We start from the raw sequence: 70,603 nt of genomic DNA, 5'->3' as shown, positions 1-70,603 counted from the left end.
GTTACACCACAGGCCAGCTTCCAGATTTTAGAAAATTGTGGGCTTCCTGGAGAGGAGGCATTGAGTCTGGGTTGGAAAGCTGGCATTTGACTTGGGTCTGCAAAGGCCCTAAGAGAGCATTCCAGGTGGAAGGAAGAGCAATGAGCAAAGGTGTGGAGGCAGGGAGATCCAGCTCTGGGAACTACCCAACGGGAGGCTGGGTCAGCCAGGACACAAGGCCAGCTGTGCCCTGGGTTGCAGTCTCAGGGTCTCTAGAGACAGGACTCTCGTGGGCGGGAGACACTGTGCAGTCCCTCTCCCCAGGCTGTGGCTCGGAGCCCTCAGGGAGGTGAGCTGGGCGCTCCCACGCCCCTCTGGGGCAGGACGTTCTCACGTTCCCCTGCCCCCACTTCCCACGCAGGGGCGGCCTTGGGAAAGGCTTGGGGCGGGCCCAGGGGAGGGCGTCTGAGCGCGGGTCCCTCTGCAGCTCATTCTCCATTACTCGCTCAGCAGACCTGGGTCTCTCCTACAGCAGAGCTGGGAGGTAAGTGGTGGGGAGATCCCCGGCTTCAGGAGTGGGGAATGCGACTTGGACTCCCCCATGTGGTCCCTGCCCTGGAAGAGGGGGAGGGGGTTCCTGGGGAATTATCCTTTGTTCGCATATGGGGTGCCATTTCTTTCCCCAAAAACAGATTACTCCTTCCCTTTCCCCATCCGTGGGGCTCTCCCACCCACTTAACACTGATGGGGAGCCCTTCCTTCCCAAAGGGGGGACCCTCTCCCACTTACCACACATGGTATACTCCTTCATAATTAGTGGGTGCCCCCTCCCCAGGTGTGGTGGGCTCTTTCTCTTTTCAGAAATGGATGCCCCTTTACCCTCTCCAGATGTGTGCTCCTTTTCCTCTCTCTGACCCATTTTGGTCCTTGTCCTCCTCTAAAGTCCCTCCCCACCCCCATGGAATGTCAGTCCCTGAGACTCCCCCCCCCCCATGGGGGGTTGGGCTCATCCTGTCCCCCTCCTCCACTGGATCCAGCAGAGCAGGCTCTCCTGCACGTAGGCAGCCAATTAGGGAGGGAAAGGGGGGGGCGGGCAGACTGTCTGGCAGAGATGGCAGATGGCCTGCGGGAAGAGAGGCAGCCCCACGACCTGCTTCCTCCTACCTGGACTCCCACCCTGTCTCTTGGGGGGCAAACAACCCAGGCTGAGCTGGGGCAGGAAGTAGGACCCAGGCCCCCAGCCCCAAACTATTCAGACCCTGCCTTAAGAATTAGGCCTCCTCCCACTTCTCAGATGGGGAACTGAGGTCCCAGGAGGGAGCTCCAAATGTCTTGGACCCCTATTTACCCCCATGGGGATACAAGACAAAACTAGAAGGGCCGGGGCCTGAGGGAGACGTTGAAATACTAGAACCCCCCGCCTCCCCCCCCCCCCCCCCACACCTGTGAAAATGGTTTCTCTGCCTAGGCCCTAAGGGTAGGGTCAGAGGGCAGTGTGTGGGCTCATTCACATACACCCCCCAGATGTTCCTCAGAGCTGCCCGGAGGTTGGTGCTGAGGAAGCCAGGACTTAGAACTCGAGGGATACACAACCCAGGAGACACTGGTAAGACTCGGGCACCCCCTCCCTTGCCTGACCCCAAGGCAGGGGCAGGAGTGCTGTCTGCAGGCTGCCCTGTCCCTTCCAGGTGGGTCTACCCAAAGCCACTTCCCACAGTCCCACTCCTGGGTCCAGGAAATGGAGCTCCTGCACCCCAAGCTTCCTCAGGGCCTGACCCCTAAACCTGAGGCCCCTGCAGCCTTTGTGTCCTGAGGTGGAGGTGCTGACAGAACCTGGGACCTCCTTGGCAGACCCGGTGTCAGTGCCAGTCAGAAGATGCCGAAAGCAGGAGAGGCTGCAGCCAGCTAGCAGAGGGCCTTTCTGATTGATTGATTTACTTATTTACAAACAAATAACATTTATCGAGCCCTTACTATGTACCCCTAGCTGTGATAAACATTTTATACAGATTAACACATCTAGACTTCACAACAGCCACGTGAGGTGGAGGCTGTGCTGTCATCTCCATTTCTCAGATGAACAAACTGGCCCAGGGGCCTAGATATTCAAAGAGCCAGGACTCCTGCTCAAAGCAGTTCCAATGCCGTCCTTGTGGGCCTCTCTGGTGACGGTAAGTAGAAGCTTTGTTGAGACTCTCCGAGTGCCCGGCCTTTTTTCTGGACACTGGAGTGGAGCCCTCGAGGGCTTAGCCATGAGGGAGAGCACCCAGGAATGGAGGCCAGCAGTAAACCAGCCTCTCTGTTGATCAGTGTTGTTTACGGCGCATCTACTGTGTGCCAGGGCAGTGAAGCGCAGTGAGGCGAAGGGGCTGGCTGGGGCTGGGCTGGGGAGAAACTGAGTTTCAAACCAAACTGACTCCAGAGCCATGCCCCTGATCCCTATTAAAGGTATACAGAGCGTCGGTCTGAGGCCTGAAGGGTCCCGGGTTCGATTCCAGTCAGGGGCACATGCCCGGGTTGCAGGCTCGATCCCCAGGAGGGCTCCTGCAGGAGGCAGCTGATCAATGACTCCCTCTCATCATTGATGTTTCCATCTCTCTCTCCCTTCCTTCCTCTCTGAAATCAATAAAAATTGATTATTAAATAAAGAAAGAAAGAGAGGCATGTGGCTATTGTTTTGCAGTTTGCAGAGCACTTTCACACCTGTCAGCTCTGGTTTCTCTCATGAGCCTTTGCTCACCATTGCCTCTGCCCGACTTGCCCTCTTTACCGCGGATCCTCCCAGAGAACACAGGATTGGAAGCCAGGGGGGCTGAATTGCAGCCCTGGCCCTGGTCCTTCTGGCTCTGTGAATTTTAGCAAGTCACTTGCTGCTCTGTTGCTTCATCTGTAAAATGGAGGTAACAGCATCACCTGGCTCAGAGTGATGTGGAGTAAATGAGTCAACTTACCTGAAGGCCTTAGAATGGCTCCTGGCACAGTCCGTGCTCAGTAAATGCAACCCTCTCTCTTAATATTATGGTTCGTGCTGGAATGTCCCAGGGGCAGCCTGCACTCAGCTCCTTCCTTGTACCCACAGCCCACAGCAAGGGGAAGACGGCCCCCTACACCAATTACCATGCCCAGCGCTCCTACCCCATGCCAGACGACCCCTTCTGCACAGAGCTCAACGCCGAGCAGCGGGCCCTGAAGGAGAAGGAGAAGGGCAGCTGGACCCAGCTGAGCCATGCCGAGAAGGTGGCCTGTAGGTCTCAGGGTGGGACTGGTTGGGGAGAATGGGCTGGCGGTGGCTTTGCAAAGAAGGGCCCATCAGGGAGCAGTAGGACAGACGAGCCCCCACCTACAACAGCCAAAAAACCCCAAACACCTGAATGCATACCCAAGGGGAGAATTTCATTTTTGTTCATTTTTTTTTAATATATTTTATTGATTTTTTACAGAGAGGAAGGGAGAGGGATAGAGTCAGAAACATCGATAAAAGAGGAACATCGATCAGCTACCTCCCGCACATCTCCCACTGGGGATGTGCCTGCAACCCAGGTACATGCCCTTGACCGGAATCGAACCCGGGACCCTTGAGTCCGCAGGCCGACGCTCTATCCACTGAGCCAAACCGGTCTCGGCTGTTCATTCTTTTTATTCACTCAACTATTGTGCATAGCCTGATGCTAGAGGATGCTGGGGACACGGGAGTGAATCCCCCAGATGGTTCCGGCCATCAGGGTGCTCCCCATCCTGTGGGGGAACGGACACCAACCCAGATAGCTGTAATGCAGGATAGTGGCGGGGGGGGGGGGGGGGGGCGGGGTTCAAGTGTTTGTGAGGACCTAAGAGAGAGAGAGAGAGAGATGGTGTCCTGGAGGGCCATCTAGAGGAAGGCCCGTTCCAGCTGGCCCTGAATGGTGAGGAGGAGGGTGCTGCTAGATAGGGGAACAGCATGGGGAAAGATAGGGGGGCAGGAGAGCATGGAGGGTTCTGGCAGCACTGAGTGAGTGGTGTGAGGGGACAGAGCAGAGAGAGGCAGGTGAGGTGGATGGGGGAGCAGGGGCCTGACCTTGAGGGGCAGGGGGGATGTGTGACTCCAAGTTATGGCCACCAGAAGTGCCCTGGGCTACCAGTTCCAGACCCTGCTTTGCATACAATAGATGCTTGATAAGAATTTGCTGGATGGACAGCATCTGCTGCAGGGAGGGGAGGCTTGGGGCCCTTGGGATGGCTGCACCTGAGCCCCCCCCCCCCCCTTACCTGCTTCCCCAGTGTACCGGCTCCAGTTCCATGAGACCTTCGCGGAGATGAATCATCGCTCCAATGAGTGGAAGACAGTGATGGGCTGTGTCTTCTTCTTCTGTGGATTCACCGCTCTGCTTATTTGGTGGCAGCGGGTCTATGGTGAGTTGCAGCATCTCACCTGACTGCTGCCCTGGGCCATGCCCTGCGGCCACAGCCAGCAGCCAAGCTCTTATAAGGGAACTATGCTGGCACTCATCTAAAGATTCTGAAAAGTCCCCCAAAGAGGCGGAGGGTGAAGGGCAGAGCACAGCTGTCTGAGTGGGAATGTAGGGACTCTACCTCTCTGGGCCTCAATTGCCCCATCTGTAAAATGGGAATAACAGTGCCCACATCTCAGGACTCTTGTGAGGTTTGAATGAGAAAGAGCTGTAGGTCAGCTGTAGTTACGAGTGATATTGTTACTGCAATGCTGGATACGCGGCTAGAGTGAGGTGTGTTCAAGCATCTGTGAGAACCCAAAGGGGAGAGAGAAGGAATCCTGGAGGGCCATCCCCCCCACCTCCCCCCGGGGATAGAGCCCGCAACAGGGGCATGTGCCCTGACCGGGAATTGAACCGTGACCTCCTGGTCCATAGGTTGATGCTCAACCACTGAGCCATGCTGGCTGGGCAAACATGAATTTTTCAGTACATTGTTTCAGCTGCTGTGACAGAGCCCCCAACATACTCGAGCTTAAACAAAATAAAGGTTTTGCTCTTGTCTCACAAAAAGGCCATAGGAAGTATGGGGACTCCACAATGTCAGGCTTCTTGCGCCTTGTTGCTCTGCCATCCTTAACATGTAGCTGTCTTCCTGACATACAAGATGGCTACTTTTAGCCCCAGCTGGTTTGGCTCAGTGGATAGAGCGTCAGTCTGTGGACTCAAGGGTCCCAGGTTCGATTCCAGCAAAGGGCACATGCCTGGGTTGTGGGCTCGATCCCCAGTGGGGTGTGTGCAGGAGGCAGCCAGTAAGTGATTCTCTCTCATCATTGATGTTTCTATCTCTTTCTCCCTCTCCCTTCCTCTCTGAAATCAATAAATCAAAAAATAATTTTTATTTTTAAAAAAGATGGCTACTCCTGCTCCAGCCATTAGCCTACATTCCAGTAAAGAAGAGGGGAAGGGAGGAGGCTCTCATTTTTAAGGTCCAGAAGTTGCACACACCACTTCTGCTCACATTCTATTTGCTAGAAATGATCATATGACCATATCTAGCCACAAGGAAAACTGGGAAATTTAGTCTTTAGCAGGGTTGTCCTATACCCAGTTGACCATTTATTACTATAAAAGGGTGATTCTCAAAGTGTGGTTCCTGGACCAATAGCTCCACTTGGGAACTTGTTAGAAATACAAATTCCCAGCCCCACTCTGGATCTCCTGGGTCAGACCCTGAGGGTGGAGCCAGCAGTCGGTGTTTGCACAGCCCTCCAGGTGGCTGATGCTCACGGCGGGTTGAGAAGCACGGCTCTGGCGGACCGGAGAGGATATTGAAGAAGAGCTGCAGTCCGTTGACCTCTAGTGGCCTCACTTGTTTCTACTGTAAAAGTGTGATGGGCACTCCTGCCTTGCATAAGGAGGAAATGAGAGAGCCTTTGGAAAAATTCTAATCTAGCTCAATGTTTGGTACTTAAAGGTGCCCATAAAGATTTTTCCTTTCTTGCCCACCCACTGGGATATAAAGGACCAGGGGTGGACGGCAGGCAGGCTGAGTCAGCCTCGGGGGCAGATGGATCAGGAAGTGCAGTAAGACTTGAGTGGTGATGGACGCTGTGGTCCCAGCCCTTCCCTGCTCCACACGTGAAGGCACCTAAAATGCCCCATGGGTGCTTCAGCCTTTGGGTTAAGTATTGTCCTCACCAGATTTTTTTTTAAACCCTCAACTGAGGATATGATTTTATTGATTTGAGAGAGAGAGGGAGAGAGAGAGACCTCGATCGGCTGCCTCCCATAGGCGCCCCACAGGGATCAAACCCACAACCTTTTTGTTTTCACCAGATTGATGTCCAGCCAACCAAGCTACTCGGCTGGGCCTCCCCTGGTTTTTAAAGTGAACGCCTCTATCCTACCTCCTACTCCCAACCCCCTTCAGGAAGGAAAAGAAACCATCTCCTGGATTCCTCCTAAATAGTGGAGCAAACTGAGTAGGTTAGAGTAGCTACCACGTTATGCAAATCGTTTTATAAATAGTAACTCGTTTAATCCCCACATCCCTAGTGGCTAGGACCTGGTTTGGACAGGTAAGGAAACTGAGGCTCAGAGAGATGAAGTGACTTGTTCAAAGTCACACAGCAAGAGAGAGGTAGATCTAGGACTTGAATCCAGACAGGCTTCAGCCCAGTGCTCCCGTTCCATTGGGCCACACCGCAGGCGAAGAAACGGAGGCTCAGAGGGGAGGGCCTTGACCCAGTTCCCACAGCGAATCAAATCGAAGGCAGAGTTGGGGTCAGAACACGGAAGTCTGTGGAGTGCAGCTTAGGAAGTCTGACGGGGAGACGGACAGGGTGGAGGGAGCGCCTCCATGCAGGGCACCCTACCCCTGTCACTGGGACCCTGGCTCAGAGGGAGAGGGCGGCCCTGTCCCTACCCCGTGCCTTCCTGCAGTGTTCCCTGAGAAGCCCATCACCTTGACGGATGAGTGGAAGGCCAAGCAGCTCCAGCGCATCCTGGACATGAAGGGCAACCCTGTGCAAGGCCTGGCCTCCCGGTGGGACTATGAGAAGAAGGAGTGGAAGAAGTGACCCTGCATCCCAGTCCCAGGCTACTCCCCCGGCAGCTCTCCCCTGGCCCGGAGCCTATGGAGCACTCCCTCCCCTCTCTTTCACCCCAATAAAGCTGGCCTGTTCTCTTCTGCCTGTCATCGCCACCTCAGTCTTTATCTGCCACAAAGCCTACTTATACCTAACATCAGGCAGTACAGTAGCCGAGGGGCAAGAACAAGCACTCTCCCGGGGCTCAGAGCCCAGCTCGCCAGGGAGGGCTTCCTGGAGGAGTAGAGGGGAGGGCTGAGTCTTGCAGGGGTTAGGAAAGCAGGCAGGAGAGGGAAAGCATTCCAGGGGGAGGGAATGGCTTGAGCAAAGGCAAGGACACTCCTTTATTCAGTTAAGTAACACATACTTATTGAGGACCTACTGTGTGCCAGGTGCTTCCTAATCCAGGCCTTGGGGATGCGGCAGTGGACAGTCTCTGGCCTCAATGGAGGAGACGTTTCTTTACAGGGGGAGACAGAAGAGTAAGTAAGTAAATATATAGCAGGTGACCTGGTTTTAAGTGCTATAAATAAACCAAACAAAGTAGGATAGAAGGGGAGTTAAAGGGCGATTGGGGATTGTGGGTGAAGGTCTGAATGAAATGAGGAAACAAGTCTTGTATCAAAGACAGAGCAGCAACAGCAAAGACTGAGGTGGGATTCTGGTTTGTGTGTTTGTGGAACTGTAAGGAGGCCACCCACGGCGACTGGAGTAGAATGACTTGGAGAGCAGCAGGAAGGTGTGTGTTGGGGGGTGGGGCGGGCGGGAGGGGGCTGGCCTTGGGTTAGCAAGCAGATGATAAAAGCCTCATGGGAGTTTATTCTAAGTGTGATGGGAAGTTGTATCGGTCTGCATCCTCTGAGAAGCCAATGCCAAGAAAGAATGAAAGATGTCAGAGATTTGTTGAGGGTTCCCCCGTGTGAAGGATAAAGGAGACAGGGAGGAGGAGGGGGTGGTGAGACCTTTTAGACCAGTGGTTCTCTACCTTCCTAATGCCACGACCCTTTAATATAGTTCCTCATGTTGTGGTGACCCCCAACCATAAAATTATTTTCGTTGCTACTTCATAACTGTAATTTTGCTGCTATAAACAATATGTAATTATATATGTGTTTTCCGATGGTCTTAGGCGACCCCTGTGAAAGGGTCGTTCGACCCCCAAAGGGGTTGTGACCCACAGGTTGAGAACCGCTGCTTTAGACTGTGCCGCAGGCCTGACCGCTGTGGAAGGAGGGAGTGGGGGAGGGAGGGTTGGGTAGGAAACGCCTTGGACTTCTGTGCACTGTATCTAAGTCCAACCAGGAGACAGTAATTTAATAGAGGCTGGTTAAAGGCCTATTAAGTTTGCACAAGAGAATAGCTGTAAAGATATAAAGATAACTTTAAAGAGTGTCCTGGGGAGCATGCCCAAGAAGGACCGATTTGGAAGGGGGGTGCCTTCCCAAACTGGGATTCAGACCTCATTGGAGAAGGTGTGGTTGAAGCCTGCCAGTTGGCACAGAACTGAGCTGGGTTGGCGAGGCCCCAGCTGGTCCACGGTCACTGGGCAAGGACAGTTAGAAGTCCTCAGAGGCCCAAGGGCGCTGAGGCTGGGGGGGGGGGGGGCGAATTTGGGCACCTTTGTAGATGTGAGGCCAACAGTGTGTGATGTCTACCTGAGTTAGGAGGGCGGCAAGAAGATGGTCCCCAGGTGTGGGGGCTGCAAGGTGGCTGATAGACTGGGCTCATGGCTGCGGCAGATCACCACCAGATGTCCTCACACACTGCTGACCAACCACACAGCAGGAGCAAGAACACACACACACACACACACACACACACACACACACACACACCCCAGAACCAGAAAGCCAAGCCCAGCCGTTCCTCCAGACATGTCCCCTCCAGCGCCCTCTGCTGGCAGAGTTTAGCATCTCCCCGTAAAGGAGGCAATGCTCAGAGTTCCTTATCCTAAAGGGTGAATTTGGAGTTGAGAGGCAGTAAATTGACAACCGGAACAGCAAATCTGGGAAAGTCGTGGCCACTGGGGAGACCATGAGGGACAAAAGGCCCATTAGAGGAGCCCTCTGTGCTTGGTCCTTGGCTGGGAGCAGCCCAGGGGACCGTGGCCTCCGCGAAACGGCTGCAGCAGAACCTCACAGGATCTCTCGGAGAGAGATCTGAGCAGCACACCTCCATGGACACCCTCGATGCCGATGGAGGGATCTAGCAGAGCAGTTGTGACAACAATACACAGTGGGGCAAAAGTAGGCTTGCAGTTGTTCATATGGAAAATAATACAAGAATAAATAATATACAAGAATAAACTCTGTTTCACCTACTCATGACTGTTAACCTACTTTTGCCCTCCCTGTATTCATTCAGCCAACAAATACTTATGGTGCCTCTACTATGTACCAGGCTCTGGGGACAGAGTGGATCAGACCTTATTCCAGTGCCCATGAATCTGAAGGTCTGCGATGGGGACTCAGCATTGATCAGACAGTCACCCTAATAAAGTATGGCACAAATAAGTGTTACAAAAGGGAGGCACATGGTGCTTGGACTTACCAACAGGGGCTGGGGGAACTTGACTCAATCCGGAGCAGTAAGGGGGGGCTTCCCTGAGGAAGTGTCCTCAGACCTGAGAGATGAAAAATGACTGGGTGTAAGCTAGATGAAATAGGTGGTGGAACAGCATTCGAGTCAGGAAAAAAGCATGTGCAGAAGCCCTGTGGTAGTGAGAACCATGCTTGACGGAGGAAATACAGGGAGCCACAGGGCTGTCAGAGGGGGAGGTAGAGGTGGACAAGGGGCGATAGGAAAGTAGGAGAATCATACAGGGCCTTGGGGTCTCTGCTGCCTCTACTGAAGGGACAAGTCGGGAGAAAGCAGGGAAGCTAGGGGAGTCTGTTGAGGCCAGAATATGGGGAGCCTTGGACACCCATTTAATTTTTATCTGAGAGAGGCAGCTGCCTCGGTCCTAGGCTCTCGCTGGCATGAGGGATTCATTAATTAGTCACTATCTTAGCACAAGAGATGCTGGGGACCCAAATGGGAAGCACACAGGAGCCTTGACCTCCAGGTTTCCTCGCCTGTTGGGTGGGACAGCCAGTCGGAAGCTAATGAGGTACGAACTATGGAAATGCCTGGTAGTATATTTTGACCCAGACCCCGATGCTTTGCTAGCAGCAGGAGCAGTTTTGCCATAACTTAAAATGTTGAAATATGCAGGCAGTAAAATTTGTTTAGATTAATAAATTGCCAAGGAGTCATGTTGTGAGCAACAAAGAAAATTGTCAAAACTGGCCCAGGGTAAAATTAGATGTTGTACTAAGTCAACCCCCCGCCCCCATTCCCGCCTCCCCTCAAACCCCCCACCCCGCCCACCGCCAATAATGTTGTGTAACAAACAACCCAAAGCTTGGTGGTTTACAACTTTGAGCATTTCTGTTTATCTTTCCTGGGCCTGTGGTGTGGGTTGGCTGAGGCTCTGCTGGGATCTGCAGGTTTAGTTCCAGTCTGTGGGTTGGTATTTCTGTGTGCTCCGGCTGCCATAACAAATACCACAGATTCGGTGGCTTAAACAACAGAAATACATTTTCTCACAATTCTGGAGGTTAGAAGTCTAAGATCAAGTGTTGGCAAGGTTGGTTCCTTCTGATACTTCTCTCCCTGGCTCGATCCTCACATGGTTCCTCTGTGTGTGCATATCCCTGGTGTCTGGCTGCATCCAGATTTCCTCTTCCTACAAGGACTCCCGTCAGAGTGGGCTAGGAGCTTCCCTGATGACCTCATTTTAACTTCCTCACCGCTTTAAAGGTCCTCTCTTCAAATAGTGCCCCATTCTGAAGGATGAGGGATTAGGACTTCAGCACATGAATTTGTAGGGGCCACATTTCAGCCCATAACAACTGGGTTGAGGATTATTCCGTTCGTTTCCTTGTTCTGGGACCTGCATCCAGGGCATGTTCTTCTCATGGTAGGAATCAGAGACTCCTGAGGGGGGCAGAGAGACAGTGGGGACACATGATGCTCTTTTTAAAAATATTTTTAATGATTTCAGAAAAGAAGGGAGAGGACGAGAGAGAGAAACATCAATGATGAGAGAGGATCATTGATCGGCTGCCTCCTGCACGCCCCCTACTGGGGATCGACTCCACAGCCCAGGCATGTGCCCATGACCGGAATCGAACCCAGGACCTTTCAGTCCACAGGCCGACGCTCTATCCGCTGAGCCAAACGGGCTAGGGCGACATGATGCTCTTAAAGCCCAGCCTCAGAACTAGCACACAGAACCAGCACCACATTCTACTGGCCAAAAGCAAGTGTCATGGTGTTCCGTGACTGTTGGTAAAAACCACCCCAAAACTACAGGCATACAACAACCATTACATTATGCCTACCACTTCCATAGGTCCGGAATTCAGGCAGAGCATGATGGGAACTGCTTGCTTCTGCTCTAGAATATCTGGAGCTTCAGCTGGAAACGCTCAAAGGCTGTGGCCACAATCTTCTAGTGGTATTTTAATTCACATCTGGTGGTTGATGCTGGCTGTCAGCTGGGCCCTCATTTGGGGCTGCCAACCAGAACACCTCTTTGTAGCATCCTCAGGTGGTCTTTCTGTGCGGGCTATTTGGGCTTCCTCAAAGTGTGGTGGGTTGGTTCCAAGAGAGCAAGAGGGAAGTGTATTGCATTTTTTATGACCTAGCCTTAGAAGACACATAGCGTCACTTCTGCTAAACTCTGTTGTCAACGACACTCACCAAGTTCCACTCAGATGCAAGAGGGAGAGCACAGAGACCGCCCCACTTGGTGGGAAAACATCAAGGCCACAACATAAGATGTGAGATGCTATGACAGGGAAGCGTTGTGGTCATCTTTGGGAAATATAGGCTGCCACCCACAGGCAAGCCCAACATCGATGGGCAAAAAAATGTCCTCCATCCAAGTGCAAATGGAGAGTGTGGGGAGGAAGGCAGCATTATGAGTAAAGAATACACCCTACCACAGAGGTGTAGAAATAACCAACACAAAATCAAGTTGGCAGAAACTAAAACTGACCATGTTAAGTTGGAAATTGACTAAAATTCAAACAGAATGAAAATTTGACCTTTAGATAATCAAATGTGACCTGGAAAAAATTGGACCAATTGAAGATAATGAACAGAGTAGATGACGCACAATGGCAGGAAACTGGTGAAATCAGATGTGAACTAAAAATGACTGAGAAAAGAATAAAATAGTCCTGGAAGCACTTACTCCATGAAACCGTGTGATTGTCATGAAAAAATTACTTTGTAAGATTAAATTTAAAATAGGGAACATTAGAAAGATTTTAACTTTGGCATAAAATAACTGATCAAAGAAATTGTCTGCATGCAGCTTGCTCAAGAAAACTCTGTCCTGATGTATTAGAATAGTGTAATTCTGATCAAAATTACTGGGTTCAAAACCCAGTCAAAATAATCTTTTGGTAAACACATCTATGAGGTCAAAACATTTGGGTCAAAATATCTTGAATAGTAGAATTTTCTGTAAAAACCAGAGGAAGAAATTCCAAAGACAAGTGAGGAACTCAAAGGTATTTTTTTTTTTTTTAAATATATTTTATTGAGTTTTTTACAGAGAGGAAAGGAGAGAGATAGAGAGTTAGAAACATCGATGAGAGAGAAACATCGACCAGCCGCCTCCTGCACACTTCCCACTGGGGATGTGCCCGCAACCAAGGCTCATGCCCTTGACCGGAATCAAACCCGGGACCCTTCAGTCCACAGGCCGACACTCTATCCACTGAGCCAAACCGGTTTTGGCAGAACTCAAAGATATTTATATGTATGAGAGATAAAGGGTTGATTTCTCTAATATGTTTTTAAAAAAACAACAAACCCGATCTGACAAATCAGTAAAAAAAAAACAAAAAAAAACAAAAAAGGAATGCAGCCCGGCAGGCATGGCTCAGTGGTTGAGTGTTGACCTTTGAACCAGGAGGTCATGGTTTGATTCCTGGTCAGGGCTCATGCCCTGGTTGCGGGCTTAATCCCCATTGTGGGGGGTTCAGGAGGCAGCCAATTAATGATTCGCTCTCATCATTGATATTTCCCTCTCTCTCCCCCTCTCCCTTCCTCTCTGAAATAAAAAAATCCTATCTAATAAAAGAGTAATATGCAAATTAACCATCACTTCGAGATAAAGATGGTGGTGCCCACAGCCAATAAGGAGGGAATATGCAAATTGACGTGACAAAGATGGTGGTGCCGGCTGGAGCCACAGAGCCAGCCTGAGAGCGGGCAGGAAGGCTTGGCATCCTGGGTTGCCCCCACAGACCCAGGAATAGGACTAGGGGTGATCAGGCCAAGAGGGGAGGGCAGTTGGGGGCAATCAGGCCAGTAGGGGGCGCATTTGGGGGTGAGCAGGCCAGCAGTGGGGGGCAGTTGGGCATAATCAGGCCAGTGGGAGGGGCAGTTTGGGGCAAGCATTCCGGCAGGGGGGCAGTTGGGGGCGAGCAGGCTGGCAGAGGGGGCAGTTGAGGGCGATCAGGCCAGTAAGGGGGGGGCAGTTAGGGGTGAGAAGGCTGACAGGCAGAGTGGTTAGGGGCAATCAGGCAGGCAGGCAGGTGAGCGGTTAGGAACCAGTGGTCCCGAATTGTGAGAGGATATATTTGTTCTAAACCGGCAGTCGGACATCCCCCAAGGGGTCCCAGATTGGAGAGGGTGCAGGCTGGGCTGAGGAACACCCTCCTCCTAATGCACAAATTTCGTGCACTGAGCCACTAGTCTATAAATATTTCAGTATGTGTCTCTAAACAATAAGGACTATTTAAATACATATAAGCAAAGTATTATGAATATACATAAAAAGTCTTAATCTTTCCTTAATATCAAATATCCAGTCAGTTTACAAATTTCCCTAATTGCCTCATAAGTTTCGTTTATTTGAATTTGCTTGGAATGAGGATCTAAAGATTGAGTTGACTCGTCTGAATCTTTGTCTAGTTTTGATATTAGGGTAATTCCCTTCCTTCCTCTTCTATTTTCTGGAAGAGATTGGGTAGACATAGTGTTATTTCTTCTTTAACTGTTTGGTAGAATTCTCCAGTGAAATAATCTGGGGCTGGAGAGTGTTTTGGGTGAGAGTTTTTAAATTAGTAATTCAATTTCCTTAATTGTTGTAAGGCTATTTAAATGATCTATTTCACATTGGGTGAATATGGTAGCTTGTGTCTTTTAAGTAATTGATCCATCTACGTTGTATTTACTGCTAAAAATTTCCCTCTGAGCACTGCTTTTACTGAATCCTATAAGTTTTGGTATGCTGTGTTTTCATTTGTCTCTAAGAATTTTCTAATTTCTTTGTGATTTCTTCATTGACTAATTGGTTATTTAACAGTGTGTTGTTCGATTTCCACATATTTGTGAATTTCCCAGTTTTCCTTTTGTCATTGATTTCTAGCTTTATTCCATTGTGATAAAGAAGATACATTACATGATTTCAATCTTTTAAATTTATCGAGACTTGTTTTGTAGTCTACCATACAGTCTATGTTGGAGAAAATTTCATATGCACTAAACAATGTGTATTCTGCTGCTGGTGGTGGACAGTCCATATCTGTCTGTCAGGTCTAATTGGTTTATAGTATTGCTTAAGTCTGCTATTTCTTCTCACTTCTTTTGTGCATACTTTTTAAAATATATATATTTTATTGATTTTTTTTTACAGAGAGGAAGGGAGAGGGATAGAGAGTTAGAAACATCGATGAGAGAGAAACATCGATCAGCTGCCTCCTGCACAGCCCCCACTGGGGATATGCCCGCAACCAAGGTACATGGCCTTGACCAGGATCGAACCTGGGATCCTTCAGTCCACAGGCTGATGCTCTATCCACTGAGCCAAACCGGTTAGGGCCTTTTGTGCATACTTTAAAGGTATTTTCTTAATAGCCATCATAGGGATTACAATTAACACCTGAAATTTATAACAATCTAGTTTGAATCTATGTCAATTTAGCTTTGGTAATATACAAAAACCGCTATATAGCTTCATACCTCCCTCTTTGTATTATCTTTGTCACAAATTATATCTTCATACATTGTGTACCCATTGACATAGATTTAAAATTTTTTAAAAATATCTTTTATTGATTTTAGAGATGAAGGGAGAGGGACAGAGAGATAAGAAACATCAATGATGAGCCAAACCGGTTTGGCTCAGTGGATAGAGCGTTGGCCTGCAGACTGAAGGGTGCTGGGTTCGATTCCAGTCAAGGGCATGTACCTTGGTTGCGGGCACATCCCCAGTGGGAGGTGTGCAGGAGGCGCTGGTCTATGTTTCTCTCTCATTGATGTTTCTGACTCTCTGTCCCTCTCCCTTCCTCTCTGTAAAAAATCAATAAAATATATATATATATAAAAAGAAACATCAATGATGAGAGAGAATCATTGATCGGCTGCCTCCTGCACACCCCACACTGGGGATTGAGCCCACAACCTGGTCATATGCCCTGACCGGGAATTGAACTGTGACCTCCTGGTTCATAGGTCAATGCTCAACCATTGAATCATGCCAGCTGGGCAGATTTGTAACATTTTTTATGCATTTGTATTTTAAATCATGTAGGGAATAAAGAGAGTTACAAACTGAATACAGTAATACAGTAATACTCCTTTTTTAGTTACCTATGCAGTTGCCTTAATCAGAGTTCTTTATTATTTCATGTCTCCAAATTTCACTGATTTCTGTTTTTAATCTTTACAACCTTCTTCCTTCTGCTTGCTTTGAGCTTACTTTGCTTTGCTCCCTCCCCCCCCACCACATAGGTCTTGAGGTGGAAGCTTATGCTATTGTCTTAAGGCTTTTATTCTTTCGTGATGCACACATTTATTGCATAAAGTTCCCTCTCAGCACTGCTTTAACCATGTCCCACAATATTTGATATGTTGTATTTTAATTTTATTCAATTCAATGCATTTTTTAAAATTTCCCTGGGGACTTCCTTTTTGACCCATGAATTATTTATTTATTTATTATTATTTTTTAAAATATATTTTATTGATTTTTTTACAGAGAGGAAGGGAGAGAGATAGAGAGTCAGAAACATCGATGAGAGAGAAACATCGACCAGCCGCCTCCTGCACATCCCCTACCGGGGATGTGCCCGCAACCCAGGTACATGCCCCTGACCGGAATCAAACCCGGAACCCTTCAGTCCGCAGGCCGATGCTCTATCCACTGAGCCAAACTGGTTTCGGCGACCCATGAATTATTTAGAAATGTGTTGTTTAGTTTCCTAGTGTTTGGAGATTTTCCGTTATCTTTCTGTTATTAATTTCTAGTTTGATTCCACTGTGGCCAGAGAACATACCTTTTGTGATTTAAATCCTTTTAAATTTATTGAGTTTTCTTTTACAGCCCAGAATATGATCCATCTTGGTATACACTTAGTGGGCATTTGGAAAGAATGTGTTGAGTGTTTGATAAGTGTTAATTGGATCCTGTTTGTTGATGGTGTCTTGAGTTCTATATTGCTGGTGATTTTTCTGTCTAACTGTCCTATTAAGTGTTGAGAGAGGGGTATTAATTGTAGATTTGCCTGTTTCTCTTTTTAGTTTCATCAGTTTTTGCTGCTTTCCTTTGATTGGTGATTGCATGATATATCTTTTCTTATCCTTTTTCTTTCAATCTGCCTATATATTTAAATTAAGTTTCTTATAGATTTATACTTAATATAATTATTGATAGGTTAAGACATATCTCCCAATTTAAAAAATATTTTCATTGATTTCAGTGTGCATGCCCCACACTGGAGACTGAGCCTGCAACCCAGGCATGTGTCCTGACTGGGAATTGAACCGTGACCTCCTGGTTCAACTACTGAGCCACACTGGCTGGGCTCTCAATTTTTTTGGTTTGTTTTCTGTGTGTTCTCTCTGTTATTCATTTCACTGTCTTTCTTTTTTTCTGCCTTCCTGAGGGTTATTTGATATTTATTTTTTAGAATTCAAATTATCTATACTGTTATATTTTTTAATAAAGATTTTAAAATTGATTTTTAGAGAGAGAAGAAGGGAGAGGGCGAGAGAGAAACATCAATGTGAGAATGAAACATGGATTGGCTGCTTCCTGCACTCACCCCATCAGGGATCGAGCAGGCAACCCAGTCAAATGCCTTGTCTAGGAATGGAACCAACAACCCTTTGGTGCACGGGACTATGCCCAACCAACTGAGCCACACTGACCCAGGCAATAGTGGGTTTTTTTTTTAGTGTCTCTGTATAGCTTTTGTAGTGGTTGCTGTAGCTGTTATAGTACATATATATAACTTCTCTCAGTCTACTGGTGTCATCAGTTTTCTAATTTGAGTGAAACATAGAAACCTTGTCTTCCTTTATGTTTCTTTACCCAATTTTGTATTGTCAGGGAGGGGTGGAATTCCAGGCTCCCGAAGCGTTTTCTACCGACATTGTGGGGAAGGGTGGGGCAGGGTAGGGCTCTTTAATGGCCAGCAGAGATCAAAGCTTTGGCCTTCTCTCACCATACCCTACATTGGTGGGGTAGTTGAATACTTTGACCCATGAAGCTGGAAATCTAGGCTCCCCACTTGGCCTTTGCTGATGTGGATAGGGCCATAGTAGAGCTGCTATTGTCTAAAAAATTTCTGTCTTGCTAGGTTGTTCCTTTCCTAATCCTTTGCCCAGAGAGAATGGGCTGTTTTTTCTTTTCTGTGCCCATTTGCTTTTTGGACAGCCAGCTCCAGCTTCTTCAGCTTCAAGTCTGGGATCTCCGAGGCAGAAAAAACCCACTCGTCCAAGGGCACCCAGCTACCCCCAGGCAGTCTAGTTGCGGAGTCTTGTTCTTAACCACTACACGCACCTGTTGCTCCTCTGTCCCCAGCTGCTCTACCAGGAGGAGCTGAGCACCACCAAGCTTGGGCTCTTCCCTCCTGGACAACTACTGCAGTGGTCGGCCCAGAGCACATGGCCACTGCCCTGGGAAGGCCACGCGCCCTCCACAAAGTCCATGGAGCCACTGGAGTTTGTTTTCCAGGGCCCAGGGGGCTTGGCACAAAGCCTAGGTGAGATTGATGTGCCTAAAAGCGTGGGCCAAGCAGCTGCAGTGGGGTGTTCCACCACATACATGGTTTGCCAATAAGGCCTTGACGTTATTTTTATTTATTGTTATTATTTTTACAATGTAATAGGACGGGGCACAGTTTTTTTTCTAGGCCACTACATTATGTTTATAGTCTTTATTTTCAGATGACTTTTTTCTTACTTTATGTCCATTTTCTCAATACTTTAGTGTTTTGTTTTTTTGTTGTTTTTTAATTAAATATTTATTGTTGAAAGTATTACCTATGTCCCTTTTCCCCCCATTGACCCCTTCCAGCCCGACCCTGTACCCACCCCAGGTCTTCACTACCCTATTGTCTGTGTCCATGGGTTATGCATACATGCATACAAGGTCTTTGGTTGATTTCTTCCCTCCCACCCCTGCCTTCAGTACTTTAGAGTTTTAATAATGGCTTCCCCAAAATTTAAGATTGGCTTTATAGTAAAACCATTTAAATTTCATAAGAATTCATAAGGCTCTTTCTCATGGAATTATTCAAGCTACTTAGTCATGTGTGAACCTACTGAAATGGAATGGTTTAAATAATTGAGGGAATTGATACTCCATATGCCTAAAATTCTAACATTAGTGCATGGATAGTTATTAAAAATCAAAGAAGACAAATTTATAGAGATCATATGAGTTAATTTCTATCTTCTTTGTATTAAGAAAAAGTTCTTGTTATTTTTGCCTCATGACAAAGGCTGTGGTGGTAGAGAGAGAAAAATGCATAGCAGGACATTATGTAATGAATTTGATCATGATATAAGACCTGATTTTTCTGCATGACTTGTTAATTTTTAAAAATTGCACAGAAATGCATACAATCATTATTTTAAACTTTTATAGAATTCAGAAGCATGCAAAGAAGTCAAAGTTAACTTTCAATCCTTGCCTTGCTAAAAGATATATTTAAAAAAACCATTTATAGCCTTAGCTGGTTTAGCTCAGTGGGTAGAGCATTGGCTTGTGGACTGAAGGGTTCGATTCCGGTCAAGGGCATGGTCAGGATTCGCCTAAGAGGCGGCAATTGATTTGTTTCTCTCACATCAATATTTCTCTCTTTCCCCCTCTCTTCCAATCTCTCTAAAAATCAATGGAAAAATATCCTCAGGTGATGATTTTTAAAAAGCAAGGCACAGTCTGTTACCTTTTGTGTTAAAAAAAAATCAAACTGTATTGATAGCTATATATTTGCCTGTGTGTGAAAAGAGTTTCTGGAAGGATATCGAGAATCTGGGGAGGGGACTTGAATGGCTAGGTTAAAGGCCGGGGACACTTCGCAGACGTAGAGGTGGGTGGGAAGCTGGAGGCTTTGGTCTTGAACTAAGAATGGTGATCCTGAGCCCCGGGAGAACCCAAGGGTTGGAAGTGCAGACGTCCTTCAGGTGAGCAGGAAGGACTGACACCAAGAACGCTGGCCAGGCAGGAGACAGGCCTGCAGGGAGGTGTCTTGGGGTGGGAGTGGCTTTCAGGTCGCATTCCCCGGCCACCAGGGGGCAATCAAGCCCGCTCCTGTAAGCGGGTGGGTCGGAGCGCCAGAGGCAGGTCCCGCCTCCAGGCCCGCCCGCTTTCCCAGACCTCTCCCCGACCCATCTCAGGTCTCAGCCACTTGGAACTTCATGAGGTGCACCTCCTCCCTCCTCCTGGGGAGTCCGCCTATTAGCGTTTCTCTCACATCAATTGTGAGAGAAACAAATTGACTGGCCGCCTCCTGTGCGAGTCCTGACCATGCCCTTGACCGGAATCGAACCAGGGACCCTTCAGTCCACATTAGTGATGACCTGCAGCCCCTTCAACATCCAGTCCTCTGTCGGGGTTATCTCATTCAATCTTGACCACCACCACCTAAGAGGAGTGCTGCCATCATACCCATTTCATAGAGGGGAAAGTTGAGGTACAGCGGTTGGTAATTTGCCCAAAGACCAGGAATGGTGACCCAAGATACACACCTGCCTATCCTCGGAACTGGAGCGTTAACCAAACCACGTCTTCTTTTCGACTCAGCTCCTCCTCCGGAACTTTCTTCACACAGCAGCCAGGGCGCTTTGGGGGCCCTAAGGGGCATGTCATTCCCTAGCAGCCTCTCTGGCTGCACTCAGGATCAAGTTCAGTCCGCTCTCCCCGTTTCTCAACTCGACACCCCAACTTTCCTTCAGCTCGAAGAAAACTGTTCAATCTGGACCTGCTGCTCCATCAGGACCCCTTGCCCCTGCTCCCCTCTTAGTTAACCTGTGTAGTCTTCAGGCCCGGGCCTCTGGGTCACCCCGAGGGAGGCCGACTTCCTGACTCCCAGATATGCCCAGGCCCCGAATGAAATGCTGTTTAACCAGACGTGCGCTTCGTTTTTGTAACTGTCATGGCATCATTATTTCAAAAACTCAAATCACCCTTGACTCCTTACGCTCTAGAACTCTCTCTAAAACAGCTGATCTTGTGATATCTACCTTTAATGTTACCTCAAGTCTGACCCCTTATCTCTTTCCCCACTAGGTCCGTCTGGCCGTGCTTCCTCATGGTCGTTTCCACCTCTGCAACAGCTGTCTTTATCTTTGTCTGTCTGTCTGTCTCCCTGACTAGAATGAAAGCTCCGTAAAGGCAAGGACTTTGTTCACTACAGAATCCCGTGTCTAAGGCTGTGCCTATGGCTATCTGACTGTTTCTCCCACCAGAATGTCAGCTCCTGGGGCCAGGAACTGCCTGTCCTGTTCACATACAGCCCCAGTGCCCAGCACACAGCAAGTGCTCAATAAAAAGCCCATCAATATGCAGGTGGAGAAACTCAGGCCCAAGGGAGAAAGCAGCTTGTCCACGGGCCTCCCCGGAGGGCAGCTCAGCCAGCACCAGCACCCAGCTCTCCTCCGGCCTCTGTGTCAGGCAAGCAGTCCCTTCTTTCCCGTCCCAGAACACACAAGAGCGCAGGCCCTTTGCTCAATGATCAACACAGTTTATTACTCCACTTTCACCGTCACACAAACTATTTCAAAGAGCTGGGACAAGTGTGGGGTGGGGGTTGGGGGTGGGATAGGTGCCCCTCAGGAGCCAGGACCCCTGGTTGGCTTCCTCGGACCAGGGCAGGGAGGGAGCGTCAGGCTGTTCAATCTCTGGGCACCAGCTCTCCATGTGCACACGCACAGCAAGCCAGCAGCTCCTCACACATAAATACAGACACGCTTAACAAAAATAGTATATCTTCACAAGGAATAAAAACTAGTTTTGAATATGTACAGCAGAGAGCCCAGAGGGTGTGTGTGTGGGGGGGGGGGGGCAGGGCTGCTAGGCCGGGACCCCCAGGGATGAGACAGGCTATGGGTAGAGCAGAGGAGGGAGGGAGGCCTGAAGGGCTCCTGGCCAGGCCATTCTGACCTGGCAGCCCAGCCTGACCTGGCAGCCCAGCTGCCTAGGCTGAATGGGGGTGGGGCACAAATCTGTTTGGCCAGGCAGGACTGGCCCCTCCAGGCCGCCCTACTTCCACCCTGCACACCAGGCTCTCCTTCCTGCCCTTCCTGCCTGAGGTAGGGAAGACCCTAGGGCTCCCATAGCTACTGCCTGTAGCTCCCCTTCCCCCCTGGGCCGAGGCCTCTGAACCCCATGGGCAGCAATCCAAAGCAAAGATGCCACAAGGCTGATCTCCTTGCAGGAAGTGAGGCAGCTGAGGCCATAAACAGCTCTGGGGCACCTGTCTTGGGCCCAGTTGGTCCCTCAGTCACGGTCATGGGAGCCAGGGGAGGGGAAGGAGAGGGAAGCTGGGGTAGTGCTAAACTGCAAGGGACACCCAAGCTTTGGTATGGGGTGCTTCCTGCAGTACAGCCCCCTCCTCCTGGGTTAGGCTGGCCTCTAGCCAGACACCTCTAGAGGACATTGGGGCTGGGGTTGGAGGGGAGACTTTGGTCAGGCCAGAGTTGGGGAGGGGGTCCTGGTCCTTGTTTCTTTATCCCAAGCAGCCTGAATCCCTAATTAGTCAGAATTGGCCCCTAAGTGGCCACTGGAGGGTGGGAATGAAAGAAAGGGGAACCCAGGTCCTAGAGGGTGGGGTGGGGTGGGGAGGGGATAAGAAATGATCAATTCTGAGGCCACAAACATGAAAACGAAGGCAATCTAGTCTTTCTAGGAAAAGGGGTCAGAAAACTTTCTAGCTCCCTGGCAGGAAAGCATTCTAGGGGAGGCTAAGGGATAAGGAGGTCCCACCAATCAGGTAGGGCCCTTCCAGCCATCAGCCATTAACTCCCACATGCCTGCCAGCTCCATGGGGCAGATTTTGGGGAAACTTTGTGGGTTTTGAGGCCAGGAGAACTGAGGTGTGGGGGAAGGCAGCTCTCACGGAAGCATAGTAAATTCTAGAAAACTAATTGTGGGGGACCAGGTCTAGGCCCAACCCTGTGATGTGTAGGGTGGCCATGGGCTATATGTAGTGGTTCTCCTGGTGGCAATGGTGGCTGAAAGGAGGGATGTGGTGAGGAAAGGACGGGCGTGGGAGGGTGAGTGGATGGTCAGTGTCCGGTCATTTCCGACTGAAGAGTGAGCCCAGCAGAACCACGCCAGCCACAGTCATGCCCGTCAGGAACCAGCGATTGAAGCGTTCCTGGCCCTTCCGGCTCTCGGCTGCTGCGTTGTTCCCATAGAGTTCCACAAAGGTGTCCTGCAGGGAGAGAGAGAAGGAGAGGTGCTATTGGAATCCTCAAACAGTAATGTGGTGCTCGGAGAAGGGGCCATCTTCATGCGATGGCCTTAATGTGAAAAGCTGCTGTCATCCTTGCCCACTCTGGGCCTGATAAAGGGTTAAGAACTGCCCTCCTTCTTGACCTCCAGTTGGAAATGACCAACCCATTTTATTGCTGAGAAAGCGAGTGTGAAGTAGGAAAAGAGCCTTGTTCCAGGTCAGACAGGTAGGAAACAGTACTCTAGAACCTGAGGTGGGAAAGACATGGGCAGGAAATGACTGGAGGCCAATTGCTGGAGCAGAGTGCAGAAGGAAGGATAGGAGAGACGAGGGTGCAGGGATGAGCGAGAGCTGACCACGTGTGATCTAAGCCGCAGAGAAGCCTGGAGTAGAATCTGAGTGAGGGCAGGGTGGAGCCATAAGCTTTCCACTGCTGTGATGGAGAGAGGGAGGGAGAGAAAAGGGAAAGTGAATTCCCAGAATGATTCCTGGCAGAGGATGTCTCCCTCTTCCTCTGCCCAGGGAGGCTGAGCAGGGCAACGCAGAGACCAGAACAAGCACACAGGCCTGGGGTGGGTCTATGAGCTCCAGCCCTGTTCCCCACCCCAGGGGGGACATGACTCTGTGTCCAGGAGGAGGTGAGCAACAGCTCTGGGCCCTGAAGCTAGTCAGGAGGGAAGCACATGATATGGGAGGGAGGGGCTTCGGGTTAAATTACCCAGCCTGGGGTGGAGCTGGCCTGTGGGGCAGGGAAAGGGGAGCTTAGAGTACCCTTTAATGAGAAGCTTCCCACCCCATTTGTCCTTTAATCCTCCCAACAATGCTGCAAGGCAGGCTGTCTCTCCCCATTTACAGACCAGGAAATTGGCCTCTGAGGGCGGAGGGACTTGATCAGGTCACCCAGCTCTGTCAGTGGTGGAACCAAAACCCAAGCCTAGCATGTGACACCTAAAGATCAATGTGCTGTGTGGGTCCAGGGAGGGAATGAGATGAATTCCTGGCTGGTTCCAGAGCCAGTGTTCTTGCCTCCGCCAAGCGCTCACCGCTTGGGCCACAGTTCCACCTGGTCCCAGCTGAGGGTGCCTGCTCCTCAGACAGGGCCTGCCGTCTCCAATTGGCCCCAGGTCGCACCCAGCCAGTTTGCTCTGATGCTGACTGGCCCACCTCTGGTCTTGATAACCCCCCTCAGTCCATGCTCCACACAAAGAAGATTTTTAAAAACAAAGATCATAGTACGCCTGTGCTTAAAGCCCTCTAACAGCTTCTCTCCGCGCTCAAAAAGCCACTGTCATGTCTGTTCATATCCCTGGTATCCTAGCAAGTGCCACGTGCACTGAGCTGCCAACTTGACTCAAAGAATCCTCAACATTTATTCAGCCATTAGGAAGGTAGCAGGGACACATAAGCCACAGCCCTTACCAGAAAGCTTACCCTTCTGCTGGGAAAAGTCCCATTCAGACCACATCACTCCAAGCTCTTAACCTTCCCGAGGTTTCCCAGTCGTACCTGGAATCAAGTCCTTATCACAACCAGCAGGCTTAGCAGGGCCCCTCCCCACTGCACACTCCACACGTAGCACAGCCTCCTCGCTGTTCCGGAGTATCTGCTGAGCTCAGGAGCTTGTTGCTCTTGCTGCCTGGAGCGCTGGACCCGAGATCATCACCTGCCTCCCTCCCTCACTGCGCTCCTGACTCTGCTCAAACGTCACCTCCTCAGAGGCCTTCCCCGGCCCCCGTGTCTAACATGGTATCCACCCCCATCTATCTATCTCCTTACCTTCCTTTATTTTTCTTCTCAGCACTTTTCATAACCAGATTCTACACTTTGTTTTTGTTTGATTTATCTCCTGCACTCGATGTGGCTTGACGAGGCAGAGATTTTGTCTTGTTTCTATACACCCAGAACACTATCTAGCACATAGTTGGTAGTCGATAAATACATGGGTAGAATAAAAGTATTGCATGTCTACTAAGTGCCAGGCACTATTATCTCATTGCACCTTCATCATAATTCCCAGACTAGCGATCTGAAACTTATTTCACAGATGAGACAACTGAGGTTTACAGTAGGAAGGCCTTGCTAAAAGGTGGCAAAGCCAAGATCAGAACTCAGGACTGCCCAGCTCCAAAGGGAGTGCTGCTCCATTCCCTGTGCGGGGCATTGGGGAGGACCTGTCCTGTCACTAGTGCTGAACGGATTCCTGTTTAAAAGGATGTGGAGTGGGGTGGAGGTGAGCCTTGGGCCTGGGGAGAAGGTATAGCAGCGGCAGCAGTCAGCCCCCCTTGAACTCTTGGCCTTGTTGCTGCCAGGCATGGCTGGTGTGGATATGCATCCCTGTCTCTCCATCTTTATCCTGGCTAGCCTCCATTTTTGTTGGCAAAAAAAATTCTTATAGGAGTTTTAATTTTTCTGATCCGAAGCAAAGTAGGCCCAGGTGAATTCACAAAAAAGACAGACCTGTGATGGGGGGAGTCCCTGGCTGTGGGGAGGCATGGCCAGAAGGCCATGGTTATTCCAAGGGGCCAAATGTCCCATAAGAAGCCCGGGACATTGGGGCTGTAGCCAAAGTGGGAGCGGCCTGGCTCCCTCAGTGGGAACTTTCCTGAAGTAGAGGGCTGGCAGCCACAGGACATTTTCGGCTCTGGGGCTGGGCTGGAGTAAACAGGCTCTGTCCCTGCAAAGGCACAAAGCACTCACTGTCCAGGAACAGTCATTCCAGGGTGGAGGGAACATTCTCATTTCGGTGCCATCAAGAACAAGGCTCTGACCTGCCCAGCCCCCACGAGTGCATTCCTGGCCAGAACAACACTTCATCTCCACTTCAAGGAGCGCCTTCTCTTAGGGGGGTGGAGGGGGGCAGGATTCCCAAGGCTGTGGATTCTGCGAATTGCTTTTGTAGACAGAGCACCAGCAGAATGGGGCGTGCTGTTCCAGGGCGGGTGCCGGGAGGCAGCGGTGTGGGTATATTTAGCCCACGGTTCACACGACACACTTGGAAACAAACACAGCCATTTTCTCAGCGGGCGGCTGCTCTGGATAAATAAACAGGATTGAAAGCAGCCCAGTCTGGAAAAGCAGAGATAAGCCCCCAGTGCTCCTCAATGGCTCCCACTGGTTTCAGCCAGAGCTGGCATGGTGGGCAGAGAGATGAGAGGTAAGGGTGAGTTGCAGGGAGGTCTCTGATGTCACAGAGGCTTTAGGAGACCCAGGCCTGGGAGACTGTCTACATCCTCAGCGTGGGTTACAGCAAATGGAGGAAGTTCTCTTTGCAGCTGTGACTGCTACCACAGGAATCCACGTGGGAGTTTTCAGGGCCACTGGCGAGAGGCAGTGGCTAATGACCCCCATGGGAGAATCATGGGCTACTAGCTAGGCAGACCCCACAAGTCAATAAGGCCAGCACACCTGCCCATTCTAGTGTCACACAGCCAGTTTGTGGTAGAACTTGGATAGAAACTGGGGTCTCCTCGCTTGGAATTGGGGCCCTTCAGAATGGTAAGACAAGAACCAGGGTCCACAGAAGTCAAGGCTGGGCCCACTTTCAAGGCCCTGCCTCCCACAGTCCTGGGCCCACCCCACACGCTCCAGAGTGCTTCCTGGCCCTGTGCCTTGCCAACACTGTGTCCCTCTAACTGGTCACCCTTCTTGCATCTCTCTTCCTCAGTTAGCCAACCTCACGTTGGAGTCCTGTCTTCCCAGAATCCTTCCCTACTAGTCCCTTCTCCAACTCTGGGACAAAAGTCGTCTTTGTGCTTCCAGGGTTTATGGACTTTCATTCACACCATAAATATTTACCGAACACCTTCCATGCACCAAGCTCGGCTCTGGAGACACAGCAGTGAGCAATACAAACAAGGTTCCTGCTTTCCTGGAGCTTGTGTTGTAGTCTGTGCATGCTCAGCTGGGGTGATATCAACTCCAATGGAGCCAAGTGAAAAATTCTGGGATATTGCAGTGGTTTGTGGCTTTGCAGCACCACAGCACATATAGACATACAAGTACAGTGGTGGTATTCAAATGTAATGGGAGGGCAATTAGGACAAAAATGTCTAAGAAGACTCCTTGGGGATGGTAATAAGGAAAAAAAGGCTGAGAAACACTGTCATAGTGGGAAGCAGAGAAGATAAGAAACAAGACAATTTCAGAGGTGATTGGGTTTTGAAGACAGTAAGTTATGGGGAGGTGACAATGCCTGGGGGACTGATGTAGGTGGTGGAATGCTCAGAGATCTTTCTGGAGAAGTGAGGTTTGAGCTGAGATCTGAATGAGGAGGTGGAGGTGGCCAAGGATCAATAATCTCAGGTCAGCCCTAACCGGTTTGGCTCCGTGGATAGAGCATCAGCCTGTGGACTGAAGGGTCCCAGGTTCGATTCCGGTCAAGGGCATGTACCTTGGCTGCGGGCATATCCCCAGTGCAGGGTGTGCAGGAGGCAGCTGATCGATGTTTCTCTCTCATCGATGTTTCTAACTTTCTATCCCTCTCCCTTCCTCTCTGTAAAAAAATCAATAAAATATATTTAAAAAAATAATCATCTCAGGTCAAAAGAGCATGTTCCAGCAGAAGCAAGTGCAAAGGCCTGAGGCAGGAAGGGAAGGCAGGGCATCCCTACGCTGAGGCTCTCTATCTGTGTGTCAGTCTCTCCCATCAGTCATGGTGCCTCAGTGCAGCAGGAATCAAGTCTGATCCATGTCTGAAGCCAGGGGCCCATCCAAACCGTGATGACTAACGTCGGATAGATCTCTGCCCAGAAGCAGCCAACTGAATAATGCAATCCACCTGCAACCCTGGAGAAGCCAGGAAAAAGGCTGGCACAAGGATGTACCTACCCTATCAGGGCAACAATACAGTCCCTGCTTGAACCTGATCAGCTCTCCAATTCCCATTCTTCTCCTCTCTCACCTCCCATGTTTCCACGCTTCTTCCTAGGGTTATGACTTTGAGCAGGTTACTTCACCTCTCTGGCTCCTAGTGTCCTCACTTGTCAAATAACAATAAAATAATAACTGCTGGTATGGTGGCTACGCTTTACTGCACATTTAAATGCTTTACCTATGCCAGTCACTGAGCTAAAGCAATTTACCCTGACTGGGCCATATCCCTGATTACATGTCAATCATGGTCACCTGAGTGATGATTTTTTGTCCTTTTTCACACCAGACAGTGTGTGATTTTGTCACTAGTATCTCTAGAACCTGGTACTGTGCCTAGAACACAGCAGGTGCCATTCTAAATGAATCTGGTGACCTGGCTGGGTTGCCTACACCAACAGTCTGGCTCCAGTGTCTTTGCTTCTAACCTTGTACATCTCTCTGTCCACTTTCAAAGGGATAACACTTCTTGAGGCCCCACTGTGGGCCAGGTGCATATACTTCTGTGACTGAAGGAGGTCCTCATTCTAAACCCAGGTAAACTGAGGCTCAGAGACACTGAGACCTGCACAAAGTAAGTGGGGAGCCAGTTTCAAGCCCAGCACGTGCAGCAGCAAACCCCACTTTCTGGGCCAGGGCTATAGTCCTGAGTCCCTCTAGGAAGGTGGCCAGAGGCCACATGCTGAATGAATAAGCCCTGGCCCTGCCAGCTGAGGGGGAGCTGGTACCACAGGAAAAGGACGTGACGAAGACCAGGAGGGAAAGTGAAACCCTTCCGTCCTGGCTTCAGTGGGGAACAAGTGCCTGTGCCAGACGAGCCCTTCCTTCCTCTAGGGTGACCCAGGCCCCCTGCTTCCTTCCTGTGCGGTTATTTCAGGAAAGAAGTAGGTGGAGAAGAGGAAGGGGCTCCTAGCAGCCCAGAGAAAGTGCCAGGGACACCAGGACTGTATCTTGCCCTGGACTCGCAAAGCCCTGCATGGGCAGGCTGTGACTCACAGTCTCCTTCTGCTCCCAGCCTCCGTGTCCCTGGGAGAGAGGTTGATAAATGCCTGCTGAGTAGACCAATGAGGCCTTGTTAGGCGGGCCCTAGGAGATGGCAGGAAGGGGGGGGGGGGCAAATGGAGGGGCTTTATCACTCTCTTGGCAGGGTGTTGCAGGCGGAGAGTGGGAAGAAGTGAGGTTTGTGGTTGAAATCCACTTCCCCTGACTTTCCCAGGGGACTTGGGCCTGGATGTGGGCAACTCAGAAGGGCGGCTTAGTGGGGCAGGGGCAAAGAGATGGTGGCCAAACTCCGCTGGGCCTGACACTTCACTCTAGCCAGCCCAGCTGTGGGTGACATAGCAAGTCTCTCTACTTCTGAGCCTCAGTTTCTCCTGCTCTGACCCCATCCACAGGCAGCAGTGGTAAGACGAGGGGATGAAGGCACGTGGTAAAATAAGGTGACCTTGGTATTACTGGCTGAAGAGGGTGTCATCCGGAGCCCAAGCCATCTGGGCTTTAGGGGATATTTGAAGGCATCCGCACAGCAAACTTTGTTTTAATCTTTCTCCAACTCTGCCCTGTCAGCTGCCAGCCTCTTCTCTCCCTCCTCCTCCTCCTCCCCACCATTAGTTCTAAGAAGTTAAGCCTGACAGATGTGCTCATTTCTCAGAAAAGGAAGTGGTTGTGCCGGGAGGAGATAACACCTCAGCTGGGGAATTGAGAAAGCTATCTGGCCCAGCAGTGCGAGCGTGGGCTCTCCACCTCCTTCCTCAGCTCAGAAACTGGGTGCTTGCCTTGGAGGCAGAGATAATTCAGAAGAGCATTTACTGGGGGCACAGATGCTCCTTTGGGGGCTCACATCCTTTCCTGGGAGTGACGGCTGATATTTACTGGGCACTTACCTACTAAGAGCTTCACTGTGTATACAAATGCACTTAATCCTCACAATAACCCCCTGAAGAAAGTGCTACTAATATGCTCCATGTTGCCCTAGCCGGTTTTGCTCAGTGGATAGAGCGTAAGCCTGCGGACTGAAGGGTCCCAGGTTTGATTCTGGTCAAGGGCACATGCTTGGGTTGTGGGCTTGATCCCCAGTAGGGGCGTGCAGGAGGCAGCTGATTCATGGTTTTCTTTCATCATTGATGTTTCTACCTCCCTCTCCCTTCCTCTCTCTGAAATCAATAAAAATATATTTTTAAAAATTACTCTCCATGTTACAGAGTGGAATCAGGCTCAGAGTTCAAGTGATCCTCCCATGGTCATATAGTTCATAAATGGCAGAGTTGGGATTTGAACCTAGGGAGTCTGGATCCAGAGCCTAAGCACGTAATGGCTCCTGGCTGGCCGCTGCATGCTCATATGCATCAATTCCCTGGAATTCCAAGGCCGGCCTCATCTCAACTCTCTTTCAACCCTGGTGACGCCCTATTCTTTCATGAGTAGATGACCACAGCCTTTCACTCTTCTCCCAGTATCTATAGTAAGAAGGACCAAGGCACACCCTTGACACACAGAAACTCAAAAGTGACCTAACAACAAACCCATCCACCTTCCATGGGATGCGCAAGCTCACCCCTAACATCGTCACTGCCCAGATGGGGTTCAGAAAGGTGGAGCACTCAGGTCACATGGTGGGGGTCTGCTTCACTCCAGATGGCCCATACCTGTGGGCGTTCACAATCCTCTCTAGGGCATTCTCTGCTTACACACTTGTCATAGGGGCTCCTTCTCTCCCTATGGTACATTTACTTTTTGGACAGATCTATTGGAAAACATTTCCCTTTGTCAGCTCTACTGGAAATCCTTGCCTCTTTCCCTCTATTCCTCCCCACCCTCTGCCCCCACTGGCTGGGCCTTAGTTCGGCTCCTCTCTCCTCTGTTGCTCTTGTCCAACTCTGTCTCAGGGGCTGCCCAAGAAGGCAACACAAGCTGACAGAGGAAACTCCGGTGGCCTTGCTCTGGGCCCTAGACCAGGTTCTGCTCCTCTCTGAGTATCAGTTGCCTCATTTGTAAAATGGTGGCACTATTGGGTGAAGCCAAGGCGGGTGACAAATTAAGTTCTATTTCTCTACCAAGCTGGACTGCCAGAGCAAAGAGTGGGCAAGGTACCAAAATAGACGAAGGTGTTTAGTTATGGTTCTCATCTGTAAAGTGGGGATTAAAAATCCCCATTGTACTTATTTCACAAAAACACTGTGAGGATTCAAAACATGTAAAGCCCTTAGAACTGCACAACACATGGTAGATTTTGAGTAAATGGTAGCTATATCACTGAGGCTCAGTTTGAGTCCTAGAGCCTTCTCCGTGGTCTGTAAGACCCTGCCAGGCTTCCTCAGCTTTGTCTAGGCCAGGCTGCTTCATTGCTCACATGCCATGTTCTGTTCAGCCTCAGGACCTTTGTCCATGCTGGTCCCTCTGCCTAGCTCTCTCCTACCTATCTCTTAGGTCTTAACCTACAGGTCACTTCTTCAAAGAGGCCTCCTGCTCTCTGTCTCCCAGTCTTCTTGAGCTCTCTCACCAGTTTGTTGAGCTGTTCATTTTTTACCATGAGCTCTGTTCCCCCAGCCTAGCCCAGTCAGTGCTGGGCCTAGAGAAGGTGCTGATGAGTGCAGCTGATTGGTAGACAGTGAGGAGGGAAGAGAAGGAAGGCCAGTTTTCTCTTTCTCTCCATCCCCATCCTCACTGTCTGGCAAAAGTAGGAGGAGGACCTGAGACACCGGATGATTGACTGGGTAGGGTGCCCAGGATTCCCCAGACACCAAGTTCTCCCAGGCTCAGGAAGAGGGACAGAACGCTATTGGAAGGTTGTGGAAAAGGCATCTTTTGCATTGTGTTGAGGCAAAAGGCAGGAGGGACTGTGGTAGCAACCTACACAGAACAGAGACTTGGTTTCTGGGGCCAACCCCTTCCCTAAAACTGCTTCATTCTGGGATTTATGCTTCCAAGTACTGTATTCCACAGTCTAAAGCAGCCACTCCCTCCTTCCTGCCCAATGTTGCATGCTATAAAGAAAACAGCACTGGGCTGAGAGTCAGCAGATGCAGGGGCCAGGTCCCAGCTCGATCACTGACTTGCTTGGGATGCTTGGAAAGCCCAAGACTTTTGCCATCTGGAAAGTGAAGGGGATCATCCCAAAGGGCTCCTACTAGTGCTCCAGCGTGAGGAGGATGAAAGTAACACACACACAGATGAACGAGTGACACCTGGGTTCTCTCTCAGGGGTATCTAAAAGATGAAGTAATTAGTGTGGAAGCTGACAGGTGACATTTTGGAGTAGAAGGGCTTGTTGCTACAAAAGAGTCCAATCCTCTTCCACCTCTGTTGAGCCAAGCCCTGAAACCTGCAGGATTCCAGGGGGAAAGAGCAAAACTGGGCCCACGTGACCCTGGACAAGCGCCTCATATGGGCCAGACCTTGCAGGTCTCTGTCCCTGTGGCCTCAACCTCCTCACCCCAGCACCGCCTCCAACTAGTCCAGACAAGTCCAGGGTATTTTCAGCCACCTTTATCTGATTGGAAATGTTTGGAATTCCAAGCAGAAGGGGGTGGGAGCAAATCCCTGCACCACCCTTCCCTCCTCCGGAACGTGTGAGTGCTCACACACACCCAGGAAAGCAAAAGCTCAGCTGAAGGCTCCTGTGGGGCTTCATTTCCTACATTTCCATCCCTTCTATCCTTTTCCTCAATTCATCTCCATCCCAGTCCAAACAGCAAGAAGCCTGAGATGGTGCCAGGAGAGCTGAAGTGCTCTTCTGCAGCGGATGATGTTGAGCCAGGGGCCACCTGGAGGTTTGTTATTCACAGTCAACACCCAGAGCACCAAGAAACGTCAGATGACCACCAGGAGACCCAGAAACCATGCGTCATAATCTGTGGTTCACAGAGATGTGAACTGAGATCCAGAAAAGCTGCTGGGACTCCCCCAAAAGGCCTCCTGACCCTTGAAGTCAGACAGTGTTGGTTCTGACCTCAGCACTGTGACTGCCTACTTGTGGGACTTGAGGCAAAACCCTACCTCTTCAAGCCCGGTGTCCTGTCTATAAGCAAGAACACTGCACTCCACAGGCTTGGCAGCAAGAATTAAATGGTTCATGGAAAGTGCTCAATAAATGTTAGCTGGTGGTTTTTTTTAAATAGCTAAAAATGAGTGGCCCCATTGGTGTACCTCATTATTTGTAGTTACAAACAAAAAAGTAACAGCTAATATTTACTAAGCCCCTGCTTGATTCTCAAAATCTCCTAAGAAAAGTTGTCCCCATTTTACCAATGAGAAAGCTAAGATCAGAGAGGTGATGAAACTTTGCCGGAGATCACTGGTTACTGAGTAAGGGTGTTTGACTCCACAGCACATTAAATTTAGCCAGTGCAATAGGACAGACGTAGGAGGATGTTACTAAACTCCTCTTTGGCTTCCCCATTTCACCCCCTACCCGCCCACTAATTACTGAGGTTCTGCTACTCTTGGGCCCGAAAGTCAGAAATTACTTTAAGGACAGGGAAGAGATATGCCCCCTAGTTCCCTCAGGGTTAGGAAAGGGAGAGATGTGCTGATGGCTGCTCTATGCTTCTCCCTACCCCCAACCCAGCCTTGCAAGGCCAGTCCGTGCAGAGAGGGTCCCTCTCACTACCTGGTCATTATCTTGGAAACAAAAGTGATGCCAAGTAGCTTTGGTAGAGCTGTTAGCTGAGTTTTCTAAGGCAGACCATAACCCCTTTGTGGGTGGACTTGTGGGGTTGCAGGAAGGACCACACAAGCTGCCCTGCTTAAGCTCTGAACACTCATTCTTTCCATACATCTTTAGTATTAAGTGCCCACTAAATGCCAGGCACTGTGCTAAGTGCTACGGATAAAGCAGAAACTAAGTCAGATGAAAATTCTTACCTGCATGAGTTTACAATTTAATGGAACAGACAGGCAATATATGTGTCAGATGGCAATAAAGGAAAAATAAGTGAGAAAAGAGGTTAGAGAAAAACATGGAAGAGGGCAGGATTAGAACCCATGGTCAGGGAAAGCTTCTTGAGGAGGTAACATTTAATCAGAGCCCTGAATGAAGTAAGGAAAAAGGCTCTGTAAGGATCTGAGGAAAGGCAGAGGGAATAGCAAGTGCAAAGGTCCTGAGGTAGGTATATACTTGAGATATTCTAGGAACAGAAAAGACACCAGTGTACGGTAGCTGAGGCCGAGTGAATCAGGGGAGAATGGTAGTAATGGGGTCAGGCCCCAGATTGTGCAGGGCCTGAAGTCCATTTAAGGCCTTGGGCTTGTCCTTTGAGTGACACGGGAACACTGCAGGGTTTTGAGCAGTGGAGACCTCCAGGGGCAAGGGTGGAAGTAAGAGGTCTGGCGAAGAGCTGATGCAGTCATTTGGGAGAAATATGATGGTGGCTTAGCCAGGATAGTGACAGGGAAGCTGGTGAGAAGCAGGCAGATTCAGAATTTATTTATTTTTATTTTTATTTTTTAAATATATTTTATTGATTTTTCACAGAGAGGAAGTGAGAGGAATAGAGAGTTAGAAACATCAATGAGTGAGAAACATCAATCAGCTGCCTCCTGCACACCCCCCACCGGGGATGTGCCCGCAACCAAGGTACATGCTCTTGACCGGAATCGAACCTGGGACCCTTCAGTCTGCAGGCCGACGCTCTATCCACTGAGCCAAACTGGTTAGGGCTAGAATTTATTTTTAAAAGTAGAACTGTGCTGATGGGATGTGGACTGTGGGAGCTGCTTGTCTCTCTGGCCTTCTGTTTCTCATTTACAAAAAGCTGAGGAAGAGCCTTTGAGCATTTTCCCCCAGCTTGATAACTATGAGAACCCTATGGGATAAAGTTAAGACAAAACCATTTCTGCTCTCATTGAGGCAAACCCAATTGCTCCCAGGCCCCAAAGGGTAAATGACAATAAGAGAAGGGAAGGCCCTAACAACGGGTTTGGATCAGTGGATAGAGTGTCGGCCTGCGGACTCAAGGGTCCCTCCCAGGTTCGATTCTGGTCAAGGGCATGTACCTTGGTTGTGGGCACATCCCCAGTAGGGAGTGTGCAGGATGCAACTGATCGATGTTTCTCTCTCATCGATGTTTCTAACTCTCTATTCCTCTCCCTTCCTCTCTGAGAAAAATCAATAAAAATACTTTAAGAGAGAAAGAGAGAGAGAGAGAGAGAGAGAGAGAGAGAGAGAGAGAGAGAGAGAAGGGAGGGACTGGATAGAGACAAAGGGAGGGCAGGGTCTGCCTGGGCTAAGACTGCCCACTTTTAGCAAACATCATTGGAGCTCCAGGTATGTGCAGGATCATGGAGAAGCCAGGCCTGGGATGAGGGTAGAGGCAGAGACAGCTCTATAATAGGAATTTGAGGACATCAGACCTGTGTTGTCTCCAGGGCCTACGAGGCAAGGTGAGGTGTAAGGTGCTCAGTGACTCAGTGCGTGAGTGAATGAGGCAATGCCAGGAGGCCAGGATGGGAGCAAGAACTTCCCAAGTCCTTCCAAATTAACAAGAGGTAAGCCTGGAGCAAGGGATCCCTTTCCTGTCATTCCTTTTCCATCGATTACATTCTAGGCTGAGTCTCAAGTTCCCATTCTTCATGAATAGGAGACTACAAGGCCTAATTTTAGAGCTGGAAGGGAGAACAGACACATCTAGTCCATCCTAGCCACAATTTCAGTCATCACTGTGTTGGCCTTATTCATGTATCACTATTATTATTAACATTTTTTCTGCCAATTGACCCACTTTTAAAAAAATGTTCTTTTAAAAATTGACTCTAGAGAGAGAGAAGGGGGGGGGGGAGGGAGAGAAACATTGATGCATTGATGCAAGAGAGAAATATCGATCGGTTCCCTCCTGTACGCACCCTGACTGGGGACGGACTCACAATCCGGGCAGCTATCTTTCGGTGCATGGGACGACGCTCAACCAAATGAGCCACACTGACCAGGGCTCAGTTGACCCACTTGTATTTTATTTATTTATTTATTTATTTATTTATTTATTTATTCTAATTTCTTTATTGATTTAAGAGAGGAAGGGAGAGGGAGGAAGAGACAGAAACACCAATGATGAGAATCATTGATTGGCTGCCTTCTGCACACCCCCCACTGGGAACCAAGCCCGCAGCCCGGGCATGTGCCCTTGGCCGGAACGGAACCCTGGACCCTTTAGTCCGCAGGCCGACGCTCTATCCACTGCGCAAAACTGGCTAGGGCAGTTGACCCACTTTTAAAAAATGTAAATAAATTTACTGAAAATTCTTAACTCCCCTCCCCCTCAAACTTTTCTTTCTGTATCTTTACCCTTTTTAGCAAATGGTAGTAGTTCCATAATTCTAGGTGCTAAAGCCTGGAACACCTTGAAGTCATCTTTAAAACCTCTCTAGCTTTGAAATGGCAGCAAATTCCATTGGATCTCTATTAAAAACTGATCCAGAATCTACCACTTCTCATCATCTTTACCACCATCATTTGGTCCAAGTCAACATCATTTTCTGCCTAAACTGTCATCGCTTCCTTACTGGTCTCCCAGCTTTGTACCTCCTGCTATGGTTCTTCACCAAACAGCAGCCAAAAAGGGTCCTTCTAAAAGCAATCAGATCTGTCTGGTCAAAACACGCCACTGCCCTCCCATCTCACCCAGAGGAAGAGCCCACGTATCTCACCTGGGCTCACACAAATCTTCACCTTCTACCGCCCTCTCCTCTGCTCACTGCTCAGCCACACATCTCCTCTGCTCCTCCTCAAACACGCCAAGCACACCTTTCTCACCTTGGGGGTCTCTGCACCTGTTCTGAAGGGTCTGGAATGTTCTTACCACAGACTGTTACATGGTTTACTCCCTCAGGTTATGCAGATCTGTCCATCCACGACTCCTCCTCAGAGAAGCCTCTCTCTTTCATTCTTTACTAAAAAAACACATACTTGCCCTGGCCCGGTAGCTCAGTTGATTAGGGCATCGTCCCGATACACCAAGGTTTCGGGTTTGATCCCAGGACAGGGCACATATGGGGTCCATTCCCGATCAGGGCACATACTTGGTTATGGGGCATGTACAGGAAGCAACCAATCAATGTTTATCTCTCACATTGATGTTTCTCTTTCTCTCTCCCTTCCTCTCTCTCTCTCTTAAAAAAAAAAATCGCCAAAACCGGTTTGGCTCAGTGGATAGAGCTTCGGCCTGCGGACTGAAGGGTCCCGGGTTCGATTCCGGTCAAGGGCATGTACCTGGGTTGCGGGCACATCCCCAGTGGGGGATGTGCAGGAGGCAGCTGATCGATGTTTCTCTCTCATCGATGTTTCTAACTCTTTCTCTCTCTCCCTTCCTCTCTGTAAAAAAAATCAATAAAATATATTTAAAAAGAATCAATAAAAAACATATCTATTCTCAAGTGAGGATTAAATTTTTTTTTTTTTAAAAAAGAATCAACCAGTGAATGCATAAATAAGTGGAACAATAAATCAATGGTTTCCCCCCGCCCCTTCCTTCCTCCCTTTCTCTAAAATCAATAAGTAACAAAAATTTTTTTTTAAATAAAATAAAAAAGAAAAGAAAAAACAAATACCAAGAGCTGCCTAGTCACCCTCCACCCCCACCATCATTCTCAGTCTTCTTAGAATGTAATCTCCATGAAGACAGATATCCCTAAGTGGCTAGAATAGTGCTTGGCATAGAGTAGACACTGAGTATTTGTTAAATAAATACATAAAATGAAAAGACAACTTACATTACTACCATAAGTAGAAAAGCAGTATCATTTGCCACAGATGAAAATCAACATAAAATAAAAACACTGACTATTAAAATAAAAGTATGTTCATTTGCATATCAACTATATATTATCTTGAAGACCAGTGGGTCATAAACCAATCTTGGTCCCATATCTTTACAAAGGAGATAAGTGAGTCCTGGGGCAGAAGAAAGCTCAGAACAGAATGGCCAGCCAATTGGAGGTCAGTCTAGAGCAGCCACACAGGCGCCCCTTTTGTGCCTTAGAACCATAGCCCTGCCCACTGGGGGGTGCAGACAAAAGGAAGAATGCAGCGAGGTTGACCCAACAGAGCTTGTCTGAAGGTCCAGCCACAGAACTGGCAGCTCAGCTGAAAAGAACAAAGGCCAGAGGAGTATGCTAGGCTGGAAGAGCCTCATGGGGCTGCATCGTAGGGGACAGGCACACAGAAACCTGGAGGTGAGGCCCGTGGAGACCAGACAGCTGAGAACAGAAATGAAAACAGATTAGGTCCCAAAGGGTCCAAAAGGGTGGCAGCGTCAATCCCGTAAACACCAGACAGGCGTTGGGGTTCAGGTGCAGGCCTGGGGGCACAGCTGAGCCAAGGGGGAGGATGGGACCTTTCCAATCAGCTCCATCAGTGATGATGACTCTAAGCTGAGCCACCCTCTTAGTCCCCACATTGTAGATGACCTCTTCTAGCACCTAAGTCCCAGCTAGCTCTGCCTACAGGACTCTTGAAGATTCGATCCGTTTGGAGGGGAACATCCTTTTCCATCCCCATGAGGCTCAGCAAACATGGCAGCAGGTGCAGGAGGTAAAGCTAGAGCTGTTGTAACTGCCAGGCCAATAATGTCTAACCTAAATCGCCATGGTTGGTTGCATGCAAAGAAAAATACCAGGGATTTCCGTTGTTGTTCACCAGAGACAGCTGCCAAGGGAAAGCTGGGCCTTCTGAAGGCCTATTGTGAGTGGGGAGGACAAGTGCTGAGCTAGCTGGAATAGGTGAGGGGCTATAGCCTATACTTTCCTGTCTTTGAGGACCTCCCTAGATTTTAGAGACTATCAAATTTTTATATTTTTTTCTACCAAGACCTTCCACTGAAGCCCCACCCACTTCTAGTATATTATCCTTACTAAGAAATGAGAGAGAGAGAGAGAGAGAGAGAGAGAGAGAGAGAGAGAGAGAGAGAGAGAGAGAGAGAGAAAGAGACAGAGAGGAAATGAGATTGTATTTTGGGGGAAAATTCCCCAAACCAGTTGTTCTGTTACTGGCATTTGGAGTGAGGATTTAGATTTGCATAGAAAAAAGGCAATTTGGAAGTTTTACCTGGTAGTGTAAAAAGACCAGCGGGCTTACTCGTGCTCTGTGGTAGCTCCATCTGGTAATGGACATGTAAATTAAGCAACCTGGGCCTCACTTTTCTCATATGCCAAGTATAGAGACTAGATGATGGATCTCTAAGGCCCTCTCTCTAGCTAGAAAGTGCACTGACGAATCTCTAGGCTTTTACCCCATGCCCTCTCAGGGAGCAATGCTGTGTAAGGAAAAACTAGTAAGCTCTCTTAGGAGACCAGAGACCTGAGTTCTAATCCCAGTACTGCCGGTTATTAACTCACTGTGTGATCTTGGGCAAGTCACTTCATCCCTGGAGGGCACCTCACTTTCTTCATACTTAGAATTTTGACGTTATTATGACTCCCTTATGTTGTCTACTCCTTAGCATATGCTTGCCTCTCAAAAGTCCTGTTCTTTACCTGGAATCACCCAACTTGCACACCTTAAGATCTTAGAGAGATGGGGGAGGTGGGGTTCAAACCCAGGTGTGTCTGATTGCAAAGCCTGTGCTCTCCCACTATAGAAATGTGAAGAGAGCATGGATGAGACTTAAAATCAAAAGGCCTCAGCTCCATCCATGGCAAGGGGATGACCTCCTCTACCTCCTAGCATAGTCGGAGGCTAAATGAAATAATGTATGGACACAAAGAAGCATGGGACAAACCTTATTTAATAATCATGTGCTATGACTTTGTGGCCTACGCCTGTATTTCCCCTCATCTGAAAGGAGAACAGAAGGCACAAGTTGTAATACCTTAGGGATATTATGGCTCCACTTCTTAGACTTTTGTCCTACAACATCTCAGCCTCTCCCTTCTTGACCATATCTGATCTATCCTTCCAGACTCTTCACCTAGAGCTTCCAGGCCACCCAACACAGAGCCCAGAGTGCTCTCCCTTGAGAAGTTGTGGAGGGGGTTCAGAGTCCTAACTCTGACACTTATTTGCTGTGCAACCCTGGGCTGATCATGTAAACTCTGAGTCTCAGGGTCCACATTTATAAAAAGGGCATAAGACTGACTGACCCTATAGTTCTCAAAATATGTTTGCTACTATTGTAACCGTCATGCTTCCTCTCGTCTCTGAACGCTTCTAACCCTTGTAGGCTTTTCATTTACTTTAGTACTTGCAGTCTCATGATCTAAGTTGTTGTGCTAAGCCTGTACTTTATACTCCTCTCCCACTGGAGTGTAAACACATGACAAGTGTTCAAAGAGAACCTGCTATATGATTGGGAGATGGGTCCTTTCTGAGGCAGTATCAGTGAGGGTCGTCACCAAGGACCACCCACCAAGCCTCAGGTGTCATGTAGCAGCCCACTCTGGCTACTCTGTACAAATTACTGGGGTGGAGGATATGGGGCAAATGGAAGCTACAGGTCCTCTCCTTTAAAGCAGTCAATGTGAGGTAGAGAAGCCAGATTCACACTCTGGAGAAGCCAGACTCACAAAAGAAAAAATAGAAGCCTGGCCGGTATGGCTCAGTGGTTGAGCGTTGACCCATGAACCAGCAGGTCATAGTTCGATTCTGAATCAGGGCAATGCCAGGGTTGCAGGCTCGATCCCCAATAGGGGGTGTGCAAGAGGCAGCTGATTCATGATTCTCTCATTACTGATGTTTCTCTCTCTCTCTTTCTCCCTCCCTCCCTCTCTGTGAAATCAATGAAAACATTTTTAAAAAAATAGAAGAGACAGAGAAAGCCCAGGAAAGCCCATGGAACCAGAGTGAGTGAATAAGGGCTTCTGAGTCTAACAGGTTTGGATTCTATCCTTATTAGAATTTGACCTTGGAACTATTATTTAACTTGTTATACTCTCGGTTTTTTAATCAGGACAATAATGTTTCCCAAGCAGGATTATTGTGAGGGTTAAAAAATATAGCACAGTGCACCTTACAGCATCTTCCACATGGTAGGACTCATTCAATGGCAGCAACTATATTGTCATTAGTATATTAATCACAGCGGGGTCATGACTATCGGCCCTCTGATGCCAATAGATGAACACCAAGAACCAGTGACTTATGGCTCTCTACAGCAACTGGAGTTCTGGATGGAGAAAGTTCTCTTGATGGAATCCTAATTAGATTTGGAAACTCCATGGAAGGAAAAAAGTTAACTCTAAAGATCATAGGCCTCAGATCAGACATATGTAGTTCCCCCCCTGGAGACTATACTCCATAGCTTTCTGGATGTGTGTTCTTTTGGCCAGTTACTCTCAGAGAGCCTGATTTCTCATCTGTGTTAGACTCTAAGTCCATATGTTATTTCTCTTGAGAAGCAGTCAAGTGTGCTCTTTAAGAGCATAGGTGTTAGGCAGTGGTTCTCAACCTGTGGGTCGCGACCCCTTTGGCGGTGGAACGACCCTTTCACATGGGTCGTCTAAGACCATCCTGCATATCAGATATTTACATTACGATTCATAACAGTAGCAACATTACAGTTATGAAGTAGCAACGAAAATAATTTTATGGTTGGGTCACAACATGAGGAACTGTATTTAAAGGGCCAGAAGGTTGAGAACCACTGTGTTAGAGGCTTCAAACTGGGTTTAAATTCCATCTATGCCACCTAGCCGATTTGGCTCAGTGGATAGGATGTCAGCCTGCAGATCGAAGGGACCCAGGTTCGATTCCAGTCAAGGGCACATGCCTGGGTTGTGGGCTTGATCCCTAGTGTGGGGCATGCAGGAGGCAGCCAATAAATGTTCTCTCTCATCATTGATGTGTATATCTCTCCCTCTACCTTCCTCTCTGAAATCAATAATATATATATGGAATCTTAAAGAGGAAAAAAATTACACATAACTATTATACCATTATCCTAAATTTGAAAAATCCAACAGAAATCTTGGAAGGGTTTTAAATGTGATAACTTTTTTCCCAAAGAGGGCACCTTTGTTCAATATGAAATATTAATGTGGTATATATAATAAGCTCTAGGTACAACTCAAGTTATAAATAATTCAGATGTGTAGACATTTAAAACCTACTGAAATAAAGTTTATTCCACCAAGAAAAATACTAAGGTAACATGAGAGTCAATTCCAGATCTATTAAAAACTTAAATGTGAAAGACAAAACTCTAAAACTTTTAGAAGAAAATATAAACAAATGTATTTAGGATCACAGGATAAGAAAGGATTTCTTAAACAAAATATAAAAGGTGTGAATCATAGAAGACAAGACTTAACTACATTAAAATTAAGAAATTCTAGTCATCAAAAGACACTACTATATAAAAAGGGAAAAGACAAACTACAAACTGAGAGCCTATATTTGTAACGTGTAGACAAAAGATCAGTATTCAGAATACATAAAGAATTCCGCCGAAACCGGTTTGGCTCAGTGGATAGAGCGTCGGCCTGCGGACTGAAAGGTCCCAGGTTCGATTCCGGTCAAGGGCATGTATCTGGGTTGCGCGCATATCCCCAGTAGGAGATGTGCAGGAGGCAGCTGATCGATGTTTCCCTCTCATCGATGTTTCTAACTCTCTATCTCTCTCCCTTCCTCTCTGTAAAAAATCAATAAAAAAAAAAAAAAATATATATATATATATATAAAAAGAATTCCTACAAATTCATCAGAAAAAAAATCAAAAGAAAACAGAGCAAAGACTTAACAGGTATTTTACAAAAGAGGAAACATGAATGGTCAATAGGTGTAAGAAAAGATTCTCAATCCCATTTGTACTCTTGAGAAATGCAAAACAAACAACAAGATACCATCTCACACCCACCAGCTCTATAAAAAATTTAAAGTCTGACCATACCAAGTATTAAAGATATAAAGCAATGAAAACTCATTTGCTGCTGGTGGCAGCATATATTCTTAAAAACACATAGAAAAACAATCAAGCATTACCTTTCATCAAGCAATGTGTGACTCCTGGGTATATACCTTACGGCAATGACACTCAAAGTGTGGTCACAGGACCTGCAACAGCATCACCTGGGAACTCGCTATAAACACAAACTCTCAGGGCCTCAACCCAGACATACAGAATCTAACACCGTGGGGGTGGAGCCCAGCAAAGCGTGGTTTAACAAGCCCTCTGGGTAATTCTAATGGGTAGCTAAAGTCTTTGAAACCACTGCCCTGGAGAAACCCTTAAACATGTGCATGTGCAGAAGACACCAGCAAAATGTTCAAAACCACACTGTTTGAAGTAGTGAAAACAGGGGAAGGACCCAAATAACCACTGATAGTAGAATGGATACACAACTTGAGACACATCATTCAAAGGGATATGAAAATGAATGAACTACAGGTGTACACAAAACATCAATGGATCTCACAATGTTGAATGAAAAAAGCAAACTGCAATGTATACACAAAGTATAACACTTAACGAAGTTTAAAAGCCTGCATACATATATATATATATATATATCAAAACTATTTTTTAAATTTATTTTTAAAATTTATTTCAGAGAGGAAAGGAGAGGGAGAGAGAGATAGCAACATCAATAATGAGAGAGAATCATTGATTGGCTGCCTCCTGCATGCCCCTACTGGGGATCGAGCCCGCAACCCTCGCTTGTGCCCTTAACTGGAATGAACCGAGGACCCTTCAGTCCGCAGGCCATCGCTCTATCCACTGAGCAAAACCAGCTAGGGTGCAAAATTATTTTTTTGAAAAAGGCAAAGAAATGATAAACACGAATCTCAGGAGAATAGGTAGGGGTGGCTGTGATTGGAGAGGGACACACAGGGGGCTCTAAGGTATTCATAAATGTTTGATTTTTTAAAACTGGGTATTGAATTTACAGGTGATCCTTTTCCTATTTTTGAAACTTTACATATGCATTAGATATTCCCTATTATATATATGATAAATTTATTTTTTTTAAGTGTGCTGGAACAGTGCAATACTCATGCAATACTCAGAGTTAGAAATGCAACCACAAACTCTGGCTACATGTATGGTGTCCAAAGGGTTAAGCTTGTTCCTCTGCCTGTAGGTGGGAGGGCAGGCGGCAGCTGGGGCACAGTGGGAGTCCCTGGCTCCAGCTGGCTTCAGCCAGGATCTGCCAGGATCAAGCACCACGCCCAGGAACTGGCACCTGGGCAGGGAGGGGGGTGTAGGGGAGAAGGCTATAGACAGGTGGCACCTGAAGCCCTTGGTGACCTGATACATGTGAGGGACTGGGCCCAGTCAGATGGATGGTGGCCTCCTCTTGTCGGAGCCCCTCCATCTGGTAAGGAAGTGTCCTGGTGGCAGCTTGGAGCTGGTGAGAAGGGGAAGAGGGTCTGGGACTCAGGGTGGGGGTGGGGAAGGAACTGGGTGGGCTGGGCTCAGATACCAAGGGAGGCTGCTGAGATTAGCACCTGCTGAGAATGAGATTAGGTTTCCTGGGAAGAGCTCATCTATTTAATGTCCCCCAAAAGCTGTCTCCCTGCGGCTTTTCTCTGCTGGACAGATGGTGTCTGAGCTGCATCTTGGAGGGTGGGATCCTTGAGGGAGTGGTTGAGGTGGGGGTGGGACTTGCTGCCTGCTTGGTCATGGGATTCCCTGCTTTCCACAATAATGATCAGAGCTAACTCTCTTTTACTATATGCTTGGCACTACATCCTAAGTCCTTCACACAAATTACCCCCATTTAGTTTTCAGCACCCAAACTGCCTATAGTCTAGAGAATAGGTTTACATTTGAGTAAACTGAGGCTTGATAAAGTTCAAATCTTACCCAAAGTCAAGCAGGCCTGAATGCAGGCAGTCGACTTCACAGCCCTCTCAGGAAACCATGACTGGCCATAACATCTTCCCCTTCTCATTAAATGGCAGCAAGCTCCTTCCAGTTGTTCAAGACAAAAACCTGGACTCCTCTCTTTTTTTCTATCTCACACCCCTTATCCAATCATCAACAAATCCAGTTGGCCTGACCTTCAAATTATATCAAAGTTCTGCTCACTGCTCACTACTTCTACCACACCTCCACCCTCATACAAACCACCATCACCTGCCAGGCTGCTTACTGGTCTCTTGGCTCCGCCCTTGCTTGCACAGTGAAAACAGGGACTTTGGTTTGTTCACACTTTATGCCCAACCTATAGCTCAGTGCCTAACACATGGCAGGCATTCAATATTTGTTAATGAACAAATGAATGAATGACCAACGTCTCTCTCAGGAAATGACTCAGATTCAAAGGGGAAGATCTGCCTTAGCTTTCACAGCACTCATGACCTTCGGTAGCTGCAAGGCAGTGTACTCAATGTCCTTTACTATTATGAACTGTCCTGGGTGTATACATATGCCATCATCACTGAGTCATCCACTTGTTCCTGCATACATGCGCGTGTACACACACACACACACACACACGCACACACAGGGACATGGAGCTGGAGCAGGGCTGCTTCTGAGAAGAAATGAGCCCAGGGCACTAATTTTTAGGAAACTGTCCTCCTCCTGTCCCTGCACTGTATTCACTTTGGTTTTATTCTCATGAGTGAAGAGTCACTGGAGGGTTTTGAACTGAAGAATGACAGGGTCTGACTTCTATTTTAGAAGGATCACTGGTTGCTATGTGAATTTGAGGGTGGCAAGGACTGGGCTAGTTCCCCTGACAAATAAGAAATAGCAATGGTACATACTGAGGACTTTACTCAGCAGTAAATATAGCACAACTGACGATTTCCATTGTCAATATAGCACCTCAATAACTACTCCCTCAATAGTCCTGTGAGGTGGGTTCTAGCAATAGCCACACTTTACAGAGAAGAAAACCGGTGAGGCTCTGAGCTGTAGAGTCATTTATCAAAGATTACATAGCAGAATGTCAGCATCCAAAGTCTGTCCTCTTCACACTTGAATAGGCTGCTTCCAGCCAGCATCCATCCACAGCCTATCCAGGCTCCAAAACCCAGTTCCAAGTTCACCGTTTCCAGGAAGCCTTCCCCAACCTTCCCCAATGGGCTGTTCCCTCTTTTGAGAACCTATCTACAGGGCCACCATTCATTGAGTATTCTCCGGGTGCTGGGTACACTGCTGAATGCTTTATATATTGTGTAATATTCCAATAACCTAAGGAGCCACATGCCCTGATAATATCCATTCTTCACATGAACAGTGGAGCTGAGAGAAGCAAAATCACAGAGCAAATAAGCTGTCTGCTGTCCTACTCACCTGGCACTGAGCCATCTTTTTATTACTTTCTTTTGATTTTCTTTCTTTCTTTTTCTTCTTTAATGTATTTCACTTTTTTTTTCTTTTCAGTCATTGGGTCAACGGGGATATTCACTAGATCATAGTGTGGTGGCTGCTCTGCTCTGAAATCTGTCTTTTTGTACTCTTGACCAGACTTTAAATGCCTTAACACAGTGGTTCTCAACCTTCTGGCCCTTTAAATACAGTTCCTCATGTTGTGACCCAACCATAAAATTATTTTCGTTGCTACTTCATAACTGTAATGTTGCTGTTATGAATTGTAATGTAAATATCTGATATGCAGGATGGTCTTAGGCGATCCCCGTGAAAGGGTCGTTCAACCGCCAAAGGGGTCGCGACCCACAGGTTGAAAACCGCTGCCTTAACATCAAAGTCCGCAAATAACGTTTTGTTTGCCCATTTTACAGTGTTGGGCCTGAGCCTTGAACTTAAGGCAAATGAGATCAGAAGGATGAGGAGTTCTCACTGAGGTGGAGGAGAGGGATGGGGACCCTTCTGTAAACCCACCTATTCCTCAAGGGTACTCTGTCCCCTAAGCTCAAGAAGTCTTGAGGACAGCTTTCTCCAGGAAAATGCACCTTCTAGCTCTTTAAGAGCAAGGCCCTGCGGAGAGGTGAAACACCCACACCCCAGCCTTGTTCCAAAGAGATGTGCAGAGTGGGAAGGAAGGGGCAATGACTTTCAGTTCCCGTTAATGTGTCTAGAAGCAGCAGCTGATTCAGCTAGATGATGTCACCTTCCCAAACCTCCTGACCAGCAGCTGAGATGGGAAAAGCAGGAAACGGGGATACTCAGCTGGCTAAGTCCAAACATGCCTCTGGCAAAGGCCAACAGCAATCCCAGGCTGGAGCACCCTCCTGCAGACCAGCAAAAAGTCCTCAGTTGGGAGGACTGTAGGTGTCCTTTAAGACTCACATTCCAAAATGTGTTCCCAACTCTCCTTTTCCTAAGTAGCTTTCTGCATGTCCTGAGCTAACAATGCTTCATTTATTCCGAGGGTGGAGCTGTGGAAAAAGCCTAGGTTTGGAGCCAGACCAATCTGGGTCTGAATCCAGATTCTACCATGGACCCTGGGCATGGAACTTCATCTCTCTGAACCTATTTCTTCATTGGAAAAGAAACTGGGGCCAACAGACCACATACCATATAGACCGGGTGGGAAAATTAAATGAGAAAATTCATATAGAGTGCCTGACATGGGATATGTGCTCAGAAAATGCTAGTCATCATTATTCCCTTTGGATCTCTGTGAGGGAGGCGTGAAAGGTCATCTTCATCCGTGACACAAAGGCCCAGACTGGGCCCACAGAGCATCAGTTGAGTATCTGTGTGGGTCTAAAGCTCAGATGAGCCAAGTTCAGTCTTGCCTTGCTTTTCTGTTTGTAAAATCTTTGCTTCAAATCTTCCCAGGCTGGCTCTTTCTCCTTAATCTACTCTCAGGTCAAATGTCATCTCCTCAGAGAGGCGTTCCTTGACCTCCCTGTATAAAGTTGCTTCCCTAGACACTCCATCACTGTTTCATTTTCTTTACATCATTTAACCTTCTATCTGAAATCATCTTATTTGTTTGTTTCTCAGGCTAGCTGTCTCCCCCAGTAATATAAGAGTTCTATGAAAGTAGTGTCCTTGATTGTCTTATTCATCACAGCACCCCTGACACTTAGCACAGGACCTGGCATGTAGTGCATTCAATCAGCGGTTGAGAATCCATGTACATGGAGGGCCAACTTAAGTTATACATGGATTTTCTACTGGAAGGGGGTCAGCGCCCCTAATCCCCTGCATTGCTCAAGGATCAACTGTAGCTGGTGCTCAATAAGCATCTGCTAAATCACCAAATGAATGCACATGGGATGGCCAAAGGCTAAACTGACAATGGCCCCCATACTTACTCCTCTGCTCACTGTCAGTTCAAGGTCCTGGCTCCCATTTCAGGTGCTGGCACTGCTATCTGGGAATCAGTGGACCGACAGGTGGCCAGGATGGGCATCCATACCTGGCAATGACTCATCTATTGGGATACCAGGACTCCCAAGGAAGGTCTTGGAATCTTTCCCTGGCATTCGAGGCTCCCACAAATCTGGCTTCAGCTGACTTTTCTGGCTTTATCACCTAATAAGAGAGACCCTTCCACACGTACTTCATACTGACCTGCCACTGCTTATGGGTTTCTTCTTGAGAGTCCATCCCAGACTGCACATCTTAGCTCTTGCAGACCTCCCCTCCCCTAGCTTGCTGGGAGCACCGGCCCCTGTCTCTGTGATGAAGTCCCAGCACAAATCTCACCTCTTCTATTAAATACTTCCCTTATTTGGCATTTAGCATTTATTGTTACCTTTCACAAAATCTCTTTTTTTATATATATTTTATTGATTTTTTTACAGAGAGGAAGGAAGAGGGATAGAGAGTTAGAAACATCAATCAGCTGCCTCCTGCACACCACCTACTGGGGATGTGCCTGCAACCAAGGTACATGCCCTTGACCGGAATTGAACCTGGGACCTTTCAGTCCACAGGCCAACGCTCTATCCACTGAGCCAAACCAGTTACGGCCACAAATTCTCTTTTTATGTGTATTGTCTTTTCTAATTCAATTGGAAGTGCCTTGAGCGCAGAACTGGATCTTCAATGGTGATCTCTCAGTTAATAAATCTTCAGGGAAAAAGGCCCTCCTTGAAAAAAGTTGGCTGGGTTCAGAGAGGGTTGGAGAGAGGGCCAGGCTCCTCCCTGCTGGACTGGCCCCTTTGGTAGACAAGGAGGAAGAGGAGATCATACTGTCTCAGTCCAGGAGCCAGCTGATGAGGCAGTAAGGGAGCCAACAAATCTGACACTATCACATGCAGCCTGGGACAATCCCTAGGTCATGTGTGTGACTGGGGTTTTGAGAAACCATCACTTTCAAGAATCTGGCCATAATTTAGTTATCAATCATAAAGAATAGTAGAAAGACTTTGCTCAGTTCAAAGGGACTTGTGTGGTAATCCATTTCGGTGAACTAATCTTAGTGCTGGTTCCTGTCCTCTTACCATACTCTCCTTTCACTTGACTCCCCCTAGATATTTTATCCTTTCGGTTCTATACTTTGGCTTATTCTATCGTTCTGGAACTTTTCTAAGTTGCCTCCAACTCTGTGTAAAACAGAGTGAGGTTCCAATAAAAAAATAACAGTTGGTCCAGTTTTCTTTAGAATGTAACAATGGTGTACAAAAAATTATTTTCCAAATGACTCTATAACAATTAAAGATAAATGACAAAAAATAATACATGTAAATCGTTCAGTATAGTGCTTGGCACTTAGTGAGCATTCAAAAATAAGGCGAAAAAAACACTGTCAATTCTTATTAGCTTCTCTTCTCTGGGCCTCAGTTTTCTCATGTGTAAATGAAAACAATGTCTTAGATTTGTTCGTTTGTTCATTCATTCATTCCAAAAATCATTCACTGAATGTTTACTATCTGCAAGGAACAGTTCTAGGCATTAAAGATGAAATTCTGAACAAACTAAAGTCCTTAATATCGTGAAGTGTATATTCTAGTAGAAGAGACAAACAAAAAACAATTAAACAAAAAGAAAATTTTAGATAGAGGTAGTGCTATGACAAAAATACAAGAAGGTTAAAGACTAGAGAGTGACTTAGAAGAAGTGCAGCTACTTCAGACCAAAGGCCAAAGAGAACCTCTTAGAGGAAGTGACCTGTGAGCTAAGTCAACTAAAAGAACCAACAAGGCAAACACCAAAGGCAGAGCATTCCTGGCAGAGGAACAGCAACTACAAAGTCCCTCAGGCAAGGACAAGTATGCCAGGAACCAGAAACAGCAGGTCCCTGAGGCTTGAGTGCAGAAACTGAGGGGTAGAGGGATGAAGCATGAAGAGGCTGCCAGTATCAGATCATGCAGGCCTGAGAGGCTTTGGTAAGAACTCTGGGTTTTATTCCAAGTGGGTGGAGGATAGTAAGCAAGTTGTGATAAGCTCTGAACTTGGTTTTTAAAAGATGACTTTGGCTGCAGTATTGGGGTAGAAGTGATTTTTAAAGATTCTTTCCCCGTTCCAAACTTCTTTTTCTCTGTCAATCCACGGTCCCTTGAACTGGGTGCCTGAGCAGAAAGATGATACAGCCTCTTCACGAGGGGGAGCCAAGGAGTAGTTTCTGCTCTGGGCAGGATTAGGGAATGTGAGTCACCTGGCTCTGCAAGTGATGGAGGGAGTGGCCCAATCAGGGAGGGGTGGGAATCCCAGTTTGGAAAACATCCCTAAGCCACCTGTATTGTCTCTGCCTCCCAGTGTGGAAGTTTCTGCCAATGACACAGTGCTCTGGAATGCTTTCCTTCCCTCCCCCCGAAACACACCCAATCTTCCGGTTACAGAGACCTAGCTGTACTTCGCATTCCTCCCAGGATTTAGCTCAAATCTAGCCTATAGGAAATGGTCGATAAAGAGCTACTGATTGATTAATGAAGAGAGGGAATATTCTCAGCCATTAAGCAAATATTAATGAGTACTGTGCGTACTAAGTTCGTCTCTGGGGATGCAAGCTGATTACGATGGGTTTCTTGACTTCACTGAGCTCAGAATTCAGCAGACGGAGATGTGGTTATTATTCCATTGCCCCTGAAGATCTCCCAATAGCAGGTGCTGTGGAGCCCAGAGGAGAGGCCTTTTACCCTGACAGAGTCTGAGAAGAGTTCAAACGTACTAAACATACTGACCTGGGTGCCAACCACAGGCTTTGCTCTGGAGTTCCATGGCTTCCCATCACTGAGATTTGGAGTACTAATTTGGAACCACAACCAAGTAAATCAGACTCAGAAACTGCCCCAGGTGCCCAGACAGCTGCATGGATAGGCAGGTTGTTTCCTCAGGGTTGATTTCTTATCTGGCCCTACCTATCTCTCAGTTTCATTACTTAGCCACCAGCCTCATACCTGCACCTGCTGCTTGACCTAGTCCCAGGAGACCCCAAGTCTTAGGCTTGGGCCCCCTCCCTGGATCCTGCCCCAAGGGGCCATTTCTGAGTGATTCCCTGGGGACTTCCTTGATATAGTAACCCCTAGGGTTCCATATGAATGTGAGTACTTTGAGCAAAGGGAAAATCTTCTCCCCGAGTAGCAAATTGAGAGCAGGTAGGACAAGGGGTGGGTGTTCTTGTTCTGAATCAGAGGTAAGCGCAGGGTGAGGCCTGCTGTGCCTCCATTTTATGTTTAAGCAGCACTGAGCCGGGCCAGGTTAGGTCTCTCACTCAGCAGTATACCCTAGATGGACAAGAACATCCAGGGGTTAGAAGTTAATGCTCATCTCTACTTCCCATTTGAGTCACACTCAGAAGCCTGGCCTTGCCTGGTAATCTGCCCACAGAAGGCAACTGATGGCTGATTCAATGAATGACCAAATTTCATCATGAGAGGAAAAGGAAAGACCCAGCATTTGGTAAGCTTTTACTCTACATCAGGCACTGTGCACACACCATTCATCGTTATGAATGTTAGTTAACTCAGTCACTAAACACTTAGCCCCACCAAATGCTAGGCTTAATAGTAGCTGATAACTGTGAGAGTTTCCATCCTTAATAAGCTCAGAGCACCTTGCTTAGTCTTTCTTCCAACAATCCTGTGAAATTAATATTATTTCCCATTTATAGATGTCCAGGCTTAGAGAAGTTACTTGTCCAAACTCATGAAGCCAGATAAGTGAGAAAGCTAGGGTATTACTTCCACTCAAAAAAATGCTTGTTGGCCCTAGCCAGTTTGGCTCAGTGGATAGGGCATTGGCCTGCAGACCAAAGGGTCCTGGGTTTGATTCTGGTCAAGGGCAGGTACCTCAGTTGCAGGTTCCTCTCCACCCTGGGCCCTGGTCAGGGTGCATACAGGAAGCAACCAATCGATTGCTTCTCTCACATCAATATTTCTCTCTGTCTTTCCCTCTCTCTTCCACTCTCTAAAAAAAAATCAATGGAAAAATATCCTTGGGTGAGGATTAAAAAAAAAAAGAAACTTTTTGGTTGAATGAATGACAGAGCTAAGGCTATGATCTCAGTCAAGGAGCAGCAATAAGACCAAACATTTATAGTTCTCAAAGTGCTTTTTCATCTATCATCTCCTTGGGCTTCACAGCTCGCCCATGAGGGAGGCAAGTTGGGTGTTATCTTTCTTCAACAGATGAGGCAACAGGCAGACTTTGGGCAAGAGTCTTAGGGCTGCACAGTAAACAAGGACTGGGGCCATCCTGGAAAAACTCCAGAGTCCCCAAAACACCTGTTTAATCAAACACATGCCAAACACCTACTGTGTGCTAAGCATGCTCCTACACACTTTAAATACTCAGTCCACTCAATCAACAAATATGACTGAGCACCTTCTATATTCCAGGTTCTGTGGCAGGATCTAGAGATATAGCAGTGGATAAAGCAGAGGAAGAGTTCCCTGTTTATTGAAGGTATTTGGCAAAGATAAAAGGAAATACGCTGCCCCACTGCCAAATGCCTATTCTGCAACACTGGCCAAACCCGACAGTGTACAAAACATGACTTGGGGACCTTGTGGAGGAGGTTGGGGGACAAGGTTGAGTCCGACCTGAGCTTCAGGAATCTTAAGATCTCCAAGCTCTTAGTTCAAAAGATAATCCACATACTTTACCAGCCTAAAAATTTGCTTTTTTAAAAAAAATTTATTTACTTATTTGAAAGAGCAAGAGAGAGAGACAGAGTGAGAGAAATTGGTTTATTGTTCCACATATTTATGCACTCATTGGTTGATTTTTGCATGTGCCCTGACTGGGGATTTAACACACAACCTTATGGCATCTGGTTGATGCTCTAATCAGCGGAGCTACCCAGCCAGTTTGCTCTTAAAGAGTAGCTCTAGCCGAAACCGGTTTGGCTCAGTGGATAGAGCGTCGGCCTTCGGACTGAAGGGTCCCAGGTTTGATTCCGGTCAAGGGCATGTACCTTGGTTGCGGGCACATCCCCAATAGGAGATGTGCAGGAGGCGGCTGATCGATGTTTCTCTCCCATCTATGTTTCTAACTCTCTGTCTCTCTCCCTTCCTCTCTGTAAAAAATCAATAAAATATATTAAAAAAAAAAAAAAAGAGTAGCTCTAATAGCAATGACAGCAACTTGATCACCTGTGAAGGCAATATGATAAAAAACAATAGTAGGACCATACTGAGCAGTAATTATTATATGCCAGCCTACATGTTAAATGCTCCATGTATCTTACAAGTTATTCTCATGCTTATAAAAATCTTTCAAAAAAAGCATTATGCATTATTATCCCCCCCCCTTTTTTTAAATATATTTTATTGAGTTTTTACAGAGAGGAAGGGAGAGGGATAGAGAGTCAGAAACATCTATGAAAGAGAAACATCAATCAGCTGCCTCCTGCACACTCCCCACTGGGTATGTGCCTGCAACCAAGGTACATGCCCTTTACCGGAATCGAACCTGGGATCCTTGAGTCCATAGGCCGACGCTCTATCCACTGAGCCAAACCGGTCAGGGCTATCCCCCTTTTGATAGATGAGGAAACTAAGGCTGGGGGAGATTAAGTAATCTGCCCAAGGATAACCATAGAGAAAGCAGGATTCAGCATTGGTTGTCAAATTTTGTACCTGACTCTTAACAGTGATGGATTTCTCCCAGGGAGACAATGGAGAGGTAGGCATCAGGAATACCAGGAGCAGCTGCTGCTTGGAGGGCTGGTGCCTCCAGAGCCCCCAAAAGATTCTTCCTCACTCCACTGAGATGAAAAGGTTAAGGTGGAAATTGTTAGGTATGCTCAAACTATCCCTAGGGCAATAGGAGTGTCTCCCATTCTGCTGAACCTCCAGGGAAGAAGTTTGTGACCTCTAGTTGCCATCTACCAAGCTCTGAGGGAGAGACAGAAGGGGAGCTGTTGCAGAATAGTCTTTCCTCCCTGGGATGGGGTGGGGGAGCATACTAGGGAAGAAGCCTGATTGGTTCTTTACTCTCTTGGGCAAGAAGCCTATACATGTGATATGGTGCATGTCCTTCACATGGAACTCCTTTGGGGGAATGTCAGGGCACCTTTTGGACCCAAGTAGCCTCAGAAAGGAGAGACTGGCACAACTCTGAACTGCAAGCTAAGCTAACAACTTCTAAGCATTGTAACTAGGTCATCAGGTTCCTGGAGAAGCCAGCTGTGGCTGGGGGTTGGGGAGGGAAATTTTTCAGCCTACCAAGATCCCTACTTCCCTTCAGGCCCCACCCTCCCCGAAATCTGCACCTGCTCCCAAGTGGACCCCTCCCCCCAGCTGGGCCCAGCTGTCAACGGCTCCCAATGCCCCGCCCCAGACTTCCACAGGCCAAAACCCCAGAAGGGGGGAGGTTGCTGTTGGGCAGGAGGCATCTTATTGCCACCTGAACTCTTCAGAAGGGAGCCATGGGGCAGGGAAAGAGTGGCCTCTCTTGGGGGCTATTTCTTGCTCTATTAGGACAACAAGAAAGCTGGCCCCCTTTGGGTCGTCCAGGGTACCTTCCTGGCATTGTTGCCACAGGTGGCAAGAGACAGGTGATGTTTACCCGGCTGAGACCAGAATTGCCAAAAGACTTCAATCAAGCTTTTGAATCTGCACCTGGCCCAGAGCCCCAAAATAACAACCAGGGCAGCCTACCTGATCTGCAGGTCGCAGGTGCCTCTGTCTGCTGAGCCCCGCTGGCAAGGGATTCTCTTTCCCAGGGGTTACTGGAGACCTAGTTGCAACCCTCTGGTGATGGGCCTCTCCCCACTGGATCCCCCTCTACCATCAACCATCCCCATCCCTCTTCCTAGAGGCCTCCATCAGTCATAGCTCCCTTTTTCATGACCAGGTGTGCTGACAATCCACACCCTTTTCAGCCAGTCTGTCTCCTCACTGTCTCCCAAATGCTTCATACACAATCCACCTTCCAGACCTGTCTGGGTGGTTCTTACCTATTGAGCCCACCCTTGCCACATTCTTTTCACCTACTACTGGCAGTCTTCATAGCCCACATCTTCTTAACAGATAATAACGATGCCTTACATTGACTGAGCTTACTATACTACATGGCAGGCACTATGCTGGGTGGGCTACAGAGTCACTCACTCATTCAACAAATATTTGTTGAGTGTCTCCTATGTGTCAAGCACTCTGCTAGATGCTGGGGATAAGGGTAAAAATGAGACAAAGCCCCTACACTCTGGGAGTTTAGGTTTTACTGGAGGAGATAGACAGTAAACATGTAAACATGGGCAGCCTCTGAAGAGGTGATATTTGAGTTGAGACCTAAATGATAAGAACACAGCCTTAAATAGAGCTCGGGGGAGAGTAATGTAGGCAGAAGGAACACAGCAGCCTATGGGAAAGAGATTATTGCTATTATCTTCATTTTATAGATGAGGACACTGAGGACTCTGTGAATTACACAAAGCCACACTGCTGAGAAAACTATTATTCAAGTCCCTAGCGACCTTTCCCCTCTCTGACATTCCACAACTGGCACAGAAGAGGGTCTGGGTTGGTGATGCAGTTGGCGAGGGAGAGGGTACACACTGATGACGCAGGCTGAGGGTAGAGGCCTCTGAGCCGAGTCACCAGCTGAGTAGCTGATGGTGGAAACGGGTTGGTTTGGCAGGGGTCCAGGGCACCTGTAGGACACAGCCAGTGGGTCTGTCCTCTTCTGCTTTGGAGTCTACACCACAGATTTGGCACAGTTTGCCTGGAACCATTCATCGAGGGTTTTGGGTCTACTCCTACTGCTTCAAATGAGTTTGCTTCCTTAGAGACAGAGACGTTTTTTGTAGCCTAACCTGCATCTAATAATAACAACCCTTCATGTTCATTGAGCACACCCTTGCTGAGTCCTTGCCCAACCCCAGGCCCTGTGCCAAACACTCAGAATGAAATAAACCAGTCTGGGCCTGCAAAAAGCTATGACGCAGTGGCTTTAGGGTAGGCTTTGGCACCAGATCTATCTGAGTGCAAGATGTACAAGGTGTGTTACTGTGGACACATTATAGAGCCTCTGGAAGCTCTGGATTCTCCATCTTCACATTAGAACAGTTGTGAGGACCAAAGAAGACGATTATGTCAAGGGCATAAACATAGCACCTGGCACAGAGCCAGCAGTCAACATAGACTGTTATTATTACTAAAAAACACTTTTGTGTTTCACTTTCTGGTTTAAGCCTCACTTACTCTGGTAGGTTGATATTACTCTCTAAGATTTATGAATGAAAATTTGAAGCTGATTTGCCTGGTGTTACGCCACCAGCAAGATATCAAGCTAAGTTTCAAATCGGAGTTGAGTGTTATCTATGGGTGTGTTGAAGGTGATCAATACATACTAACTAGAATAAACCTTGCCTGGCATGTCCGGGAACTAAAAGGTCAAATCGGTAATGTATACAGCCTGATGGCAGAAGGACACCAGCCAGGCCCAAGGTGTGGGGCATAAAAACATACCATTGAGGCATGCCACTCACTGCAGTATCCAGTGTCCCTAGCATTCAGCACATATAAAGCATTCATCAGTATTGGCTGATTTAACAAATGAAAAACTCCGAAGACATTTCTGAGCAATTAGGCAACGTCGATAACACCTGCCTTACAAGCCAGACCTCAGATTCTAAATCTGGCTCTGCCATTTACTGTGGGACAAACCCATGCCTTAGTTTCCGCCCTGAACTGGGACTGACCACCTAACCTACCTCACTATAAAATGATGTATACAAAGAAGTCTGGTAAATTAAAAAAGTATTATCATGCACATAAAAGCAATTATCATCAGACAATAAGGCGGTAAAGTATGAAGTCAAACACCTGGAGTTTAAATCCCAGGTCCTCCTGGTACTAGCCTATGAGTCCCTGAGCATGTCACTGTTCACTAAGCCTCAGTTTTCACAACCATAAAATGAAGATAACACCACCTACCTTGCCGGTTTTTTAAGAAGAATTAGAGATAACATAGGCTTTGGAGTGAGACAGAATTGGTTTCACAGACTCTGCCTCCTGCTAACTGAGTTCTTCCAAATCTGTGTCCTATAATGATAAGATTTTGAGATAATAACACAGAGATGATGTTGGTAAAGGCTGCCACACAGTGAGCACCGGATAAATGTCAATGATCATCTTGACCCTGGTACAGTGTGGGGAGGGGGCACAGTACAGTGTTTAAAAGTGGGAGCTTGGAGGCTATCCTCCCAGGCTTTGCCACTTACTAACTGTGCTACCTTGCATAAGCTGCTTAACCTCTCTGTACCTCAGTTTCCTCATTTGTAAATGGGGATAATAATAGTACCAACTTCAGGGTGTTGTCGTGCAAATGGAATAAATTAATACATGTAAAGCACTTGAACAATGCTTGGCATAGAGTAAGCACTTGATAAATGTTAGGTGCTATTAATAGTGATGTTAACAATAATATTAATCACCAACTAGAATAAGAGGGAGAGACTGGGACACAGGCATCCCATGGAATAATTTGAGGTAAGTTCCTAGGCAGCTGTTTCTGGGCAAGTTCTTAATCTCTGACAGAAAAACTTCTATGGAAAGGACCTGAGGCTGGAGGCTCCTGAGCAAAAAATCCCTGTCCCACTGACCAGGAGGTCAGCCTCTGGGGAGGCAAGTCAGGCTCCTTGGAGGGGACACTGTGTTCCCAGCCGCCTGACTCAGGGGAACAAAGGCACGTGTGTGTGGCCAGGGAGGAGGGAGGGCAATGTTTCCCTTTCAAGAGCAGAACAAAGGATCTGAAGCATAGTTGAGTGTGTTCCAATCCCCTCCCAAGCTATATCCCCCGCCTCAGATGATTGTCCAACAAGGTTTTCAACCTAGCTTCCTGAAAGGTGCTGGGGACAGGGGTGGAGTGGGTCAGGGTAGGGGGGCAGGCTCCACTTCACTCTACCCTCTGTCATCAATCTCCAAGAGGCAAGAGTTATATGTGACAAACCTCTAAGATCTCTCTTAGGAGTCTCCATCCTGTGCAGGGGTGGGGTGGGGACCCCTGGGGGAACTCAGGGTTAATGGATGACATAAGCCACTGCAAGTGACAGGCTAAATGGCCCTCTAGGGCAGCGGTTCTCAACCTGTGGGTCACACCCCTTTGAGGGTCGAACGACCCTTTCACAAGGGTCGCCTAAGACCATCGGAAAACACATATATAATTACATATTGTTTTTGTGATTAATCACTATGCTTTAATTATGTTCAATTTGTAACAATGAAAATACATCCTGCATATCAGATATTTACATTACGATTCATAACAGTAGCAAAATTACAGTTATGAAGTAGCAACGAAAATAATTTTATGGTTGGGGGTCACCACAACATGAGGAACTGTATTAAGGCTCGCGGCATTAGGAAGGTTGAGAACCACTGCTCTAGGGGAAGTCCAAGATTGGAACTGCTACTGAGTGAAGGAGCCATGGAGAGAACCCAGGAATGCTGACCAATCCCCCAGTGTGGGGTTGAGAGAAAGGTCTGATAGTACTAAGTAGAAATGCATTTTCTAAATCTTAAAAGAATGATCAGAGGCTGGAGAGAGAAGCTGGGTGAAGGGTGAAGGGGAGGAAGCAAAGAAAGTAACTGACAAGAGGAAAGGGAGGGACACATCCAAAAAAAGTAGTTTGTGGAGGGGGGAGCCTTTAGGGACATTACTTTCCAGTTTCCATACTCTCGCCAGCAGGAATCTGGCTGCTGGGTTGGGACAGGAAGCAGTCCATGGAAGTCATGGCAATGGCATTTCCTGAAGAGCAAGAAAAAAACCTCTAGTTCCGAGGGGAGCTCTGGAGTCTGCCCAAAAAGCCGTGTAGCTTAGAGCTAGCTGTAAGGCTAGCTGTAAGGCTCCAGCTTGCCCTGAGAGCGTCATCAGGGATGAAACCAAGTAGCAAAGGTTCCAAAGGTAGTTTCTTTCCACACAAACAATTATTTGCAAAAATCAGTATGTAGTAAACGGGAAGCCAGATGATGTGATTGAGGAAGCCCTAGGATGCAGCTGCTGTTTGCCGCTGATCCTAATAGTCACTACTCTGAGAGCCTTAAGACTTGAACTAAATCACTGAATCTTCAGAAAGAGGCACTTTATTATAGCCATTTACAAGTTAAAAGACTTGCTCAAGGTCACGTAGCAAGTGAGTGGTCAAGCCCTGATTTGAAAGGCCCAACCCTGCATCTTCCTCCTGATGTAACTTCCGGCAAGCTGCTTCATCTTTCTCAATCAGATTTCCCTCTGGCTTACCACCCTGGGTGGCCATGAGCATCAAAAAGACCAGGTGGATATGAAAGTGCTAAGTGGTAAAGTGCTACATAAATCTGGAATATTGTTAGTATGGGGTTGGTGATAAATTGCCATATATTGATACTGAGATTAGTTAATTTTTGCAGTTAAAGCATTGCAGCTTCTAACAGAAAAGAGCCATCCTAAAACATAACTAACGTGAAATATAATACCGGAGGAATCTGCCACGAGGCCTAAGGCCAGTGAGAACCAGGATTCCTAGACTATCTACTTCAACCCTCCATCTTACAGATGGGGAAACAGGCTTGGGGTTGAAGTGACTTGGCCGAGGTGAGATAGTGAGTTGGAGCAGACTGAGAGTACAATTGGGGTCCTGACTCTAGACCACGGCTTGTACTACATGGCACAGGAACCCTATGGTGCTCCTGCTCTGACAGGAACACTGGTAAGGCATGTCTCCCCGGAGGGTCACTATTGCATCCAAAAAAAAGGAGGCTGGATTACTGAAGATTCTGTGAGTAGGTCTCTGACATGAGTTCTGTGGCAAAGAATAACTACACCACCACCATGTGCCAGGATCTGTGCATCGTAGGCACACCTCATTAGGTCTTTGCCATGACCTTTTGAGGCAGGTATTATTTGTCTCAAGGCTCAAGAAATTCAAGGAGTTAGCCCAAGGTCACACAGCTAGATGTGAGTGAGCCAGGACCTGCATCCAGACATGTGACAGTTATTCAGACAGAAATATTGTAGCAATGGAGGAGGACTATTCATGATACCATATTTGGAGAGAATGATCCCTGAAGAACATGTATCTCATTTAGTCCTCATTCTGTGATCTCTAAGTGGTTGAAAATGTGGACCCATCAATATGATGTGTAAGCCTGGTCTTATTTTTCAGTCCCTTTTCACCACTTCCACCCCTACCTCCTGATCCAAGCCACTATTTTTCTCACCTGACAGTTGCACCAGCCTCTTCACTGGGCTCCCAGCAGCCACCCTAGAAGAATTCAGATCATTTCACTGCTGCTCCAAACCTCCTGGCCTCTCTTTTAACCAAAGCTAAGTCCTCATCAAAGCCTGTGAAGTCCCATGTGATCTGACCTCTGACTACCTCTCCCCCCCTCAATCTCAACCACTCTCCACTGTTACCTCTTACCGCCCATCCCTCTTACTGTTTCTTCTCTAGCTGCATTGACCTTGCTTATCCTTGAACACGCCAAGCATACGCACTCCTGAGCCCATTTTCTCTCCTTAGATCACTCTTTATGCAGGTACCCACATCGTCCACTACTTCATCTTCTTCAGGTCTTGGCTCAAATACTAACTTTTGGTGATGCCTTCCCTGACCACTCTTAAAATTGCAGCCCCACCTCCCTTGCTAGGTATGCCCTATGCCTCAACCTGTTTTATTTTCTTCCTAACACTTACTAACACCTAATATATGAGATATATATGTATTTACATGTTTATTGTCTGTCTCTCCCCACTTGAATGTGAGCTCCACAAGGACAGAAAATTTGTTTTATTTAATGCTGTACCTCTGGTACCTAGGACAGCCTGACATAGAGTAGGAGTTTGATAAATACTGTTTGAATCAATGAATAAATGATCAGGTAAAGGGCAGTTTCCATTACTATTATTCTGGTTTAATACATGTCTGTTTCTTCAGAAATTTAATGGGCATCTCTTTCACTAGGTGCCTGCTATGCCTAAGACCTCTGCTCAGTGCTGAGGAAATAAGTATGGACAAACAAGTATTGACTGGGACACTCAGGAAGCTCCTAAACCTAATAGAGATATGGTAGTTTTAGAAATGTCTTCTTTACACTAACTTAAACTCTACCACTGTTATTTTCCCCTCATTAATGCAAGTTCTGCTGGGTACTATGCTGATAAAAAAAAAAAAAAAAAAAAAAGGCTAGCCCCTCTTCCTTCAGATATTTGAAACTGGTGATCATATTCTCCTGGGTCTTCTCTTCCCCAGGCTAAACAAAAAGACCCAGCGGGATTGTGTGACTCGAGTCTGCCAACTGAGAACGGGGAAGACAGACTGCCGGCTGGAGGAACAGAAAAGCAGCAGATCCAGGAGCAGAGTGACTTCTTCAAAGAAAAGAGATGGAGTCCTTAGGGAAGACTTCATGGAATTAGGTTGGAGGTTGGGGCTAGGGACAAGACCCTGCTAATTAACGTAGCAGGAGATTATGTTGCCGTAGAAGAGCAGCTCAGCGGGAATTACTCCTAAACTAACCATGCTAAACGCAGAAAAAAACACAGTTACTGAAAGAAAGCCCATAAAGGAAGGCTGAGGGTGCTGAAAAACCAAGGCGGCTGGGCACAGAAGAGGACACTCAAGCCCACTGGCCTCAGGACAGATGCCTGTTTGGGAAGAGACAGCTAACAACTGTTGCTTCCTGTAGCCCAAACAAATCAGGTGACTGCCCACACAAAGTCAAGAGAACCCTCTGGGTTCTGTTGGGGCTCCCTGAAAAAATACCTGGGTATTTTTATACCAGAAGTTGAAAGGCTCCATAGGGATACTGGGGAAATTTGTCCTAGGAAGTCTAGAAAACCCTATGATGGTGATAGAGTTTTAACAGCAACCTCAAATGTACATCCAGAAGAACTGGGTGCTTTGAGGGGGAGGCCCTGAAACACTTCTATCTCACTTTGGGACCTGAATGAGATTACTAAAAATTTCCACGTTTGGGGTTTCTAATGGGGTTTCCCCAAGAAAACCACAGAGCTGCAACAGCTGCTGAGATCTGCAAAGGTCGCTGAGGTATCTGAGCAGACGTCTATACAGAAGCCGCCAGACCAGGCAAGAAGAAATGTAAGACCACAGAGCCATGCAGACTGGAAAAGGCCAAATTATGTATTCTCCCACACACACTTCACTGCTCTCAACAATGGCATTTCCATCTAGCTGTGGGGTTTCCCAGGGACAGCAATCCTAAAATGTCTTAGCCCACCAGGGTCCTCACCCCATAACTGTCCACATTCCCACTGGAAAGCCCCAGAAACACTCTGTCCCTTCAGGGAAGGTCACATTACATACACCATTTTGGGTGAACATCTCAGGGGCTGACTTTGTTTCCTCCGAAACTCTGGGGGCAAAGTTCAGTCTTCTGAGGCAGGTAGTCTATTCAGGGGGTGCTCCCACCCTACAATTAAGGCCCAGGAAGGGCCTTTGTTCTAGATCCTTTACTAGAGTCAAGCTATGGTAGGTGGCTATCATTATTTCATTTTACAGGGAGAGACGGATGAAAAAGAGACAAACAGGTTCAGCATCTTGCCAGGTGACCCCAAGCAAGCAAGCAAGCAAGCGGTGATGTAGCTATAAGTCTGGAATTCCAGTCCTTGGAGCATCCCCCACAATTAAGTATACATACCTGGAGCATGCCACCTTCTCCCCACATGCACAATTCTTATCTATTGGTAGGGCCTGAGAGGGTCTTAACAATGAAAAACTTAACAAGGAGCCCACTCTGACTGGGCAAACTCCTGATACCTGCTTGAGTTTACCAGTGCAAGAATCTGAGTCTACATACTTGCCTTTGGGAGCCTGCTACTGCCAATAAAGGCACTGTTCTTCCTGCAGCGACCTAAACAATGCCAAGATCACAGACCAGAGTGAGCACCTCCACAGGCAGTTTTACTCAGCCCAACAGCATCTCTGGCTTTCTGTGCTAGTCACTTTATTATTCCTTGGAGAACTTGATATGGATGGAAAGAGTTCTAGACTTTGGAGTCAGGCCAACCTATCTGTAACTTCTCATTCAGTCACTTACCTGGCTGTGGGACACCTGGGGCCAGTCACTTAGCTTCACAGGTAAACTGGGAATAAACCTACCTACCTTAAAGGTTATTGTGTGGAATATATAAAATAGCATGTCATTTCCACGAGGAAAGGTACCATGTCTGGCTTATGGCCAGCATCTAAAACATTGTATGTTTCATAGTAGATGCTCAATAAATTATAGCTGCATAAGTAAAAGACCTAAGACAATGCCTTGAATATAAGATATGCTCCATAAAGGCTCATTTCCTTTCCTTTTCCTGTAGGGATGTTAAATTTAGAGAATACCCAAGGATGAAACAACCCATAATTCCTACACTCCTGGATTCCCCTCAGCCTATCCTCCAGGAAGGTTATGAGATGCCACTGTAGTAGCCAATCTGTGCAGCTCAAACCAAATGGTACCCGAAAGTGGGCAGGTGCCTTCTACCCAAAAGATCCTGAGTCACCCTAGCCAGTTTGGCTCAGTGGATAGAGCATCAACCTGCGAACTGAAGGGTTCTGGGTTCGATTCTGGTCAAGGGCACATGCTTGAGTTGTGGGCTTGATCCCCAGTAGGGGCATGCAAGAGGCAGCCGATCAATGATTCTTTCTCATCATTGAATAAAAATATTTTTTTAAAAAAAGAATTAAAAAAAAAAAAAGATCCTGAGTCAATACCTTCTGGCTTCAGGGAAAATGCATGCCCAGAAATAGTTCTGACATAACTGGCTCATCTGCACACATCCCCTCTGTTCACCAAGAGGAAGAAGTATGTGGTATGTTGTCCAACAAGCTCTGATAATTCTTGGGCAATGAGAGAAAATGGAATTTCAATATAGTGGCTGTCTACTGAACTTGCCCAGTGCTGCTGTGTCTAAAACCTCTTTTCACATGCAACACTGATGACTGGAAATTCTCTGGCCCAGGTAGCCCTCTGCAGAGGCTGGCTGGTAGACCAGGCAACTCTCCCAGATTGCCTTTTGTTAATAGCTGGCAACAACCCACCTGTTATTAGGACCACTGGCCAAAGACAACAGTCATGCAAAGTAGGCAAATGACCCAAGTCTACCTAGAGATGCCTCAGAGGGTGTGTCTGAATGAAGCACTGGAATCCTGTCCCTCCTGTAATCAGCTGAACAAATATTTGCCCCCAAAGAGAATCAAAGCAGGAGGGAATGAGAGGTCATTGAACAAACCAACAGGAACTATTTAATCATTTATCCCCCCAGGGAGTTCATTTACAGAATGGCTTTCAAGTCTGGTCAGCCTTAGCTCAAGAGTGCCCTCTCTTTTACCTCCCCCAACCCCGTCCCAATCATCTGACCTCTATTGACTTATCTCTTTGCCTTGTACAAGTATTGGCAGTGGGAAGAGTTGATGAAGTTGCAAAGAAATGGGAAATAAGACAGGGGGTGGGGTTCCAGGGCAAACTCAGAGGTCTCTGCTCATTCTAAACTGAAGTGCCTGCCACGCCCTAGGCCCAGCCTATAGATAATTGCATTCTTGACATTCCTGAGTCCATGGTGCATGGCCCCTTCCATCTTAGTTTCTTCAATAGATTACTTATTTTGCACAGCCTGCTCAATTTTAGGGGCATTCTGAAGGTACAGAATACCTCTCATAAGCCCTCACCTTCCCTAGGCAGGGAGATAGCAAGAAAATATGACTGAGGTCACTGTAGAATAGCAAAAATTGCCTACAATGACCACTGATACAGAATCTCTCACCACTGTCACATCCTAACTTGGTGGCAAGCAAAAGAATTCTCTCTCCTGGGAAAGCAATGAGGCATGACTCCTGGTCCCAACTACTCCAGCAAACATGTTGGTGTCAGTCACTGTGCTCATATTAGCTCCAAGATTACAATACCCTGCAAGGCAAGGAGGGCTTGCCACATTTTTTTAGTGGAAGAAACTGAGGCTCAAGGTAAACTGGTCTGTCCAAGGTCACATAGCTAGTTAAGTGACAGTGCTGGGACTCACACCCATGTCAGTTTGATTCTGAAGTCAGTCACTGAATCTTGAGGTCCCATAGAGCCCACACAGACTCAGTTCTTGCTTTGCCAGCAAACAGTGCTCCGTGAAGAGGCCCCAGGGCCCTGGCCGGAAAGCAATAGGCAGAACAGCTGGAGCTCCCCAACCGACTCTAGGTAGTGAAGTACAAAGTTCAGGCTTCATGTGTGACACAGCAAGAGCTCAGGAAACAGGCCAACCATATAGAAAGTTGCACACTTTAGAGCAAATGAACACAGGGGTGCAGCACAAACACAACTGGCCACTGCCCTAAAATCAGGCAATCCTCAGCCATCCAAGCCGGTGGAAACTCCTGCCTGGCCTGGCCTTCTTCTGAGAGAATATCAGGTATGCAAACTTCAAAATAAAAAGAATTTGATGTGGGGGAGGGAAGCCCAGAATAGACTGACATCCCTGAGGGAGTAAGAATGGAGGGGCTTATGGGTCACTGATACTCGCTATCTTCTCTAGGCCTTATACTCATCACCCCTTTGGGTGGTGAGCCATTATGTCAGGGTGAGGGGAACCCTGGACTAACTTCCCACTCTCAAATGAACAGGCTATGATTTCCTCCACCGAGAAACTGGAACACAGGTAGGAAAGAGTGGGGTCACGAGGGTGACCAGAATGAAAAATGCCTGGTCCTTCAAGCACTCGGTCATCTGTTTTTTAGAACCGATAACCTTTTGCAGTGCAGAGGCCAGTTCATGTCTCCTTAACAACATGTCCAAGTAACCATCCGGCACAACAGAAAGAGACATGGGGAAAGGCTGATGAGATCTCTCTGAGCAGAGGCCAAGGAAAAGGGACACACAAGGGGTGTGGTCCTTACCCAGCCTCCGTTCTCCTGGATCCAAGGCTCTAGGTGGTCATTCAGGTAAGTGGCCATCCACGTTGCAATCCGACTCACCAATACCTGCATCTCCTTGTCCACACTTTCCACGCACAATGCCCCACCGAACGAGAAAAAGGCCACAATGCGACCCCAGTTCACCCCATCCCGGAAGAGTTCATTCACTACTTGCTCAAAGCTCTGATATGCTGTCCCCGGGGTGATGTGGAGCTGGGATGTCAGGTCGCTGAACGCCCGCCGGTACCGCAGTTCAAACTCATCGCCTGCCTCCCTCAGCGCTTGCTTCACCGCTGCCATGGGAATCACCTCCCGGGCATCCAAGCTGCTGCTGTGGCCAGTGGCTCCATTCACCGCAGGGCTGTCCACCAGGTGCCAGGATGGGTTGCCATTGATGGCACTGGGGGTCTCCACCTCTGATTCAGTCCCTTCTGGGGCCTCAGTTCTGTTCTCTTCCACATCACTGAACTGACTCCAGCTGTATCCTTTCTGGGAAAGCTTGTAGGAGAGAAAGTCAACCACCAGTTCCCGGTTGCTCTGAGACATTTTTTTATAATAGGGATGGGCTCCACCAGTCCATTGTCCAAAACACCTGCTCACTCACTGGAGTCTGGTCTCTAGTTAGTGGTTGCCTTCTGAGATCCAAAGCCAAGATAAGGTTCTGAAGGGAGAGAAAGAGCTTTCAGGAAAAAAATGAATTAATATGCAAGCCATTTAACCTTACAACCTCGCATTCCACCTCCAGATACCAGAACTGGCTTCTTTGTGGTTCTTAGGAACGCCTGCGATTAGCTTCTCGGAGACTCCCATCAAGTCAAATTGAAAGCACCAGTGGTCTCTGAACCATCACACCGGCCTTTTTTTCTCCCCCACCCCCGACCCCAGCCACCTCCTTTTCCCCGAAGCTGTCGGCCCCCCATCCCCACCCCCGCTCCACCTACATTCAAACACGTCTCTGGCAAAGGCAGGCAGGTGCAGTCCCCGGGCGATCTTTTGTACCATGGGGTCCGGAGAGGAGGCGGCTGCCGGTAACTCAACCGGCCTCACGGGCGGCTGGCAAAAAACCCAGCTGCGGCTGCAGGGACCATGCGGCCCTGCCGGCTGGGTGTCCCGAGGGCGACACGGCAATTACGAAGCTCAGGAACCGGCCGCCTCGCTCGCTTCCTCCTCCATCGCCCAGAATGAGGGCGGCCTCCTGCCACCGGCAGTCCAGCCCCCTCGCTCGAGCACGCTCCTCCGCTCTCTGCCTCCTACTGGGAGCCAGGAGAACTCTCCCGAAGGCGGCCGGGGCAGGCCGTAGGGCTTTTTGTTGTTGTCGTTTCTATTTAAGGACCGGCCCCGGGTGAGGCTTCCGAAACCCCGAAAGGACTTCTCAATGGGGCTCAAGGTTTCGATGAGGGGCAGAGGGCAGGGGAAACGGCCTCGCATCTGAGGTCTGACTTCGGAAATGCCATCCCCGGGCCTTTCCGGGAGGCTGCAGGCCGGGGACCCCCCAGAAACGCCGCTGGTGTTCTCTGAATTCCCCAAAGGCCCTGGACGCGGCGGTGGCGGTAGGGGATTGCCGGCTCCTCCATTTCCCGCACGGACACAATGGCCGCCGGCGCCCCGCACAAAGACCGGGTGAGGGTGAGGGCGAGGCGCCGGGCCTCTCCGGTCGGGGAGCAGGGTCGAGGCCTGCTCGAGGACCCGACAGCTGAGACCACGTTTTCCCGAAGCCAGGCTCCCGGCGGCTTCCTGGCGCCCCCGGGAGGGCCGGGGGGCTGGGGGCTGCACCTCTCCGGAGCCGGGGTGGGTGGGCTGCGGCCTGGCGGCTCCTCCCGCGCCCGGGGCCGGGTACCCGCGGGGCCACCGCCCAGTTGCTAGGCAACCGCTCTCCCTCAGGGGCGCCCCCTAGACCTTTCTGGGAGAAGGGGGTCTCGTCCCCGGCGGCCCGCCCCTATAACCAATCAGAGAGCCCAGTCGGCACGGAAGCGGGACGGCGAGGGCTCCCATTGGGCGCAGCGCCTGCCACACACAGGGGAGGCGGTGCTCTCACCTGCGAGCCCCGCGAGCCGTGGGGGGCCACATTCCCCCTCCGTCGGCCAGGTCGTTTCCAGATGCGAGGGCTCCTGGCGGCCGAGTTCCGCGCCGCTGACCCGGGCCGGCCTACCTGGCTGATGGCTCCCTCTGTCTCTTCCGAACGAGCCGGCCTCAGTTTCCCCTGAAGAGACCGGGGGAACTTGCAAGCTCAGTCACTTCCGGTGCCGCGGCAGCGCGCGCGAGCCCGAGACGCAAAAGGGAGTGCACGCCGTGAGGACTGGCGTCAAGACCTGGGAGAGAGCGCCCCCTTGCTGTAGATCTCGGGAACCAAGGACGGAAAAAAAACACGTTTACATTTATATTTCCATTCTTTCATTTAGTCAGTCATTTTCATCTATCTGTCAGCTTATATATCGAAAAGCATTTCGCTGTGGCTAAGAACATTGTGTTTAGGATCCCAACTCCAGTTAGTCAAGCTCTTCAACAACCCTGTGCCTCAGCTTTCTTAACTGTAAAATGGGTAAAAATCAACCTCCATCATTGAGTTACTGTGAGGATTAAAATAATTGATATTTGCCCTGCCCTCCCCCCCCACACACACACACCGGTAGTTTAGTTGGTTAGATCATCGTCCTGATGCACCAAGGTTGTGAGTTGGCTGCCAGGTCAGAGCACATTCAAGGATCAATCAATGAATGCATAAGTTAGTGGAACAATAAATGGATGTGTTTTCTCTCTCTCTCGCTCTCTCTCTCTCTCTCTCTCTCTAGTTAATAAATAAAAATAACGAATAAGAGTTATTATTTTTAAAGTCCGTAGAACAGTGTATGGTCCATAGTATATGCTGCATAAATTCATTCACCAAATGTTTATTGTTTGGGTTGCTAAAGACAAAATTGGGACCAAGACAAGGCACGTCCCTGACCTTTTAAACGCTTTAGATAGAGACAGTAAACAACTAAGAAAATATACAAACAAGGTAATTTCAAATAGTGACCGGGGCTAGGAAGAAAGTAGGTCAGGGTATTGTAATAAAGAGGGTGAAGGGAGAGTTGCTACTTTAGACTGAGTGGTCGGGAATGTAAGCCCTGCCCAGTGAGGGAGAGAAGCATTTATTCAACAATGCTTGCGTAGGGTGACTAGGGATGTCCTCTAGTGTTAATTTAATTGATTAAAAATTAGGTATACTGGAAAATGGAATGTTAAAAATATACCAAAAAGCATAGATTTAAAAGTAAGTCCTCTTCTCACCCTACTTTCTAACCCCCAGTTCCCCTCATAGAGGTTCACTCTTATCTCTGTAATCTTTCAGAGATGGTGACTGTATTCACAAGCAAACTTATATGTATAAATGTTTTACACAGATACTTCCACATCTTGCTTTTTTCACTGAGCTCTACATTTTGGATCTGCCTCAATTTTTTCAAGTTAACAACTTTATAAAGATGTCATAATTTACTTGCTCAATCCCCTATTTGGGAACACTTAGGTAATTTCCAATCTTTTTCTTCCCAAATAATGCTATAACTTGTCCATTTGTTATTTTGCATATGTGGGAGTTTATCTGTTAGGTAAATTCCTGGAAATGGAATTATCAGTAAATGAGTATATGAATTTGTTTTTGCTTTGTTTTAATGGATATTGGCAAGGCGGTCTCCACTGCAGTGGTACCAGTTTGTCCTACCAGCAATGAATGTGCAGATTTCCTTACATCCTGAATTACACAATGTGTTAGCAAACCTTTTTATCCTTCCCAATAAGATAGATTAAAAACCGCCCTAGCTGGTTTGGTTCAGTGGATAGAGCGTCGGCTTGCAGACTGAAAGGTCCCTGGTTCGATTTCTGTCAAGGGCACATACCCAGGTTGCAGGCTCCATCCCCAGTAGGGGGTTTGCAGGAGGCAGCCGGTCAATGATTCTCTCATCATTGATGCTTCTATCTCTCTCTCCCTCCTCCTTCCTCTCTAAAATCAATAAAAATATATTTTAAAAAAGATAAAAACCAAGATGCGCTTTTATTTTTTTTTTTATTTTTAGTAAGAGAGAAATTGACTCATATTCATGTGTCTTTTTTTAGGGGGTCTTGTTCTGGTGAATTCTTTGTTCATTCCATTTGCCCTTTCTTCAGTTGGTCTTTCTGTTGAACTTTTTTTCTCATTGATTCATAGAAATATTTATCCTTTCTACATATAAGTTGTAAATATTTTTCTGATTTATTATTTACTAGGGGCCCAGTGCACAAATTCATGCACCTTGAAAGGAACTGTGGGCTGCGAGGCTGCGATGGGCACAGAGGCGTGTCTCAGCCCATCCTCTATGCCCCCGCCTGGCCCCTCCTGCCAGGACCCTGGCCCTGGTCCCCTATCTGCTGGCAGCCCTGCTCCCGCCACTGCTGCTCCCATGTACTGACAGCGCCTGCCCTGCTTCCACCCGAGTGGGGCTGGCGCCAGCAGCGGGTGCAAGTGGCGGCTGCTGCCCCAATCACCCCTCAGGAGCAGGGTGAGATGGAGAAGCCCTCAGGGGCAATCGGGGCCGGCAGCCGCCACTCTCACCCACTGACAGTGCTGACCAATCGGGACCAGCGCCGGGCTCCGGCAGCGGGTGCGAGCAGCGGCTCCGGTGCCAGCTGAGGATGTGTGTGGGGCCAGTGCCATCAGCAGGGGTGAGTAGCAGCTGCCGGGCCTGATCGCCCCTCAGGAGCAAGGGGAGGTGGAGAAGCCCTGAGGGGCACCATGTTATGTGTGTGCCCCCTGGTGGTCAGCGCACGTCATAGTGACCGGTTGTTTGGTTGTTCCATCGTTCAGTCTATTTGCATATTAGGGTTTTATATATACAGATTACCATTGAGAAATTTTTTATTTTATGTGTATTTTAATTTATTGGTCTTTTCCTTTGTGGCTTTC

At 47.9% G+C, this 70,603-nt stretch overlaps 2 protein-coding genes across 10 annotated transcripts; one reads left to right on the top strand and one right to left on the bottom strand.

Annotated features, from left to right (window-relative positions):
* Positions 1–402: 402 nt before the first annotated feature.
* On the top strand, positions 403–7,102 carry LOC118663651. Its single transcript, XM_036323489.1, has 5 exons — positions 403–523; positions 1,504–1,585; positions 3,059–3,223; positions 4,237–4,368; positions 6,852–7,102. Exons 2-5 carry the CDS (start codon positions 1,504–1,506, stop codon positions 6,986–6,988), a joined length of 516 nt encoding a protein of 171 aa, XP_036179382.1. The 5' UTR covers positions 403–523; the 3' UTR covers positions 6,989–7,102.
* Positions 7,103–21,016: 13,914 nt separating this feature from the next.
* BCL2L1 (BCL2 like 1) lies at positions 21,017–67,897 on the bottom strand. 9 transcript variants are annotated; one of them, XM_036322392.1, is made up of 4 exons: positions 66,624–67,421; positions 65,665–66,343; positions 59,996–60,039; positions 21,017–22,725 (listed from the first exon to the last, which is right to left on the bottom strand). In XM_036322392.1, the coding sequence occupies exons 2-4, from the start codon at positions 66,226–66,228 to the stop codon at positions 22,644–22,646; spliced, it is 690 nt and encodes a 229-aa protein (XP_036178285.1). In that variant the 5' UTR covers positions 66,229–66,343; positions 66,624–67,421; the 3' UTR covers positions 21,017–22,643. The 9 variants fall into 9 exon arrangements, 8 of the variants coding, with proteins under 8 accessions (XP_036178285.1, XP_036178284.1, XP_036178286.1 ...); XR_004969982.1 differs by lacking the exon at positions 59,996–60,039 and adding an exon at positions 56,735–56,842 and having other exon boundaries at positions 22,594–22,725; positions 66,624–67,417; XM_036322393.1 differs by lacking the exon at positions 21,017–22,725 and adding an exon at positions 56,782–56,842 and having other exon boundaries at positions 66,624–67,424.
* Between the last annotated feature and the right edge of the window lie 2,706 nt (positions 67,898–70,603).

This window comes from Myotis myotis, unplaced genomic scaffold (assembly GCF_014108235.1).
Source record: "Myotis myotis isolate mMyoMyo1 unplaced genomic scaffold, mMyoMyo1.p scaffold_m19_p_9, whole genome shotgun sequence".
In the NCBI taxonomy this organism is placed as follows: domain Eukaryota; kingdom Metazoa; phylum Chordata; class Mammalia; order Chiroptera; family Vespertilionidae; genus Myotis; species Myotis myotis.
Note: the sequence above shows the minus strand (reverse complement) of the source record. Positions and strands in the feature narration are given on the sequence as shown.

Bases quoted from the DNA above. Each gene is read 5' to 3' on its own strand.
- LOC118663651 (XM_036323489.1), top strand. From the start codon at position 1,504: ATGTTCCTCAGAGCTGCCCGGAGGTTGGTGCTGAGGAAGCCAGGACTT. The intron at 3,224-4,236 runs GTAGGTCTCAGG...CTGCTTCCCCAG, and splicing joins CCATGCCGAGAAGGTGGCCT to TGTACCGGCTCCAGTTCCAT. The intron at 4,369-6,851 runs GTGAGTTGCAGC...GCCTTCCTGCAG, and splicing joins TTGGTGGCAGCGGGTCTATG to TGTTCCCTGAGAAGCCCATC.
- BCL2L1 (XM_036322388.1), bottom strand. From the start codon at position 66,228: ATGTCTCAGAGCAACCGGGAACTGGTGGTTGACTTTCTCTCCTACAAG. The intron at 60,040-65,664 runs GTAAGGACCACA...GAATTCTTCTAG, and splicing joins TCCAGGAGAACGGAGGCTGG to GGTGGCTGCTGGGAGCCCAG. The intron at 58,548-59,995 runs GTGAGAAAAATA...CTTGCTCTTCAG, and splicing joins GAGGCTGGTGCAACTGTCAG to GAAATGCCATTGCCATGACT.